Genomic DNA, 72,089 nt, shown 5'->3' with positions numbered 1-72,089 from the left:
CGCAACGTATACTACGCTAATGACAGTACACAAACGTTGTGATCTACCATTAGCCGCGCCATCGGGTGGCAATAATCTCCTCACACCAACGCAACGCGCTAGCAGAAGGCAGGCTCAGCTAAGGACTTCCCAGCTGGTTGTGAACAAATTGCTGCTTTAATATTCATTTCATATAGACGAGTGCTTATATGTGCGGCAAAGGATGATCAATATTTTGATTTGGTCGGAGTAGCTTGAAGCGCTTTGAAATTGTCTATCCATGTTCCATCAAAAGCGTTACAAATTTCGTTCCGAATTTTACTCTGATTAGGTGTATCGCCTGAGCCTGCACCTATATCTGTGCGAAAACCTCTATATATATATGAGTATATCTGTGCGTTTGGATACCTTTAGCTATGTAGATAAATTAGTAAATCTGTTTATTCAACGACGTGTATGAAACTGGATGGATTCTTTTAGTGAAATATAGGAACAAATGAACTGAAAAATTCATCCAATTTTTCCATATTCCATATTTTCTTCTATTCCAATTTCGCCCGCACAGGATCTGTAGCAAAATACGCATTGCCACAGCGGTTTCTCAGATTTATTTGAACTCGACCAACTGCCAAAGCATAAAGTATCCTATCAGAGCACATTTCAATGGTACCCGAGGTAACAGTATAATGCCAACCTGAAAAATCACATAACCAAGAGCTCTTCAACGAGGACGGTTCGTTCTCGGAAAGAGAGCTCTGAGTGCTCGTCTGTATGGCATAAAATAATACCATTTTCCATTAAACATCTGGGAGCCAATAGCCAACACGGCAGCGAAGCCAACTATCCGGAAACTGGAGACGAGAAGACAATATCCGCCAGATTGACGCACCCACACACTCTATACCTTGACGAGCGTCACAGTAGTTTTTCCCTCTGTTGACTATGCTGCTGAGTAAGCCATCCTTTCCAGTGAAGTGCTGCTGGCCGAGGTAAGCGGTTCAGTGCCGAGAAATATGATATAGTCACAAAGGTCTGATGATGGTCTTTGACTGTTACTGTTGAATCTGTTACGGGTCGTTGTAAAATTATTCCATAAACGGGGTTACTTTGTCCGAATGTTGATATCATTGAAAGGTACCCGATTGCCGTAATTGTAAAGGCTTTAATTCTACAATAAATTCATGGTACATTAACGGTCATGGTTCATCATGCCGTATCCGTATCAAAACATAATATTTTAATTGGTTTATAACCGAGACTGCTTTGTTCTATTCAATTTCGTGCTATTCGATCCTATGTGATTATTATTATCTACCCTTTTCAATTAAATACATATACAATTTTGTAACCTGTCACATACACTCATGGGAAATATAAATCATTTACTGTTTTATTGTATCAAGGGATATACACCATACTATAGTAATTTGAATTAAAGTATATTTCATTCTAATTCAACCTACGCTACTAGTCTACTTAACAATCACAAAAAAGTAAACAATATGCTCAAGACAGGGGAAAAACACAACCTCGAACTGCTTCACAAATAAAATTTCGCAGCAGAAAACGTTCCGCTGATCCTTGCAATTATAAGCGATTGTAGAAACCACAACCGCAGCTGCATGATGGCGGTCGCTGACTTCGGAAGAATGACAGATGCTGCCATTTGCCTCTGCGAATAGCTCTGATTACGTGGAAACGAGAAAACCAACCATCCGCACCCGCTGCACAATCGTTTCAGTATGACGAAAGACACGTTCTGGTTTTGATGCGACCAAAGCCCATAAGCTAGCTGTTACCCGTTGAACTAAGCGGTCGACCAATTGGGATCGGAACTGGTCGTATTAGCTTGATTGGTTAGATTTCGACGCACTTACTGCTTCCATTGAGTTGGTCAGATTGCTCCGCAAAGGTAGGTCATTAGGTATTGACAAGGAAATTTATTTATTCATTTCTTTTTTGCTTCATCTGACAACAAGGTCTACATGATAAAATAATGAAAACTACTAAGTTAGTAGTACTAACTAACAAATCAAAATGATCTACGATTACGTAAACGACACTTGAACATTGCACAACTAATATTGAAATCAAATAAGTAGAACACTGAGTTAAAAACTGTACACATAGCGGTAAAAGATTCATTTTGACCATATAATGTCCGATGAAATGGAATTCTGAGGAAGTCAGTAGAGCGAAGAACTCTCGAGGGCGCGTTCATATTTCATATTCAACAAATACAGCACGCATATCATCCCTACTCTTTTCCAATGTGTCCATGTCCAGCAGCTTACACCTGTGTTCGCATGGAGGAAGTTCGACTGGATTCGTCCAGCGCGTATCTGATAAACCTTTTTTGTACATATTCGAGCCGTGCAGTCCAAAGTCCAGTGCAAGGGCTCCAAACAACAGCTGCCGTCTCCAGTGATGAGCGTACAAGTGCATAATACAAAGCCCTCAGGCAGTATGAATCACGAAACTCTTTTGCAATTTTGATTATGAATCCCAGGTTCGGGCTAGCCTTGGAAATGATGCTACTGTAGTGGTCCTGAAATGGACGCTCGGTATCCAATAGAATACCAAGATCCATGACGACTGTTACGCGTTCAATATTCTGGCCGTTTATGGAATAACTGTACTGGCTTGGAGCTTTCTTTCGGCTCTAACTGATTATAGGCGCTGATGCTGAGCCTGTTGCATACACACCTGTCACAAAACATATCGATTAGCTTTTGTAATTCAATACAATCAGCGACTGAGCGAACTTCAAGTTAGATTTTGAGGTCATCAGCATACATGATTCTTCATCCTGGATGAAGTAGCATGCAGACATCGTTGTAATACAGCGAAAATAGCAAAGGCCTGACGTTGCTGCCCTGAGGCACACCTGCGGTACTCCGGAAGTCACAAGACTCAGTGATCCCCAGTTTCACAAAGAGAGACTGTGGTTTTTAAGGAAGGATTTCAGCTACCGGACAAAAGCAGCAGAAGCACCGAGATGTTTTATTTTGGCTAGCAGTACCCTACTAGCACAGTTGCTACAACCCAGTTGTGGCAACCGATATACGACTATTTTCAGTCATAAATAAGTCACTGCAACTAAAAATGTCATAAGTGTGCTGGTTGGATACGGTGTGCTCAACGTTATCGAACGCAGCTTTGATGTCGGTATACACCGTGTCGACTCCACCTTCCATATGTTGTAGACAAAATGAGCTGAACTCCACCAGATTTGTGCAAATCGGGCAAGCAGGAAAAAATCCACGATGATCAGTTGAGATGCATTGTGCCACCGATAAGAATCTCAAATAATTTCGAGCCAGTGCAAAGCAACGTAATCTCGCGGTAATTGGCAATATCGTTTTTGTTTCCCTTTTTGAATACAGGAAAGATATCCCAAGTAATATTCTCGTTTTAATTGGCTATAAGTCTATTGATAGTAGAACAGATTTTATAATCTTTCCAACGTTTCAACTGTGTATTTCAATCTTCTTCAGGGATTGAATGCTGTCGGCTCTTTGTCAAGTATCTTAGTATCTGAGTCTCGTAGAAATTACTTGTCGTTATAATTGTTTTTGTCGCACATCTGTTATTTTGTCTAATTAACAGGATCATTGCACCTGTTTTTCCTGTTTGTACACTGACGGTCTTACGTCCCCTAACACAGTCCCCTGAAGAAGACTGAAATACACAGTTGAAACGTTGGAAAGATTACAAAATCTGTTCTACTATCAATAGACTGACAGCCAATTAAAACGAGAATATTAAATTCTAAATTCTACAGTCGACTAAACAAATTCATATCCCAAGTAACAATTCTTAAGCCACTTGGTTTTACTTGAACTTTATAAAGGTTTTATTGCGATATTAATCATTACCTCAGGTTTTCTTGTAGTATTGCGCAATACCAAGAGGATACGAGACCAAACACACTTATAGCTAGTTAGAAAACCGTAATAAAACTGCAATAAAGAATATATTAAAGAAAATCTATTGTGGTTGCTCATATTACCACGTTAAAACTTGTTGGCTGCATCACGTCTCCTATAAATTTACCATAAGTATGGCGTAGCAATACAAAATGGCTTACCAATCAAAATTGATCTTGTCGCGGTTGCTTGTCAAACCGTAATAAATCTGTTAGTATTATAGAGCAATTAAAACGGTAACACCGCGACCAAACAGTTTTTTTGCTGCTATTATGAAGAATACTAAAGTTCAACACCAAAATCATTTTTTATGCGAAGCCATATTGCCACATTCTAGTATTTGGTTTGAGCTCGCAACCAAAAATTCATGAAGGCAAAGTAACTACATTCAAAGCTTACGACACTCACGTAAGCGTAAACAAACGGCTGCCGTTGCTGAGTGTAGGCATTCTGCTACATACATACTCACGAAAGCACAGCCTCATATCGTCATTCTGCTAAACTTACTCACGAGTCAAATAACTCCTGAGCAATCAGCTGCCAGTGAGACCTGATGGCGTACTGGGATACCTATTTGGTATTACTTTTTCTTTTCTTCTTCTTCTTCACCCTTGATTCCACTCACGGACGGGAGTGCAAACCCTCGCGAGTAATCGGTTTCAGCAGGTCGGGCTGACACTGACTAACAGTGTCAATAGGATGGTAGCACTCGTAATTGTACATATGGCTGCGAAGTCCGTCAAATAAAAGTAGAATAATAAAAAGAATAAAACGAACCTCACCTGCCATAGCTCCGATATATTTTTGGTCTATATCAAAAACAAATTCAATCAATCCAATCAAACAAACAATCAATCAATCAATCAATCAATCAATCATCAATCAATCAATCAATCAATCAATCGATCAATCGATCAATCAATCAATCAATCAATCAATCAATCAATCAATCAATAATCAATCAATCAATCAATCAATCAATCAATCAATCAATCAATCAATCAATCAATCAATCAATCAATCAATCAATCAATCAATCAATCAATCAATCAATCAATCAATCAATCAATCAATCAATCAATCAATCAATCAATCAATCAATCAATCAATCAATCAATCAATCAATCAATCAATCAATCAATCAATCAATCAATCAATCAATCAATCAATCAATCAATCAATCAATCAATCAATCAATCAATCTATTTAATCTATTTATCTATCTATCTATCTATCTATCTATCTATCTATCTATCAATCAATCAATCTATTTAATCTATTTATCTATCTATCTATCTATCTATCTATCTATCTATCTATCTATCTATCTATCTATCTATCTATCTATCTATCTATCTATCTATCTATCTATCTATCTATCTATCTATCTATCTATCTATCTATCTATCTATCTATCTATCTATCTATCTATCTATCTATCTATCTATCTATCTATCTATCTATCTATCTATCTATCTATCTATCTATCTATCTATCTATCTATCTATCTATCTATCTATCTATCTATCTATCTATCTATCTATCTATCTATCTATCTATCTATCTATCTATCTATCTATCTATCTATCTATCTATCTATCTATCTATCTATCTATCTATCTATCTATCTATCTATCTATCTATCTATCTATCTATCTATCTATCTATCTATCTATCTATCTATCTATCTATCTATCTATCTATCTATCTATCTATCTATCTATCTATCTATCTATCTATCTATCTATCTATCTATCTATCTATCTATCTATCTATCTATCTATCTATCTATCTATCTATCTATCTATCTATCTATCTATCTATCTATCTATCTATCTATCTATCTATCTATCTATCTATCTATCTATCTATCTATCTATCTATCTATCTATCTATCTATCTATCTATCTATCTATCTATCTATCTATCTATCTATCTATCTATCTATCTATCTATCTATCTATCTATCTATCTATCTATCTATCTATCTATCTATCTATCTATCTATCTATCTATCTATCTATCTATCTATCTATCTATCTATCTATCTATCTATCTATCTATCTATCTATCTATCTATCTATCTATCTATCTATCTATCTATCTATCTATCTATCTATCTATCTATCTATCTATCTATCTATCTATCTATCTATCTATCTATCTATCTATCTATCTATCTATCTATCTATCTATCTATCTATCTATCTATCTATCTATCTATCTATCTATCTATCTATCTATCTATCTATCTATCTATCTATCTATCTATCTATCTATCTATCTATCTATCTATCTATCTATCTATCTATCTATCTATCTATCTATCTATCTATCTATCTATCTATCTATCTATCTATCTATCTATCTATCTATCTATCTATCTATCTATCTATCTATCTATCTATCTATCTATCTATCTATCTATCTATCTATCTATCTATCTATCTATCTATCTATCTATCTATCTATCTATCTATCTATCTATCTATCTATCTATCTATCTATCTATCTATCTATCTATCTATCTATCTATCTATCTATCTATCTATCTATCTATCTATCTATCTATCTATCTATCTATCTATCTATCTATCTATCTATCTATCTATCTATCTATCTATCTATCTATCTATCTATCTATCTATCTATCTATCTATCTATCTATCTATCTATCTATCTATCTATCTATCTATCTATCTATCTATCTATCTATCTATCTATCTATCTATCTATCTATCTATCTATCTATCTATCTATCTATCTATCTATCTATCTATCTATCTATCTATCTATCTATCTATCTATCTATCTATCTATCTATCTATCTATCTATCTATCTATCTATCTATCTATCTATCTATCTATCTATCTATCTATCTATCTATCTATCTATCTATCTATCTATCTATCTATCTATCTATCTATCTATCTATCTATCTATCTATCTATCTATCTATCTATCTATCTATCTATCTATCTATCTATCTATCTATCTATCTATCTATCTATCTATCTATCTATCTATCTATCTATCTATCTATCTATCTATCTATCTATCTATCTATCTATCTATCTATCTATCTATCTATCTATCTATCTATCTATCTATCTATCTATCTATCTATCTATCTATCTATCTATCTATCTATCTATCTATCTATCTATCTATCTATCTATCTATCTATCTATCTATCTATCTATCTATCTATCTATCTATCTATCTATCTATCTATCTATCTATCTATCTATCTATCTATCTATCTATCTATCTATCTATCTATCTATCTATCTATCTATCTATCTATCTATCTATCTATCTATCTATCTATCTATCTATCTATCTATCTATCTATCTATCTATCTATCTATCTATCTATCTATCTATCTATCTATCTATCTATCTATCTATCTATCTATCTATCTATCTATCTATCTATCTATCTATCTATCTATCTATCTATCTATCTATCTATCTATCTAGAAAACCAGGGGCGTAAAAAAGACTTCATTTTCTATTTTCTCCGATCTCAATCTTCGCTTAAATTTGACTTGAATATCTCTTGGCAGTTGGCGTGGTTTTTTTTTCAGCTTTCAAGCTGCCTTTCATGCCTCATGGGCAATATTCTCCTCGGCCTACCTTCATGATAAAGATTCAATTATTGATTATTTATCAACGAATTACATCATTACGCAATTAGTCGCAGTCAGGAGGTTTTCCGAGTTTCCTCTTCGCAACGGTGTAGGTTATTGAATTTAGCAATTATTATGCTCCGCAGCATTACGACCTATGACCGTGATGACACACCTTGCTCAAAGCTGAAGTGAAATTAAGTTAACTAAGACCGATGCGGTATACGTATTTGAAGAACGAAACCCGAAAGAAGACTTTACTTGTTAATTCATTCGTAAATCTTGGAACAGTCTGTCCCCATTTTACGTCGATTTTGTTTTCCATTATGATTAGCAATAAAAATTTGCATTTTTATCATTAGAAATAATAAAAATTGCATGTTACATTATTTAAACATCTACGACATTTGTCTAATTTTAAGACAAATTATAATTGTAGCTGCAAATAATGTTTTACTTCAAATAATATGAGAACATTAACATTGTTTATATAAATAAAAACAAAATGCCAATGAGAACAATTTATAGAATCAAGCCTGCGCTTATACTGATGAAAATGTTGCCATTTTCGATAGTAATATTATAAAATTGTTGTCAATAGGAAGGTCACGATTCGCTAAAATATTTTGAAAAACTTTAGTAGCGAACTTGCTAATATGTTGTCACAAAGCGTATAATGCGGTAGAACAATTTTGCCGCCTGTCACAACTCCTAATCCAGTTAAGTTGCATTGAATAACAATTTTGTTGACCTGGCAAGATAACCACTACAATATTTTAAACTGGTAATAGAGTAAAGATAAAATGAAACTACAACGAAATAAAAAACAAAAACACCATTATCTCTTATAACTCTGTTGTTTCTTGCTTGTTGCGTAAATTATGTTCTAAAAAGTTGGACAAACAAACCAGGGAGAACGTGAGAAACGCAAAATAAAAGTAAAAAGTTTGCGGTTGTTTGACCCTTCTAGCGATTTTCGTATCTTTCTTTGCTACCGCCGCCACAGGTCGGTTTTTCTGAGATTCAGTATCACTATTAAATTCTCGGGCATATACAATTCTATAAGGACGACAGCTTGTTTGAATGCACGTTGAGTGGCAAAAGGATCCTGCGAAATTAATGTTGTTTCTGAGTGAGTAAATATTTATCGCTTCGGGCCCTGATGCGAATTGAAACGGGTATGACGTCAGACGGCAAGCAGTATGTATTGGAATAATGTAGTTAAGCCAATTCATTTCTGCAAAAGAGTAATTTTTCAATTGACGACGGGTTTTCTACGCTTGACTAACTTTGATTGGCACCGTATGCAAATGATTATTATAAGCAGTATAAGAGGGAAGAGCTCTGCATTTGTATATTTACCAAATAAATTTGTCCTTATAGATTACGTATTTACTTCATGCCGTAGTGAGTTCGATTCGGTTATGGTAAATAATTTTTATTACTTTGTAATACTAATATTCATAGACGGATATGCTTATGTAATATAATGTAGCAAATGTTACATCACTCCCTTAAATATTATTTTAAGAGTTTCGGGAAATCATTTAGATTTAATTTTATTCTTAATTCTTCTTAAAATATCAGCTCATTCAAGTTTTTTCCTAAAGTTTAAAATAAATTCACTGCCATCAAACGTGCATTTTTCTACGGTTGTGAACAGCAACGTTAGCACATCATTCTAGCTTTCCAGTTGAGAAATGATTTTCGATAACCCCAGCACAGCCCGAAATCGCTCAATTATCTCGCACGAGTCAATCTATCTAACCGAGCCACGTTTCGTGCATTTGGTTTCGATGAATTTGCTCGAATTCTCGTCACGATCTTGCTTGAAAACTTCTGTGCTGTACACCGCACCGGCACGGCAGGGTGAGGGTTGCTTTGCACGTGAAAAAACTTGATTCCAACTCCATTATTGCGGTTTCGGAACGGAGAAAAGCCGAACCAGGTTCGTGATTTTACATCGATGGAGGAAAGTCTATTAAAAGAACCAGGAAAATGATTGATGGCTGGCTTAAGCGGTCGCTACACCCGCCTGTGGCTTTCTTTAGCTTTGGGATATATTCCTCGTGGGGTCGTGTTCTGGACCAAATTACTGTAATTATGAGAAAGCATCTGGATGGAAATGGATTGGTGCAAAAGTTCGTTGGATATAATTATGTGGTAAAAAAATAAACGCCTTTTAGTATCTGTGAATGCTGACTGAGCGTGGTATTATGCTGCACGAAATTAGTTTTACGGTAGTTAGTGAATAAGTAACCTTAGTTACCTGTGGGTTAAACTCCCTTGATAGGTATTCCTATTTCCGGTAACTTAATTTATGTTACGTTCACCATAAACTACAAAACGCACAGTTTGCTATACGAAATACTTGGACAAATAGAAAATAAAATCAAAAATATTCAGCAGCAGCCGCGAATCAAAATCAAAATTTGGGAAAAATGACTACCCTCACGCTCGCTGCACCACATGAACAGTTTTAAACTGTTTTAGGATGCAAATAAAACGAAAGCGATGCACATGTAGTCAATGTTGCAAATCGAGCGAGAAGCAAACGATGCCCACTCGCACGCGAGCGAGTATGAGAAGAATAGCATCCAACGCTTACGCCACTGACGCAAGCGTACGACAAACATATTTTAATTTTTTCAGCCAAGTGATTAAAGTGCCGAAAGTTACAATCCTTGGTTGAAAAACGGACGAAATCAATCGTTGAGCTATTAATTGGGGGTAAAATCCAAAATAATATATTTCAATTATAATACAAATTCATGAAATTGAAAATTGCATACGTTCTATTTAAAGTATTAAATCTAAGTAAGATAATTATAGGCGCTTGGAATATTTGGAATCATTGAACTTGGATGCCATGGGCAATGATGCATTCTAACGTCGTTTGTTTATTCGAGCATCCGACCATTTATAATGAAGACGTTACGAGATGGAACAAAAATAGCACCAGGCTAGGCCAGCTAATATTAATCTTCCGTGCCCATCAGCAAACGCGAGCAAATTAGATTAACTCAGCTGAAAATCTATCGCAAATCAAGATAAATATGAAACATTCATCCGTCAATCACGATTTGAAACCAAAGCTGCCATCCAGAAGTGTGCGACTCGCGCGTGTGCGGCACGATTCTACCTGGGCCAATTAAATTATCGTTTCTTCGACACAACGATCGGCCATTACCCCTTGTCGAAAAGCGGGTCGCCAGCTGCTGGCGATGCGGGGCGACGCGACGCTAAAACCCGCTGCCGCGTAGGAGTGCACCGTAGATATGCTATTCATAAACTCGACACCACCTGTTGCTTGGTTGTGGATTCGTGGTCCGGGGCCGGGCCGGGTGCCTGTACTTCTTTTGTCTTTGTGGGTGTACATAGATGACAGATTGTGGTCGGGCCGTGATAGCCGTTTTTTGAGAATGATTAATGAATGTTAGAGCAGAATTTAATAACAGAAAGCTTTAAGATTTGTGAGTTGATAAGAGAAACTGTAATGCAGGTACTTACGTAATTTACTGCTATTTATAGCTGTTGAAGAGCTTTTTGGGGTATTTTATTTTGCAAAGGTTGCAATATGTCACTTTTAAACTTAGCACCGTATTACTTGTCACCGTTTTTCATTGTAGATGCTTTAATACAGTATTATAATAAATTATCAACATATGGCACTTAATATGTTTTGAATGAAAGCGGAATATATAAAGTTATAGAAATTTGCATAATTGTGAAGTGTAACACTGAACCATTTTTATCTTAAAGTAAAGTAAAATGTTAAACGAAGTAAAATGATTCATTGGTTGGAGAATTTGCGAAAAAATGATAGTTTGAATCGATGAACATCCCTCATGAATATACACTATTCACCTGCTTGCCTAAACTGCATCCACCGGCTATGGATTTTATCACAAACATAACCTCATTTTGAACATCGGAATTCGTTGAAATAACTTGAATATTGAACATTGAATGTGGCCGACTGAGCAGGTATAGGATGCCCTGATACGCCGAAAAGTATTTAAAATAGTATCACCATGAAAAGAGAATAGTTTAAAGTAGTGTTAGTTGCTTTAGAAGCAGCAAAAGGTGTTATTTCGCCCTTTTACTACAGACAAGGCTGGTAAACGGCTTGGTAATGCGTACCATCGGTGCCTTGTGTACTGGGCATAAAATAGATCCTAAAGTGGTTCACAGCCTCTTACCTAGCAACTCCTACCCCAACCTACTCGTGGTACCAGCCGGGATACGAGCAACCTCGGTGGAGATCGGGTAACCAACCCCGGTGGAAACCAAGGTCGTATGCTGACAGGGGAGGAGGGCTCCTTCGAGCTACGTTGGCCCTCCGGCGATACTGTGGGGTTGGTTGCGGGCTTTGCAAGCCTGAACCACTAAAAAAACCAAAGCAATGGACTCCGTAAGTAATAATAATAACTCTAATCGGAACAATCGGTAAAGACCCAGGCGACGAAAACGGACTAACGGTTGGAAATTAGGAACATGGAACATGGTCAAGAGCCGCAAGTTAGACATCGTAGCGCTGTAGAAGTTATGCTGGAAAGGAACGGTGGTACGTACGTAAAGAGATGGTCATACCATCTACCAGAGCTGCGATAATACACACGAGCTGGGCACAGCTTTTATAGTGATGGGTGAGATGCAGAAGTGGGTGATCGGGTGGTGGCCGATCAACCCCCGAATGTGCAGATTAAGAATCAAGGGCCGATTCTTTAATATTAGCATAATTAACGTGCACAGCCCTCACCTCGGAAGTACCGATGATGACAAAGACGAATTCTACGCGCAGTTGGAGCGTGAACACGACCGCTACCCAAGACATGATGTCAAAATTATCATCGGGGACTGTAATGCTCAGGTTGGTCAGGAGGAGGAATTCAAACCGGTGATTGGACGGTTCAACGCTCACCCGCAAACGAACGAAAACGGCCTAAGACTTGTCGACTTCGCCGCCTCCAAGAACATGGCCATACGTAGTACCTTCTTCCAGCATAACCTCTACCATCGGTACACCTGGAGATCACCCAACCAGACAGAATCACAAATCGACCACGTTGTGATAGATGGTCGGCACTTTTCAGACATTATTGACGTCAGAACCTGTCCGGGCGCTAACATTGATTCGGATCACTACCTAGTGATGGTAAGGATACGTCAAAAACTATCTGTTGTGAACAACATACGATACCGCCGCCCGCCACGGTATAATCTAGCGCGACTGAAGCAACCGGAGGTCGCCGAAAACTACGCGTTGTCTCTCGAAACCGCGCTGCCGGAAGAGGGTAAGCTGAATGAAGTCCCTCTTGAGGACTGTTGGAATACCGTGAAAACAGCCATTAACAGCGTAGCGGAGAACGTCCTAGGCCGTGTGGCACCGAATCGACGTAACGAATGGTTTGAAGGGGAATACCAGTAGATATTGGCTGAGAAGAACGCAGCGCGGGTACAAATGCTGCGTAGAGCCACCCGTCAGAATGTGGAGCGATACAAACAGAAGCGGAGGCAGCAAACCCGACTCTTCAAGGAAAAGAAGCGCCACCAAGAGGAGAAGGAGTGCGAAGAACTCGAACAGCTGTACCGCTTTCACGACACACGGAAGTTCTATCAGAGACTCAACGGATCTCGCAAAGGCTTCGTGCCGCGGGCCGAAATGTGCAGAGATAAAGATGGAGGTATCTTGACTGATGACCGTGCGGTGATCGAAAGGTGGAAGCAACACTACGATGAACACCTGAATGGCGTGCAGGCGGAAGACCATGATAGCGGAGGAAGTGACCACATTGGTGCAGCAAGCGACGAAGATGTGCCACCCCCATCGATAAGGGAAGTTAAAGAAGCCATCCAGCGGCTGAAGAACAACAAAGAAAGGATGGCATTGGAGCGGAACTTATTAAAATGGGCCCGAACAAGTTGGCCGGCTGTCTGCATCAATTGATTGTCAAGATTTGGGATACGGAACGACTACCGGAGGAGTGGAAAGACGGGGTTATCTGCCCTATCTACAAAAAAGGTGATAAGCTGGATTGTAAGAACTACCGAGCCATTACTATCCTGAATGCCGCCTACAAAGTGCTGTCCCAAGTCCTCTTTCATCGACTATCGCCAATAGCTAATAGATTTGTGGGAAGTTACCAGGCCGGCTTCATGGAGGGTCGGTCTACAACAGACCAAATCTTCACCCTGCGGCAGATCCTCCAGAAGTGCCGCGAATTCCGAGTCCCCACGCACCACCTGTTCATCGATTTCAAAGCTGCATATGATAGCGTAAACCGACAAGAGCTATGGAAAATTTTGGACGAAAACGGCTTTCCGGGTAAGCTTACTAGACTTATCATGGCTACGATGGATGGGATCCAGTGCTGTGTGAGAATCTCGGGTGGATAGTCGGACCCATTCGAATCTCGCAGGGGACTTCGACAAGGAGATGGTCTTTCCTGCCTGCTATTCAACATTGCGCTTGAAGGTGTTATAAGGCGAGCGGCGATCGAAATGCGGGGCACGATTTTCAATAAATCCAGTCAATTTATCTGCTTTGCTGACGACGTGGATGCTGTCGGCAGAACATTTCAGGCGGTGGAAGATCAGTACACCAGACTGAAACGCGAAGCAGAGAAGATTGGATTGCAGATAAATACGTCTAAAACTAAGTATATGCTGGCGGGCGGGACCGAGCGCGACAGGGCTCGCTTGGGCAGCACCGTGGTAATCGACGGGGATGAGTTCGAGGTAGTCGACGAGTTCGTATACCTTGGCTCGCTGGCAACAGAGGACAACAATACCAGCCGTGAGATTAAAAGACGTATTATCAGCGGAAGTCGGGCCTACTACGGACTCCACAAACACTTGCGGTCGAACAATCTGAGCCCCCGTACAAAGTGCACACTGTACAAAACGCTAATTAGACCGGTTGTCCTCTACGGGCACGAAACGTGGACATTGCTAGAAGAGGACCTACGAGCACTCGGAGTTTTCGAACGGCGGGTCCTAAGAACCATCTTTGGCGGAGTGCAAGAGAACGGTGTATGGTGGCGAAGAATGAACCACGAACTCGCGCGTCTCTACGGCGAACCAAGTATTCAGAAAGTGGTTAAAGCTGGACGGATACGTTGGGCAGGACATGTTGCTAGAATGCCGGACAACTATCCTGCAAAAATGGTTTTCGCATCAAATCCGGTAGGAACAAGACGAAGAGGGGCACAGCGAGCGAGGTGGCAAGACCAGGTGGAGCGAGATCTGGCGAGCACTGGGTGCCCGCGGAACTGGAGATCAGTTGCCATGGACCGAAACAGATGGAGAAATTATACTGCTCAGGCCGTGTCATAAGACGTTAGCCCAATTAAGTAAGTAAGTAAGTACTACAGACAAACAGACATAACACTCGTTTTCCAGTCTTCGTACCGATTAAACCGTCATTTCAAATTTGGGCTTAGTTGGGACTGTCTCCGTTTTGGACAAAGTGGCGCTTTTTGACGAAAGAAGGGGAATTTCCATGATGGTACTAGTGTTCAGGCTAAATGCGAGGTACGATAGTTTTTGTTGAGTTATGTCTGTTTGTCTGTGCTTTTACGTTGCATAGAGTCAGTACAATCCTACTGCACTAGCCCCGTAACTGTCCTGTACTCTAATAGCCGACTGTTAAGTCTGTCAATAAAGAAGGGTCAAGTCTTAGAAAGGACGTTTATGCCCTTTGCTTTGCGTTGCACACGATATTCGTATACCTATTCAGCAATATTATGAAGCGCGAATGAATGTGGTTCATTGTTTAGATATAGGCGAATTGAACCATTCGCTTCCCTATTTTCACATGATAAAATCGCTTGCCGATGCTCGGTGCGTATATGCAAATTGCGAATTCTCCAACCTTCTCTTTCTCCTTCTCCTTGTGACGTTACTCGAATACTTGCACTTTCGTCGCGCACATTAGCCATCGGCGGGGGCAATTGACCAGGTGAAGAGACCCAAGATTAACCTTTACGTCCCCGACATCAAAAATGGAGGAACTTTCAGTTACACTTTTGACTCTATCTCATCTGATTTTCAATCGATTTTTATGCAACTAGTCTTAAAAGAAACACATTAGAATGGCCTTTAATGAAAAGATATGCTGATAAATTATGGTTCCATGCTCCCGGAGATATTCCAGACCGCGGTGGTTTTTTTTAACATTATAAGTAGCAGATGAAATAAAACTAGAAATTTACTTAATTCACTGCGCAAAAGTTATCCATTTTATTTGTAGTCACTAATAATGACTTTTACGCTACCCTGTAGAGCACTAGCTTATGCATCATACTTCGGAACATCCGTTGTCGGTTCTACCGGAACTCAAAAGTGGTCATTTAGAATTCTCTGTGAAAATATGGTAAATGGGATATTAAATGACAGGTTTTTTCAACGCGAGCTCTTTAGTGGACATTTGGATGTATTTTGAGCCGATCTGGACATTCCGGAACATCCGGAATCGGTTCTACCGGAAGTTAAAAGTGGTCATTTGGAATTCTCTGCGAAAATATGGCAAATGGGGTATCAAATGACAGGATTTTTCAAGGCGAGCTCTTTAGTGGACATTTGGATGTATTTTGAGCCTAGAATGCCTAGACCAACTCCCAAGCCGAACAAGGAGAAACTGCCGCCGCCAATGGTGATATCCGTTTGTTGTACGATATTTCTCGCCGCCTTAGTAGTGCCAAGATGAATACAAAGATGCCGCTAAAGGACAAAGCTGGTCAGCTTCTGACTGACCGTACAGAATAGCTTAAGCGATAAACTGTTTTGAACAACTCTTCCGAGTTTCAAATGCCGGAGATCAACAGGCGCTATTACTGGATGAAGTTGAATTGGCAGTCAATTGGCAGGGCATATTGGTCAAAGTTCCTAAAAAAAGAAACTCATCTGTATGCGGCAACTGGTGTGGCATCACGATGCTCTGTATTACTTTCCAAGTAATCTGTAAAGATATACTTAATCGACTCCAGGAGAAGATCGACGCTACTCTCGTTCAGCAGCAAGCTGGATTCCGTGCTGGCCGATTACATGTAGTCCGTATCAATCACTCCGCATCATATAAGGAGCAGATCAATAAATTCCAGGACTCTCTTCGGCTGGTGTTCGTTGACTTCGAAAAAGCGGACTCAACCACGAAAGCATCTGCGGCGAACTTAGGCGTAGAGAAGTTCCAAATAAGCTGGTGCATGATGAAATAACTAAATTTGATCATTTTTCCCCAAATCATTCTAAATATGAGTTCTTATGAGTCTAAAGCATTTTTTTTGTAATAAATATAGTCTAGAATCAATTTAAAACTATAAATTAATGTTGGCCGAGAAACGCAATTTTCCGATTATAGTGCATTGTTACGGTACCAGTGAAGTGTTTTTCGACTGCAGTGTTTTAGCGGCAGTAATCTAAAAATGGCCAAAAGTGCATAAGGCTCTTCATGGCTTTGGTAAAGGGTGTCCCCCATCACATTGCACCACGGAAGAAATGCTGTAGAAAATTACCCATTGGGTATTTTCTCTTAAAAATTTGGGTAGAAGTGTGTATTGTTTACACTGTATTTGTATCGCTGACAGTTTTTAGAAAATTGGAAAAATTGCGTCACCCATAAAGGAACGTTGCGAATTGATTTTGCGCAAGCACTTGGAAACGAATGTGGTGACGAATGCTGAAGAAGCCTCATTGTTTCATCAGGATGATGAGACTTACGTCAACGACTTCCGGCAGCTTCCGGGGCTACTGTTCTTCACCGCCCAGCACAAGTTTGATGTACCGGAGGAAGTAAGGAAGCAGAAACTTTCAAAGTTTGCCAAGAAATACATGATTTGGCAAGCGATCTGCTCATGTGGTAAACAGAGTGCGCCGTTCGCGACTACCGAGACTGTAAACGGGTAGATCTACCTCAAGGAGTATCTACAAAAGCGTCTGCTTCCTCTGTTGAAGCAATACGAGGGCCCTAGGATCGTCTTGCCGGATCTAGCTTCGTGCCACTATTCAAAGGATGTCCGGGAGCGGTACGAAGCCAAGAGGGTTACTTTCATACCCGAGGACATGAACCCCCCCCAACGCACCGGAACTAAGGCCCGTCGAAAAATACTGGGCTATTATGAAGCAGGCACTACGGAAGCATCCCAAGAAGGTCAAATCTGAGGAAGACATAAAGAAAAAGTGAGTTTCCGTACAAAAGAAACTGCAATCAGATGTTGTACAGAACCTAATGAGTGGAGCTAAGCGTAAGGTGCGAGCAGACGGTTATGGTATTGAAGCTGAATAAAATTAATATGCCAAAAGCTTACCAATGGGTTATATTTTATTGCCTTAAAGTTTGAAAAGGATCCGTCAATTAGGTAATTTTCTACAGCGTTTCTTCCATGGTTTTTCAGGCACTCTTCTTATAAATTGTCGACAGATTTGTTACAAAAACCTAAGTGTTCTGACCGCAACTGCGGATATCTTACCAGATCAGAGATTTCCCAGGAGATTTATCAAGAACTCGAGCTGTGGTGACATAGAACTTTGGTCAGAGAATCTGTCCAAAATCCATTTTCACGTGCATTAAGTCCATAAGGAAGCATCTATAGTACTTCTTCTTTGTTGTGCAACTTCCGACTACGAACCACCAAAAGCGTTAAACAGCAGAATCCGGAGTGAATGCGTCCAAGCACGCTTTAAAAAATTTGAGGATACGTTACGAACACTCGACAGTGACCGCGATATACTTTGGAAGATTTCCAAGACTCTGAGAAAATCAATCAAATATAGCCCGCCTTTGTATCAAGGTGAATCCGTAGTTGCATCTTCTTCTGGTAAAGCGCAGCTACTAGCAACGAGTTTTGCTCAAGCCCACAACAACCAAATGGTAGATGATGCTGATACTGTTGTAGCGGTGAATGCTTCTATCAACTACATCGATCAGACCAATTCGTCCGAAAAAGAAGTATTACAAATTATCAAAAAGTTAAAATCCAAAAAGTCGCCAGGGCAGGACCAAATTCGAAACTGTGTGTTTAAAAGATTACCCCGGAAAGCCCACATAGTACTTGCCAAAATATTTTCTGCATGTATTCGGCTTGGATACTTTCCTTCACGCTGGAAGCATGCAGTTGTGATCGCCATTCCGAAGCCAAACAAGGACCCAACAAACGCTTCGAACTACAGGCCAATTAGTCTACTTCCAACTGTTAGCAAACTCCTCGAACGCATTATCCTAAGCCGTATCGAACAACATCTAGAAAATACACGAATAATTCCTGACGTACAATTTGGCTTCAAAAGAGGGCATTCGACCAATCACCAGCTGCTCAGACTTGTGAGAGATGTTCGGGCCGACTTTGTGAATAAAAAATCTTCAGGTATGGTCCTCCTGGTTGTCGAGAAAGTTCGTTCCACGTTACAGTTAACCAACAATCGTCAGATCAGAAAGCTGTCCCTTTTGGCGTTCCACAAGGAGCCGTTCTAAGCCCCACGCTGTATAATATTTTCACCGCCGACCTAGTGATGCTTGATGGTGTCCAATATTTCCTTTTCGCGGACGACACCGGTTTTATTGTTTCTGACGCAAACCCAGCGACAATTATCACCAACTTGCAAGCTGCCCAAAATGCTATGCAAGTCTACCAAAAGCGATGGAAAAACTAACGCTAGCAAATCGCAAGCAATTTTCTCCACACGGAAACGTAGTCCACGAAACCTTCCTCAAAGTCAGGTCACCGTGTGCGGGCAACCAGTTCCATGGTCGAACGATGTGAATTACCTAGGCCTAACGCTAGATCGAATGCTAAATTTTGCCATACACATCAATAACACCTTAACCAAATGCGATAAACTCACGAGAACCCTCTATCCGCTTATCAATCAGCGATCGCATCTCGACAAAAACTCGAAACTGTTATTGTACAAAACGGTGTTCAAACCATCGATGACATACGGTTTTCCTGCTTGGTACAACTGCGCTGCATCTCACAGGAAGAAAATACAGGTAAAACCAAACCGGCTACTGAAGATGATGCTAAATTTGGATCCATTTCACCCAACTGGGGACGTCCATATAATGGCAGACATGGAAGAACTTGACGATTGGTTCCAGCGAATACTTCCTAAGTTTTGGGACGGTTGTGCAACCTCAGCAAACCCATTGCTGGAGCATTTCGCTGTATAAACTGTGATATTAGAATAGTAAAAAAACCTTTCCTCTAACTATCACTTAACTGTTTTATGATTATCGAGGGTTTTTTTCAAATTTTTCCTTCAGTTGCCCAAATATTAATTAATAGATCCTCATGCACTCTTGCAATTTGAATAAAGAAGTTGTTGAAAGTTATCACATATCTCAGCTCATGTAGACTATTACCTACAATGTATTGCTAAACTAATGAAAAATAAATTGAATTGAAAAAAAGATAAGCTTTCATGCTACTGATTCGAAAGAACATTTTCTCTTAGGCGTTATTCGCAGTACAATGAAAACTTCATCTACTAGCTGTGCTTGCACAATGCAGAGTTTAATTACTACATTAAAACAGAAAAAGCATTGAAAAGATAATAATTTTCACTTGCACGTATTAATTAACACAGAATTCTTCTCGGCCGGAACAAACAAGAACCAACCATATTTATTTTAGAACGTCAAATTTCAAAACACACACATCAAATGTAGGCTTAAATTATTGTCAACCCGTCAATAACGAGTTCTCGATAAGACGACGGTGTATTTAAAGACTATAAATCAGTCAAAGCAAATATTTCTTTCAACCTGCATTCGCTTTCGAACTCTGAATTAATTGATGCTCCTACTGTTTTGAGTTAATTAATAAGCGCTTTGATAGACCCTCGTGTGACACTCAATTTCTGTGCCAAAATTATTTGTATATCTGTTGATATGTTTCAGTTATATAGCTCATAGCTCCATATTAATTAGAAACTGGACATTATGTTGAATCTACATGTTAACAACAACGTAAAAATGTTAAGCACATGTGAATAACAAATTATTATTAACACAGTAAAGCTAATAGGTGTAAGGACACAAGTTTCTCAAGAACACATGTGATAAAAATCTAAACACCTGTTCGTGCAAAGTGTCACTCAGGTCCGCAATAGCGGCGAGAGATTGTGCGCTTGTGCCTAACTCCTGTGTGCGGTCAAGGACACAATCAATGCATCGCCGCCGCTCGCAAAGTCACCATTCCATGGGACCAGCCGGGATGGGCCAGCTTCTAGCCTTCAAACAGCTGTAAAGCAAGGCCATCGTAAGCTGGTTTTACATAAAGATTTCATCGCTGGCACACAATGCCTGTGTACGGCAGTGTGAGAGTGAGAGACTGAAGGTGAATGCTGTGCTAACAATGCAACAGTTTTCAAGAATAAATACGATTCTAGACACATCTAAATTGTCTCTTAGTTTGTATGGAATAAATATTTTTAAAACTCTTTAAATATGTAGTTGATTTCCGGCTCGATATTCACCACTCTTAGTTGACACAATTGTGTGCAAAATCTCCTGAATCACGAGGCGAAATATTATAAATGTGATTTTAATTGGAATGAATACACTTCAGCCGCCTAGTCGGTATTAGACATGTTGGGTGAAGTAGTCAAATATCAATCAGCGTTACGGTGCAAAAAAATAGAATGGCGACGTTTCACGTAACGGAGGCTTGTATGCTAATTCCATTCTGTTGCGAATGGCCAAATCGATTCGACATCTTCCAACTTGACTGAAAGTTTACCTACTAATTCAAGTCATTCGAGCTTACCTATAATATTGTACGACAATTGTTTTGTTCAGAATTGTTCTGAAACCCTGTCATCAATTTCACACCAAAGTTTTGGATACTTATAATTCGTTTCGGCTACAGTTAGTACACTGGAATTCAGCAGTTCCAAAATCACAGTCTTTTCGCAAAAGTATCAGTGGTACATCAATTAACCAATCGATAGAGAACATGGCAACTTACGGCAAACGACATGTCACATGACTGCTGTATTTAGTTCGTTATGATTTATAAACATTGTTAGCGTTTTAGCAACAATGGTACAGTACTGTAAATATAAACGCTCGATATTGCAGGTTAAAAATAACCATGCGTCTCCTTTGTGAATGTGATAAATCCATCGTATTACGTAATACATATCATTCACATTCGAGTTAGGATTCATTTTTGCTGACTGGTATACAAAAATGAACTTTCACTGAATTTTTTCATATTAGACTTCGACCCTATTTAATTGTTGGTCTTCAACTTAGAGAAACTCGATCTGCATATCAATATTATTGTGGTGTTACTGGAAAAGGCTCTAACAATGTTTTTTTCAAGTTCAATAAATAAACCTGCAATAAATGTGGGGCGATCTGTATACCCTTCGAAAACAACGACGAAAATATCTATTTTTCATAATTTTTTGACCATTTCCCAAGCATTTTTGTTCTTTAAATGTTTCAACATTGTGATTTTTTTCTGATTTTTCTGTATTTGATTTGATGGTCTGTATTTTTCATGAACTCCTTACCCCCTTTTCTTAAATAAATATGGTTGCCTGCTGCTTTCACGAGGCAGCACGAATCAATTTCGTCATGATACTGCCAAATTTATCGTTTCTTGATAGTAATATATATTTCCCCCGTTTTCGTTCAACTTTGATTTTGATTTAGATACTGGGCAAGTTTTCAAACAACTGAAGTGGAAGCTTTTAAGTTCCACTTGATTTATGTAAATTACGTGGTCATTCTCTTCCTACAGGTTTCCCAGACGTTACTCTCTTTGTGCTGTGCAACGTACGTTTTCTATGGGTTACGTGTATTCACATCTGTCAAAATGGCATGTTTTCAATATATCTGGTATCTGTTTACTATAGCCGCACGGAGCGAAGAGCCCTGTTGTTCTTTTGTTACCGAGCTTGCTGGAGAATCAATTGATTCTCAAAATGCTAGAAAATGTTCAAAAGTCGCAAGTTGCCTTCGACCTGATCGAGCCATCTCGCACCCATCTTGGATCACTCTATTCCTGGTTCTGGTGGCGTTATTGAAGAAAACTGTTTTCGCCACACTGTCTTACGGTAAACTATGACGTGAACGGCTTACCGTAACCTTTAGAGTTTCGCCAGATATACGATGGGTATCTTTCCAAGCAGTTCCTGTAACTCGTGATTCATATGCCTTCGCCACGCTTCGCTTTCAGTTTGTACTCCAAATACCAACTATCGTCCGCAGTCCCTTTCGCTCGAACTCTGCAAGTGTGCTTATATCCTCCGTGAGCAGCGTACGGCGGCGTATGTTTCTCGATCGTAACGTCGTGCGAAGGGTAAAGTAGACCCGATTTCCTTCTTGAATGGGCCATACATCTTCATACTGATGCTGCTTTCCGCGGACACCAGCGACATCAAGAGAGAGAGAGAGAGAGAGAGAGTGTAGATTGCTTCCGCTGATCCAAAGTTTGTGGGACATAATATCTAATATCATAATCATTTTTTTGAAACGATGGTTCTACAATTGATGAAGGGACGGTAGGGGAAAGAAATGAAAATTTTTTTTCCCCCTCCTTCACCAAAAAAAAAATTTTCATTTCTTTCCCCTACCGTCCCTTCATCAATTGTAGAACCATTCGTTTCAAAAAAAAAATATTAATATATGTATGACCTCATTCCAAGGTCAAGACTAAAATCTTGAGATTAGTCTACTCGTAATGACAATTATGTTTCTCATTACAGAATTTGCCAGACTTCGTCTGTAGTGGTACAACCTCACATAAAATCCATGTGAAGAGAGAGTCATTCAAGCAGCACTTACTAGGTTCGCAGTTCGTCAGATTTTTCTAAGCTAAGAGATCCGTGGGCTATAATGGGAGCCAAATATATAACCGAATTCCCAGTAACCCAATAAAGCAAAGCTTTGGGTTATAAACGCCATTACGATTTGACCATTCTATATCGACAGACTTTTTGGCCTATTATTAGAGTTTTGTCATTGTATTTTCGGCAAAACCCTAACAACCTAACGGTCCCTAACCTTCGCTGTTCTAGAGTCCTCGTCAACAACGTTCATACAATGGGTACGAGGTCTGCCTCGATGTTGGCGACTTTTCTCGGGCTCTCTGCTGCATATTGTTGTCGATGGTATCTCATCCGAGACCCTTGCTACGTGGCCAGCCCGCTGTAGCCTGGCTGTCTTAGAGTACAGGACAATTACGGGGCTGGTGCAACGATCTTACTGACTCTAGCAGCATCGCCTACCCGAGATTCGAACATACGATGGCTGGCTTGTTAGAGCAGCATCGTACCAAAGCTAACTGGGTGGTACTTACTCCCACCTATGATTCGCCGACATTGCGTAACCCTTGATTCGCAAAGAATATATTGCCCCACCTATAAAAATCTACTAAGAAACATCTTTGTTTCATTACAAGACCGTTAACCTTACCGTTAAACTTATGAACAAAGATTGTTTGACCTGAACTTTAAACAGTTGCCGTATGTGACATGTCAAATGATTTCACTGCAAGGCGGAACATCATTACTTTAATCCAATTTGTGTTTGCACTCCATGTTAGACGCGGATCAGCATTTTCCCGATAGTACTCTACGGTCATGAAGTGTGGACGTTGAAGGGGACCAATCAACGGTAGTGTGCGATAGCAGTTCCCCACGGAATATCAAGTTCGTTTTTGGAGATATGAATGCCCGCGAAGCCTGGCGATCAGAAGCACCTTTATCCATGCACCTTCTTGAAGATCATCTGACCAATGCACAGTGAACAGGATCTACAATCTTCTGTAACAAGACTGCTTCTTTCTGTAGCAATATATAACATTACATAAGAATTGTAAATCTTGCTATAGATAATTAATGGTTTCATCTAGTTAATGCCGCTGCACTCCCAATTTGATAAATGTTTCTTGTAGCATTGTTTCTTAGCTTTCCTCTGACGGTCTTAAAATGAAAATCGGTTTGTGGCCTCATGGCAAAAACGGAGATTTTTTGCTAAAATCCAATATGGCGACCAAATACAAGATGACCACCAAAAATTTTTTACTCTATTCGAAAACCCAGTTCAACTTCTTTACAGAACCGTGCCATTTGTTAGTTATTTCATTGCAAATTTAGAAAATATCACATGATATAAAACTTAAAGTTTCCACATTACTCATTCATAAAAATTCCATATTTTTTAAACTGTCGGGCCCCTTGGCAATGCTAACAAGCTATGGAGAGAAAAAAGAGCTTGCAAAATTATTTACGTATTGCCACTAGGGTGAACTTAGCAAGAATTGATCATGATCCTGAATAGGAAAAAGTAATGGAATGTGAACAAAGAGATCGGGAAGAATTGGAACAACCATTTTAGTTCATGCATGTTCTACGAGAAGGTGAATCAATTCGGTTAGGACTTTACAGCGCAAGGAGGGAAACATTGTTACAAATGAGCGTAAGGTGGTCAACAGATCGAAGCAGTTCTTCGATGGCGATGTTACAGAAGGGGCGGAATCGAAGTTAATCTAAATAGAACTCTAAGAGATTGAACGTGAAATTGGGTTCTTGAAGACCAGCAATGCCGCCGGTAAGGAGCGCTACAAACGCTACAGAAAATTTTTGACAACACTGCACTGGGCATGTTCACAATTCTGGGAGAAGAAGACGGTACCGAAGGACTGGATGAAGGCAGGTCTTTGTTCAGTCTACAAAAAGGGCGATTGATTTGATTACTGATTTCGCCGCCTACAAAGTACTTTCTTCAATCATGCTAAATTTGGTTCCATTTGGTTGATTAGTACTGAAGTTATGAGGAAATTTGTATTTCAGCCCCTTTTGAAGAGGGAAGAGGTCATAATTCCCCTCCTAAAGTGGAGAGGGGTCCTAATCCACCATAGAAAAAATTCTTGCCTCCCAAACCTTCACCTGCCAAAATTGGTTTCATTTGCTTGATTAGTTCTGGAGTTATGCGGAAATTTGTATGGGAACCCCCTCCCCTCCTAAAAAGGCAAAGGGTCCTAATTCATCATGGAAAAAATTCTTGCCTCCAAAAACACCCACATGCCAAATATGGTTCCATTTGATTGATTAGTTCTCGAGTTATGCAGAAATTTCTGTTTCATTTGTATGGGAGCCCCCCTCTTAGTGGGAGAAGGGGTCTCTAACCATCATAAGAATCTTCCCTGGTCCCAGAAACTTCTACATGCAAATTTTCACGCCGATTGGTTCAGTAGTTTTCGATTCTATAAGAAACATCCCGACAGACAAACAAACAGAAAGACAGACAGACAGACAGACAGAAATCCATTTTTATAGGTATAAATATACAGTTGGTCTTGAGGTACGATACTGGTCTTATAAACCAGTCGTCACATATTCGAATCTCAACTAGCAAATGCTATAAGAGTCAATAGGATCGTAGCACTAGTCCTGCAATTGTTCTGTACTCTAACATCTGGCTGTGAAGTCTGCTGAATAAAAACAAGCAGAACGACAAGTTCCGAAAACAGAAGTGCTACCATAGACAAACAGACGAGACACTCGCGTTAATTCCATCGTTCAATCAAAAACCACTCATATTTCAAAAAAGCATGTTTCGCAACATGACCACACCGCGGCGCGCGAGTATTGCTTCGAGTTTTCAGTATAAAACCATACAAAGGTAAAAACCCTACAGTATAAAACCCTGCCAATGCAAGCTACTCCGCAACATGCATAACACAGAGTGCTAGTGTGCAAGGAAAATGCGTAAGACGATGGTTTTTAAAGGATTTTCAATTATGTGTCATGTCAGTTCGTCAGTGGTGCTTACAGAGACTATGAGTAATTCTCGCTGAAATGGGACCACTACTGACACGAGGTCTTTAAATATTGGAACTTTTGCGCTTAATTGGTTGAAAATGGTTAAAAAATAAGAATTACATTTTTAATACCTCGAAATAGTGGCCCCTCGTTTGCCAAGGGGCCTAACAGTTTCAAAAAAAGTTGAGATCTATACCATGTGTAATTTCATAAATTTGCCATGAAACAACTAACAAATGGTTCGGTTCTGTAAAGAAGAAGAACAGAGTTTTCAAATGGAGCAAACAATTTTATGGCGGCCATCTTTGATTTGGTCGCCATATTGGATTTTAATAAAAAAAATCGCCGTTTTCACTATGAGCCTCCCAACCGATTTTCATTTTAAGACCACCATTGGAAAACTGAGAAAAAATTCTACAAGAAACATTCAGAAAATTAGGTGTGCAATGGTATGAACTGAATAAAACAACCAGTTATTTGTAGCAAGGTTCACAATTTTCATATAATTATTGTGATATTTCCAAAAATTGCTTTGAAACAAACTACAAACGACACGGTTTTGTAAAGAGGAGAGATAGGCCTTATAAACGAAGTGAAAAAAAATCGGCGGCCATCTTGGATTTGGCCGCCATGTTGGATTTTATCAAAAAATCGCCGTTTTCGCCATGATGCCCCAACAGATTTTAATTTTAAGTCCACCATCCGAAAGCTGAGAAATTTAGAAATCTTATTTCGAAATAGTGCTCAAAAAACAATTAGTTGTAGTTTTCACACAGTTAATTTGATTTAAATCTTAATCATTGTTTTATTTATAGCGTGCTTTATCCAGAAATGTAATATGATTTTCAACCGAAAATATTGCTTGCCAAGTTAGTACATTTCAGTAATCTAAAAAATGCATTTCAGTTTTTCTTTGAAGTGATCTATGCCAAAAGTAGCCAATAACAGTTGAAGTTTAAACACACTACAGTCACATTTCACACGAGAGATACATGCTATGTAAAAAACTCCAGTATATTTAACTATTCTCTTCGTTTTATCCCCCGAAAGGTATTTGGAATATATTCCAATTTAAAAATCAATTCGATAAATGGCTTCAGTGGAAGCAAAGAACGACACCATCTGTTATCGTCCCAATCTCTTGATTTAGAGTCGTAATAAAATTGTAACTACGTTTGGGACTGCTGACTGCATCGAAAAAAACACTTTTTGTGAGCAGAACACTGTGAAGAACAGCAGATGAATGCGGTACTTTTGAGAGGGTCGTATAAATTCGTACAATATAAAACTCCCTAAAGGCATAGAAGAAGAAAGTATATTATTGTCTACACATTTAAATTATAATTATTTTTTATTTGATCGAAAACTGTTTTCTCACGAAAATGTTATGAAGCTACAAGTTTTATAAAAGAAATCATAATATACGACTACAGTAAGTATTTAATACTTATTGATTCTGTTGCTGTTATACGTCACAAATTTATAACTAATCTATTTCTTGATTTTGATACATATTGGAAATGATATTTGCAAATTTCATTCTATCAAATTGACTACAATTGCGGCTAAAAATGCCTACTACGCAGTCAATCGATAAAATCTTATTCCCATGCTATTTTTGGCAGCCTAATGCTCCCGAGCTTTATTTTGTCGTTAATGTAATTCGTGACGAATAAACTCCGTCGAAAACTTTTTGAAATGTGGCCTTTGTCTGTCGGGAATATTGTGCAATTATGCTAAGCGGATTTATCGATGGACCTGACCGCCAGAACAGTCTTGCTAAAACACTGAAAAGTACTAGCATTAACTTCTAATTTGTAATGAGCATCACTATCGGAGCTTTTGCATTTTATTTGGCTGAGCACACAAAACCGAATCGTTGCTTTCAACATGTAAAATAGTTCATATTGATTGACCTCCCGAAGTAGATAAGGTGGATAAGTTTTACCACTTAATTGTTCAAATGTAATTAATATTACAGAATAAATGCAGTATCATGCTAAAAAATCACCGAAAGTATAAATACATATAATTTCTAAGCCACAAATCCATCAGAAAAGATTGCTTCCCACAACGTTCAACGCATTCTATTCTCCGATTTGTTCTGCTCTCCTATTTAGCGTCGACATAGCGACATCTGAATCGATTGTATGTATGTACATATTTAAAATGCTAGCCAATCACTTCTGCAGACTGTTCCAGACTGCCAATGACAAAAGGTTGTACTGGAATAAAGAATTTTCCCTACGAGTTTCTTAGAAATGGATTTCGACAAACATCGAACCACAGCATCTCCGCTCTGTGATGAAGGTTGTTGGAGCTATTTTTACCTCCACCCTCTCTGTCCACCCAAGCCCAGGGCTGGGCTGAGCAAGGGAAAGTTGCCATTATTCCTCACTTCGTTTCATATCCTTCAAAAGGCTGCCCGTTTTGATGTACTCTCCAGGGAGCAGCCCGATTTCCAGGAGCTTTCGAGTTGGTAAGTAAAAGTTTGTTTTCCGAGAAAAATGATTGTCTACCTTGAAATGAATGTTCTACGGATGGAGTTGAACAGAAACGGTTTCCTAGCAGTCGAGATAAAATCAAAAGCAACTCACGTTTTTCCTGTGGTTTTCAAAGCCAATTGGTTTCTGATGCCGGATATCCGGGGAAGAGCTAGTGTGAGGTTGCTATGGGATAACTCTTAATTGCAATCGACAGGTGGTTTTTTGCCAAGTGCAAGCACTAACTAAATACACAACTGATAGCACCCACTAGTTGAGCAAGCTATAACTTCTCACTGCTTAAACTCGCGTTTTAGATAGAACACTTGTAACTCGTTATTGCTCCTGTGAATGCTCTTTTCCGCCATTCGAGTATCCATTAATTCCACGTACGTAGGGTAAAAACGACTGTCAGATGGGTGGTGGGTGGCGCTTCGAAGTTTCAATTAGGCGTTTCTGGATGGCTTTTCACAGTGGCAAGGATTTTCTTCTGCTTTCCGGAGCTTTTTCCTTGCCTCAAATGTTCACTAATGTGTTTTTCATTCGCCCCGTTCGTTTCCTTCAGCATCACCGCTGTACCACTCCATCCGTCCTTTTATCATCAACTGACTCTATTTATAGCATCACACACTAGAAAATATTCTCCTCTTACACCCTTTCAAGCTATGGAAGAGGGATTTACCTCATCACTCTTCGCCATTACTAAAGCGCTGGTGGAGGCTGTGAAAGCACACCACCAGAGCCAGCAAAAAACGGGTAAACCAATCAGTACAAGACACCACAGTGGTTTTCCGGACGACCAAAACTGCGTGACGAGCGCGCCAAGGCTAGCAAACGACTGAAACGGAAAATTTTCACTTTCTCTCGAGTTCGAAAATTTTCACCCTGCAAACGCCTTGTACAGGTGAACCGTCAAAAAGACTGAGAGTCCCAAACCGGGTGCGAGAATATGAGAGGCTGCGAGTGGTGCTTGACCGCATCGCAAGGTTCGGAATAAAACCGACTCGCTACCGAGTCCTGTAAACGGACCCGAGAGCGGATGGGAGATTGCTTCCCGGCCACGCGGACGATCGGGGCTTTCACAACACACATTCTGACGTGCATGCCGTGCCATGTGACTATTTGCTCACGGCAGACGCGTCTCGGGATAACTGTTGATATTACGTATGGGTACTGGATAGTACCTACGCAACAGTTATATCCTTGTCGTTTGCCGACGCTGCTCGGCTGGTGGAAACGCAACAGGATCGTGAACGATGATTGCCCTTACACGGTGGGTGGGTGGAAACGACCGGAGTACTTACGGAGGGTCATGGAAATGTGCCGTGTTTCAGAGAGTATGGTATAAGAGAAACTGCGTTTGGTAGTATTTATCATGTTTTGCACTGTTGTATAATTTCTTCCGAAGCAGGATATCTAAAATAAAGCCAGTTCTAAATACGGCAAGGTGTTGCTAGGCTGCAAATCAAATATACGATACAGAGCCATAATAAAGTGAGCAAACTTACAATATATATCTCCGGGAAGATGCTGTGCCAATGCACTAGGTACTTATTCCTTTTTCACCCAACAAGGGTTTGTATTTCCTCTTCTTAAATATACTGGTGTTTTTATTCGTAGAATCTAGACATCTGTCGAAACGTGCACTACTCAGCAATAGGGATTAATATAGCATTGTGCCTTTTAAGCCGGTAGCATATTACGTCCTCGATCAACTAATGATTATAGTTAAGAGAATATCGATTTTGTATGATAAGGGCAACGTGATGTATCAGAAATAAAAGGATATTTATAGTTCGTCCTTTCCAAAAATATCTGTTTCATTACTGGTAAAAACAAAATACCGTGCGTTCTAGCAACTTTACTTTTTAAAAAATATGCGGTTACCCACGAAAACACAAAAAAAGAATATTAAAATCAAAGGACACCTTTCATTTGCCAACTTAACTTTAATCAATGCTTTACTAGGTCCAGTGGTTCAAAAGTTATGGGTTTTAAAGTAAGGAAGGTAGATAAAAATAGTGTTTTTTTTACCAACCTTACTCAGAAAGGGTCACCCAAAGAACCAAATAAAAAATTACGGATTTAAATTTTTCCCAAAGCGAAAAAGTACAGTGAGAGTACATTATCTTTTATCGATAACGAAGAGATATTCCATAAGTATTGATGCTCAATAAAAATAGGAATGGTATCAAAGTTGGTCCCAATGCTGTTTTTTCGTATTTATAGTGGAGAGACGTCTACAGTGAAACGCTTTTTTGCAAAAATTTAAAAAAAAATTAATGATAGCTACCGACGAGCTCTTCAATCCTTTTGAAAGGTATTTCCTTCTAGTTGTCTGAAAAAAACTTTCTTTTTTCTTTTTGGTTAGAAGCTAAATTAGTTACAACCACAAATGTGAAGGTGTCTTTTTGGCTCCCTGTTCCCCAGTAGGTGGGAAGAGTGAGACAACGTCAACGTATTGCATACTGAGATACCTATTTGAAATCAATTTAAAGAATATTTTTGGGTAATAAAAAATAATTTCGAGGTCGTGCTGTTTATTGTGTCTATAAAGGATACATTATTGTTGGATATAATTGAAAATTCCTATTATTTTCAGATATACGTTTATCTATACCTATAAAAAAGGATTTCTGTCTGTCTTTCCCTATGTTCCTTTTAAAATCGAAAACTATTGAACCGATCGGCGTGAAAATTTGCATGTAGGGTAACAAGGGGTAAGAAGGCCCGGCGGGGTAAGAGGGACCACATCGATTTCGCCAAGAAATCCTTAAATTTTCTACAAATGCCCCAGTATGTTTTGTTTATTAGCCTATCTAAACACTTTCGAGACAACCTGTGGCACTCGGTCGTATCCAACGTCAAAACTAGAATCAAAACAAACTTTTCGTTCGCAGTGTCTTCATGCGATATAATTTCAGCAGCAACAAATTTAAGGTTATTCAGCAAAAAAAAGCTATGTATTTTGTCGTTTCTCTTACCACTGACTTTAATTGGGCAATTCTTGTTCTGTGTGTGGCGGAAAAGGTATATAAAATAGTACGGATTGAGAGATAAAAGCAAAATAATGTAAATTGTTAACTAGGGGTAAGACGGGCCATTTTTCATGGGGTAAAGGGGCCATACGTCATAGTGCTCATAATTGCCTAAAGTTCTTCTGTTTAGTGTCTTAATAGATTTTAAAAATTTTGAATGAAAAAACCAACTTTTTTCCTGTTGAATTTGACTAACTTTTTTATTATTCTGACAGATACGCATTTCGTTTACGACTTGCAGGCTTCATCAGTGTCTTTTTCGAAATAGAGTACACCTGTAATAAAAATTATTCCTGAATCTGAGATCATCCTGTCTAACACAGAACCTCCCACGTCAAAAGAAGCCAACAAAGGGCATTCGAATAACAAAATCAATGTAAATTTGGATCTAACGGAATCAAAATTTAATGATCTCAAGTCACTTAACGGCTCATTTAATGTGTTGCCTTCTTTGCCTTCACCTAAAGTGAAGCGTATTCAAAGAGTAAAAGTCCTGCTGACAAATCAACAAAATAACGCCAAGAAAAGAGTAAATAAAAACCAGTGGAGTAAGATAACGTCTACTCTTATTTTCAAAATTGAACTAGTAGCGAAATTCCTTCATTTAGCAGGTCTCTAAATTAAACTATACCTTCTTTTAGCATGTACCTAAAACCCCTTAAGAACTTGTTCTTACTTAGTTAATAATATTGAAATTGTGTTTACAACTCAAAGAAACCTTCAAATCTGCCACAATCTGCCTTGCTCCGCCATGGTCCGTCTTACCCCTTTGGTGGTCCTTCTTACCCCGCCTGGTTGTGAACGAGTAATTTTTAGACGTTTCGAAAATTGATGAAAAATCACGGAAAAATAGACTAATTAATTCTTTATATAATTTTTAATGGTAGATAAATGAATGCTTTTCCATGTGTGGAACAAGAAAATGTGAATTTTCGTATACATTTTATGCTAGCAATTTATTCGCTTAGGGGGGCCGTCTTACCCCGTCTTCCCCTAGAGGTTTTTGGGGCTAGGGAAGGTTCTTATGATGGTTAGAGATCCCTCCCCCCATTAAGAGGGGGGGGGCTCCCATACAAATCTATGGCTATAAGAATGGATTTCTGTCTGCTCCTTATAGAATCGAAAACTACTGAACCGATCGGCGTATCGGCATTAGGAGTTTTTGGGGCCAGGGAAGGTTCTTATGATGGTTAGAGACCCCTCCCCCCACTAACACGGGTGGCTCCCATACAAATGAAACATAAATTTCTGCATAACGCGAGAACTAATCAAGCAAATGGAACAAAATTTTACAGGTGGGTGTTTTTGGAGACAAAACTTTTTTCCATGGTGGATTAAGACCCCTCCCCACTTTAGGAGGGGGGCTCCCACACAAATGAAATACAAATTTCCTCATAACTCGAGAACTAATCAAGCAAATGAAACAAAATTTGACATGTGGGTGTTTTTGGAGACAAGAATGCTTTCTGTGGTGAATTGGAAACAAGAAATGCGAAATGGTACTTTCTACGAAAAGATTTTCCGTGAAATGGTACATCCCGCGTAAGGTTTTTCGCGAAACTCTATATTCCGCGTTATGGTCAACCGAGAATTGGTGTTCCGCAAAATGGTATTCGGCGAAATGGTTCGTAATGATGGCGAATATTTAAATGCTATCCGCTTTATTTTATCAGGCTGAGCGATGGGGGGAGTTGTTTTCTACTTTACTGTGAGGAAAATTTGTATATTAAAACACCCATGAACTCCTCAGAAACTTGCAAAATTCGAGATTGTGACAAAGGTCATCCGAGATTCACGATTTATGTACAACATAGTTTAAGGAGGGACCCTACTCTGGAAGACTGAAAAATAATAGATTTCCGTAAATTTTTTCAGATGCTAGAATTATAGCTAAGTGTTGGGGTATTTTGGTTGTTGATTAAGGTATATTTGAAGATATATTTTGTATTTTATGGATACCAGAATAGTGATTATTATGCTGGTGGCAGGTGGGCGCGTGAATGCCCTCTAGAAAATAGATCCTTACTGGCGGTACGTGCCGAGAACCAACGGAGTGTCGTAGAACGGATCTCAAGGATGATTTTGAAGCTTTAGGTCAATAACTAAATTGTTACGTAGCGGTTTTTGAAAATTCGTAAAATTACCAAAATAACAGCAATTTTTCCAAAAGAAGGTGTTTTTTCAACAAAAATCGTCAATTAAGAGCTCATAAAAAATTGAAAAATTGAGATATCAAAAAACGGCTACGTAACAATTTAGATAATTCATTTTTACACGCTGAAAAAAAGTTTCAGCCAAATCGGTCCACTACACTCTGAGATACACGTACCGCCAGCTAAAGAAATATGGTTTCGGGGAAAACGCATTCAAAGTTTTGTACAGCAATGGACTTCCCTTGAGGTGACTCCACAATATTTGCCGTAAGTTTTCAATGAGATCAGATATCAAAAAATCCTTTTGGCATGGCATTTCTGAAGTTATAAGCGTCTCGAAAATGCAAAAAAAATAAAATTCAATTTTTCCGACTTTAGTAGGATAGGGTCCCTCCTTAATTTGTGGCAATACGAAGTTTGTCGGGTCAGCTAGTATACATATAAAAATGCTAGCTGGGGAGCGTTGCGACGTACGGTAGCTCAAAGCAGATTGAATTGTCGGTGGATCGATCTCGCCATTTAGGATCTTTGCTACACATACACATGCTTGCTGAACCTTCCTACGCAGCTCGAGTGTTTGAAGACTCAGAAGACGACAACGTTCGGGATTCAGTGGCAGATTTGCTGGATCACGCCAAGCTAAGTCTTGTAGCGCAAGCCAGACAAAACGTTTTTGCACCCGTTCCATACGCAGATTCCATGCCAGCTGATAAGGACACCAAACTATGCACGCATTTTCGATCAGTGGACGTACCAGGGAACAGTATAGCGCCTTCAGACAGTGAGGATCACTGAAATCACAAGCAATCTTAGCGATGAAGCCAAGCTGTCGGGAAGCCTTCGATATTGCAGTGGTGCAATGTAAATTGAACGTCAGCTTAACATCAAGCAGTACACCGAGGTCATAAACTTGGTCGACTCTTGAAATTATCTGTTCATTTATTTGGTATTTGAAGAAGATTGGACTAGCGATGCGATGGAAAATCATTACTTGGCACTTCGGGATGCTGATGACCAGCCAGTTTTTCCTTCACCAGTCTGCGAACATATCCAAAAGCCTCTGAAGTCGCATGCAATCATCTATAGCACGAAATGGTTGATACAATTTCAAATCGACAGCGTACATTAGCTTGCATCCAACTCCAAGCAACGTAGCGATATCGTTGAAAAACAGCAAACAGTAGAGGTCCCATGTTGCTGCCTTGAGGCACACTCGACAAATTAGTAGACCGGGAGTAGACACAGGAGTTAAGCTGTACACGCATAACTCTGTCGCATAAATAGGAGCCATTCTGTGAAATTCCGAGACGCGCCAAGCCGCGAGACTTTCTACAGTAGTATTTGGTATTCAATACGAACGAACGCTGCTCAGTTTAGATTACGTCGATTTGCGCTTTTGCGCTTCGAATGCGTGTTGCGGGAAAATTGTAATATTCCCTCGCAGTTAGCTTCTACTGTCCAGCCGAATCTAGTCACAAAAGATTATTGTCCGTACGACCGAACGTGATACGCAGGAGCTATTGTTCTGAACGTGGAAGTAATCTATTTACTACAAGTGTGTGCAAAGCCTAAATGACTGCTACGAAGAATTGCCCATGTTTTGAATGTTTAGCCCTCCGAAAGCGACTGGCTGCTCGGCAGATGGTGGTGAAAACTGACAACCCCACCAACTTCATAGCAGCGGGACAACAAATTGAACAGGTGGACGCCTTTCAATACCTTGGTAGACAGATAACGCCTGATAGTGGAACCAAGACTGATAAAGCCACACAGACCAGGAGGCCTATAAAACATATGGCGCTCAAACCAGATCACTCTACATACCAAAACCCGAATTTTCAACTCTAACGTTAAATCCCTATTGCTGTACAGCTACGAAACTGTGTCTTATCCGAGACAATGCAAAAACTGCAGATGTTTATTAATTGCTGCCTGCGATATATAATTCGTGCCTGGTGACCTGACAACGGGTTTTCCAACGAGGAACTCCATCGTCGATGTCGTGCGAGATTGGTACACCTATTTTTTTTATATATATAAAAATATTGTTTATTTAGTTCAATGATTAAATAACATCTTCAAGCAAATAAAGCATCATCCTATTCTGTGTTCAAAATGAAATCTAGTTCAGTTACATCAATTCTATTGTTAACATTTGCATTGACAAAGTTGATGTATTGGATGAACATTTTTAAAACACCATTTCTTATCTCTCTTGTCATGTAATTCAACGTTGGTCGAACAAGATCATCGAAGGAGAACCTTTACCATCCGCCGACCGCCGTAGTTAGTCTATTCATAGAGCATGTGTGTATGTCATTTGCTCAAAATGGTTGTTTCGGTTCTTCACGATGTTTGTCCTCCTTCTGGCGTTTTTTGCTCCTGAGGATCGCGGTCAACTCGTCAAACCAGTGGTTTTTGACGGTCAAGTATTTCCGCATCCATTTTCTAGATTCGAAGCCCCTAGAGATAGAGAAAGGCAGAGCCTCATCAGCAATTCACTAAAGGGCCTTATGAATATCCTAGCGAAATGAGAGTGCTTCTGATTCTCAGGCCTCGAGAAGCTGCAAATTTGATGCTTCGCTAGCTGTTACCATTCGTATCGGTGTCCAGAACTTGATGTCCCGTAGCGACCTGCTGCCATACGTTGCCTTCAGCTTCCTAGAACGCTTCCTTCTCGTTGTCAAGCCACGTCACGTTCTATACCTACATCATATTTTATTCTCAGATGGCATATGTGTTACATCGTCATTTGCGTGTGACTTTAAGTTGCATGTGCTCCCTTCAAAACATCGCTTCTGAGCACTTTCTTTTCGTTTTCTAATCAGGTGTGAATTTTAAAAACGGGAGTTCTTTACAACTTTAAAAAATTTGTTGCGCTTTGTTTACAAACTCGTTTTAGGACAAAATACCACTTACCCCTATGGCTGTTATTATTTAGAAGAGGTCGAAGAGGTCTCGCTACTAAATGATTAAGGCGGAACCGAAAGTGGCTAACGTTATTGTGTTAGTGCGACAAACACTGTATTGTACATCTCATGTGTTCGTCAAAAACCTAAACGTTTATTTGAATATTGTATCAGTATTGGTAATATATGTCAAATAGCGGAGCATGCAAACATAAACAGCTGATCCGCAGCCAACCGCACTGACTACAAACATCGCGAAAAAGGGTTTGTTTTCTTTATCAAGGCATTCCGATTCAATCAAAATTAACAGCAGTAACTGAATAATGCGTAGGAACATTAGGATGTTTAATTAATCCGCTTGCATCGGATTGCGTTTTTGATTCCTGCGTTTGCGTTTTGTTTGTTTATTTCACTCTAAGCTCATCGATGCGGCGAAAGTTGAAAGCTCTTTAAAAGCTCATTGATGTGACGAAAGTTTGATACTGTGTTGCTGCTTTGCGCAACCAAATATCTATTGACTAATTCCAGATTATACGTTTTATGAACACTTAATGATCTATATGATCAATTAAATTTATTTTCCATTAGCAATTATGTTTTGCTGAGCGTTTATTGAGACATAGCAGATCGATAAATTGAATTACAAGTTTTAGGAAATTATAACAGCGCTGGAAACACTGATTACGTGGCGAAAGCGTACTCTGCCAATACAGATGCATTTTTAAGGCACAAAACTTGTGCACAATACATGCTTCGAATGGTAGCCATTTACCCAGCCATCTTTAAGCCACTTTCGGTTTCCCCTTAATCAGCAGAACATTATCCAACAAATAACCAAAAATAACCATGTTCCTCCTTTTTTCTGTTTGCAACGGAAACGCATCATCCTTTGACAAAATGGATAGCAGCACAGTGAAACGACAACGGTCCAATTTGACAAAGCTTGGTACATGACATATCTGTATCAATATATCTCGTAATTTTAATATATTATTTTTATTTTTGTTTTTGTTTTGTTAATATTGTTAATAGAAAATAAGACGAAACGTTTCAGTAAATCATAAATTAGACTTAAAATTACTACTGTGGGGGGAAATCAGCCAAGCGAAAGCTCGATAAACACAGATCCCCGAGTACTAACATTACCCTTTTCATGGTGATGGCTTGCATTGAATTTTTTTGAAAGAAGTTTTTGAAATTACTTAGAAACACATGAGCATTTGGAATGACAACGTGTCCCGCTTTTTAAATCCCACAGCAACGAATGAGAAATTTACCTTGAAATGAGCAACCGTACAATTTGGGCCCTACACAGAACACACTTGAACATGCTTGCACCAAGCTGGAAGCGGAAACTGTTCATTCCCATGTCGGCGAGCATTCAACTGAGTGAGAAAACTTTTCGCGGATAGAACAGTACTTAATATGCAAACTGTTGCTGTGCCCATTGCCAAATGGTCTGCTAGTTACGGAGCACACCATTTTATTGTCCCTGCTTTTCATAAAATACCGAAAAATAACCAAATCTCATGTTTCCATCGCTTTGGTGTTCACTGGCGTTGAAAAAAACACATCAAATATTCAACCACCGTATGGCATACCATGCGCCTCTCGCGGACGATTCTGGATAGGTATAGAACAGCAAGAAAAAAAAGTTGCTGCTCAGGACAACGCTTTCCGCTTGCTCTGGCAGATTTTATTCGTTACGCTAATGCTAAAAAGATACCGGGAGGAAAAGTTTACCGTAGCAAATCTATATTGCACGAAGCAATGACTAAAATAGAATTTCTTGTAGCTCATCGCGAATCCCGCGTGCTTTTACGGCACACGGCATGACAGAGTGAGAGCGGAGGATGGATATTTAGTCCAGAGATCAGAGAACAAATTGTCCGAGAGAGCAAAACCGGCGAGAATTTTCGAAGCCAGCAACTGGTGGAAAGCGAGGATACAGTTCTAAACGCGAAGCTGTGTAAAACTTATTCGTTTGATATGTATGAGATCTGCACATCTTCCCTTGTGTATTTACAGCGTCTTTTGCTAGAGAATCACTGATGTGTGATGTGTGACTTTCCAATTGAAGTAAATAAAAAAAATCTAGCTCGGTAATTGGACACCACGATATGACAGCATAGAATCCAATTATTTAAGTTTCTTAAAAATAACTATGAAAGTTTACGCAGACTTGAAGAAAAGAAATCAGAAAACACGAAGAAACTATTATTGTGAACGAAGGGTAACGGAGAAGTTTAAAAATATTGAGTTTTGATTTACATAGATTATAAATATTCCAAATATTGCACATAGATTGGCTGAAAAATCAATTAAACAACAATTGTTCTGTCGAGAGCTCAACTTCAAACAAGCGTAGTTACTCGTACGACAAAGGTAAGTAGTAATAATCCGATTGACGAAATAGCATGCCTGTAATACAACATCAGCCCCTCACATGTTCGAGCGAATGAGTTATCGGGACTGCAAGAGCCATAGAAATCATATGATTATTTATTTACGCTCGTTTACCTCTCTTTCGATTCGGCCGGATCGACAAACATACTTTCACGAAACATTTGTCCGCAGTAAGAGTGCCTACATCAAGAATATCGACGTAAAAATCTACAATATACCTGAATGAAAATACTCAAGAGAAGCGATTTGGGTTTTCATAGCTTGTGCAGATTTTGTTTGATAAGTTGAGAAAATTTTAAAAACATTTTTACATTTGTTACTCTTACTATCGATTACATACATTGACATTTTTCGATTTTATAAACTACTTTTGGATGGTTGAGCAGACTAATCAAAATCAACATCTGTTGTTTACCTATCGTTTATTGTTTACGGCCGTATTCTTGCCCTCAGTAAAGATTTGTGTGAATAATTCATGAAGGCAAAGCCGTAACGTACTTTTGGTCAGCCTTACCCCCGCAAAGGCGCAGCCAAAAAAAATTGCAGATTCCATCCAAGAGGCTACCGCCTCGTTAACGTAGGACCAAGCGAAGTTTATACAAAATATACGTAACTCAACAAAAAATATGACAATTTTACTCTAGAAAATAAATAAATATATTTGTATTTCATAAAGATAAATTTCAGTTCTCAATATTGAGCAACGAAAAAACTACATTGAATTAGTAATTTGTTGAATGTTAGTATTTTCACGCCTTAATTTTGATATTAAGCATCTTATTAGCATAATATTCTGAAATTAATTATGATGTAATAAGTGTAACAAATTATATAGAAGATTGTAGTTTCCACCGTATAAGTTTCCGAACGTTATTGCTTTCAGACCGGTACTGTTACCTTACAGAAATCAAAGATTGTGTATATTACTAACCCTTCCCCCACGTTGAAGACATTTCACCATTTTACTTCGATCCCTTTTTATCAGTAGCATATTCTTACCGCAACACAGTAGACTAAGGAGGGGCAAAAGTGCGATGGGGGAAAAAGTGCGATTCAATGATTTATCAATGCAGATTCCGAGTAAATTGACTACATTGGCATGGATGGGTGACTACTTTGACAGCTTGATTCTTTCGTAAACATTTGTTGTTTACGAAGCATAGTTGCTGAGTTATGGGTAAATGTTATTTTAGAACGGTTTTGATGTAATATTTCGTTATACAGAAAATACGATATCAACAGGAGAATATCACTTGTTGAAAAATTGTAGCAGCGTTTTACATCACTCAGATATCTCTCTTGAAATAGCGGTGAGAAGAATTTACAAAATATATTTCATTTTTCCGTAATTTGATCTAACATCACCAAACGCCTAGTGGGGTAAAAGTGCGATGCACGGACAGGATAAAGTGCGAATCATGGACCGAGAATCTAACTGCTTTTACTGACGGGACGACGATAATATGCAGGCTCTTGCGACTTCCAAGGTACTGAGCGTGGGCGTGACGCTGTTCGTCTGTCAACGTGTTAGCCGCGATTCTCAACGCGGGTGTTCGTGGAAAGGCTCCATTCCTATGGAATAGACGAACCGTCGGTGGTTTCTACAGTAGATGGAGGAAGAGGCAAAGTTTGTGTCTAAAAATAACTCAACCTGCCAAGTGTTGGCAGAGTTTGTAATACATCGCACGCTTAATAAGGGGATTGTGGAGTCTCTCTTTTGTCCAGCACCTCTGTGGTTCAAAGGATCAATACTACCGACGAGCCACATGTCCTGGTGGGAGGAGTGTGTTCGAATCCGGCTGTAATGCCTAGGAAACCTGAATATCTATTTACTATTTTGCAACCCCTAGGAAACTTGAGAAATTTTTCCGTGCCGCGTCACAGCACCAGAGACTACAGTTCGTCACTTTTCGTTAGAGGCATTGTCCATTGGAACTCACTACCAACTTCCATAAAATCTAGCTCAAGCACGAGAGTTTTTAAGCGTCAAGCAACTGACGGCTCAACAGCACATAGTTATTCCCTTAATGCAATGTAGAGGAAACACAGTTAGAATAAATATAAATTTAGAAATAAGTATGGTAGTCCAACTAAATTCACCAAATCTTATTGTAGCAATTCAAAAGGCTTTGCCTTACGTTACATATTTCAATAAATAAATAAATAAATAAATAATGCTCCGATTACAGTTTGGTTCGATCCATGGAATCCCAATGCTTGGATAAAATATTGCGGTACACAACTTCTTAAGCGTTGCTTTAAATGACCCTCCCTTACCGCCTTAAATTCCGCTCTTTTCCCTTCACGCCTGGTCTTAATCTGTTAGATTCTTTCGACTCTTTGTTCCATTACTTTCATCTACCGTTCCTTTCGTAAATTGTAAAATCTACCGTCTTACTTACTTAAGGTCCAAACACAATGCATACGGATTTTACTACGTTGCGGTAATTTGACAGTTTTCCAAGGGGTTTCTGTCAAATATCCACAACGTAGTAAAATCCGTATACATTGTGTCTGGGCCTTTACTTATGTGCCGATCCGACAGAACAAAGGGATGAAATCAGAGATCTCCACTGCTGACGGTTACCCGCCATGGCTTTTACCTGTCGCCAGGACAAGTTCTCGTCTACAGCCCGGATGTCGTTGGCTAAGCTCCATGAGCCTCTGGGTCTGCCTCTTCTACGCTGTCCTTGTTGATTCCAGTCGAGTGCTGCTCTGCAGATCTCTTTCGCTCCTTCCCAGTAAACCGTTTGGTTGGTATATCTCGATTGCAACTGAGATAAACGAAATCATATCTAAAGGGAAAAATTATATTTCACGCCGTATAAGAACATATATGTATGAGTTGTATAACATTTCACCGAAGACCATATCGCGGAGTACCGATTCGTGGAATACCATTTCGCGGAAAGTACCAAAACGCCGAAAACCCTTTCGCGGAAAGTATTATTCCACGTAAACCGTTTGGCGGAAAGAACCATTTCGCGGAAAACCATTTGGTGGAAAATATTTTTTCGCGGAAAACCAATTGGCGGAGAAAAATGTTCTGCATAAAGCCCTATAGAAAAATGTGCAAGATGCTGCAAACGTTTAATAGTGTTGTTACACTGTCAGATTTCAGTCACTTGATTGACCTTTTTTTAATAATAACAGCCGCCGTGGCGCTACCTGCTGCAATGGTGATAAAAATGAAAACAAATGTCAAATGCGGTATATTTCATAAAAAAAATCAGTAAATTTAATTTTTAACTAGTTTTCGATTGAAAATTTTACTAAATTTTTATCAGGTTTTGTAAGAAATTTGCTGTTTTGCAAGATATTTTAAAAATACTTTTAAAATAGTGAATTAAAAGAACATAAATTTGAAAAATACTGTAAAAGTTGGTGTGACAACTTAACCAATCGATCGCAGTAGGTATCCTAAATCGCTTTTTGCATATTACTAGAATGTTTTTGTACTTTGCAAAATCTTTATGCTTGTTTTGTAATGGTTCAAGTCAAAGTTCTAGAGATTCGAACATCTGTCAGTCCTGGCGAACCACGTTGCTCCGGCATTGCATGAAAATATGAATGTTCTCTTTGGTTATCCTGTATCTTGCTTGCAATAGCCTGGTTTATGTTAAGTTCACATAAAACAAACTTTTTACCACTTGAGCACGTGGATTTTTATAATTTACCGTGATATATAGTAGCACGAATATACAAAAATATGATTTTCTCGTATATACTGTAAACAAACCACTGACAAAGTATACACCAAAAATAAAGTACTCAATTTTCTTACATTTTGCAAAAATAATTTCGCTTGTACATTGTTTTACTACATTAAGAAAATTAAAAAACTGAACTTTTTTGCGATTCTTCAAGCAAACTGTCAACTTTCTCACCCTTCGGCTAGTTCTAAAGACCAGCACCGTCAGCGCATAAGTTTCTCTCGAACAGGTCAATTAGTTATGTGCAAAACTATAAAATATTTTGACATCCCTGGACGGTACAGTCAGTACGCAGCCATTAATTAATGTTCTGTTTTCAAACCTGCCGCATTATATTACGGCGCTGTGATCGCATAATCCTTTGCTAGCGAAAACAAAATTGCCAGATGTTAAAAATATCTAAGATTTACTGTTCATGGAATCGAAACGATCGAAACAAAAATTTCAATAGAAGAAAATATTAGCAGCAGACTTATGCAAATCTTTTTCAAGATCTCGACACTATAGCGCATTTACTAACCAATAAATTTACTAAACAACCGTTTTAACATTTCTGGCATCTCTGCCTGCTTTTGACATTAACGTTTTAGCATAAACGAAAAACATTAATCGAGCATAGATCGCTCCGCGAGAAATAAAAAGATATTGTTTACTTTCAATAGTGGTTTACACACGTTTTACGAGCAACATAATGATGAATTCAATGGGAATGCACATGCAGCAAGGAGGTGTAGTGCCTGGTGGCCCCGGCGGCTCTGTGGGTATTGCCGGTCCTGTAGGAGTTTCTTCCGTAATGATGCAGTCCCCGCAGATGCAGCAACAACAACAGCAGGTAGCTCAACAGCAACAGCAGCAACAACAACAGCACCAAGCACAGGCCCAACAGCAGCAACAACAGGCTCAGCAAACCGAGAAGGTGGACAATATTTCCAAGGTAAAAGGATTGGTTGTACCTTTACGGGATGCTTTATCAACGACCATCAAGACCGCTGCCCAGCTCCTACAGCAAAATAATCTGAACGATGTTGGAACGTAAGACCGTCTTCCGTTGCTTCGATACAAACGGTTCCTTTAAAATAGTTATATTTTAGGAAAGGTAGTGATATGAACACCAGCACGCCAAGGTTCGATAAGCATTTAGAGGAATTCTACTCCATTTGTGATCAAATTGAACTAAATCTGGTAAGTAGATGTAATAAGTAACTATTTATTGTTTTTATGCAATGACAAATCGAAATTCTGCACACCAGCAATTTTTTGTGTGTTGTCCCTTGTTGGTTCATCTTGCCAAACCAGCAATTCAAATCGTTTCTAAAGACCTGAGACATTTGTTTTAGAAAAAGACGTTTATAAACTAGTATCCCACAGTTGACCTCGAGGTACCACCTATCACTGGTCTAACAAGCTAAGCTAGTCGTTCTTTTGAATCTCGATTAGCAAACGCTATCAGACTCCATAAGATCATAGTATTAGCCCTGCAGTTATCCTATACTTAAGGCCAAGGCAGCGCTAACATCAAACGGCATTGGTGCGAACGAGAAAGATAGCATTTGGAAAATCTTGATTATTTCTTAAATAACGCTACAAAATAGTTTTTCGAATACATCATTCTGTGTAAAACCTGTATCTGATATGATATGTCACTACAGTAGAGTATTCAAAACCATTTAATAAAAGCGCACTCCCATTGAAAGTTTTGCTTCCTCTTTCTTCTCTCTCTAGTGCGCAGGCTTGGCCTTAAACAGCTGGCTACAAAGTCTGTCGAATTGAAATCAGAACGGGTTATGGAACATTGGCGACCAAGTTCGCTTTTTCACGTCTATCAACCAAATAGGGCACGGGAGGATATTTTCGGCCACTGGGGGCGATCAACGGCGAATAAACAGCCTAACTACCATAGTCCAGTAGTTATCTAAGCGAGTGCATTAAGCACAATAGCCCCTCCCTGAAGTAATACCGATAAGGTGGTGCCAGGGGGGATTGAGGTTGGAGACTCGAGTAGGGTTTTAGTGGGTCGGGATCCTTACGCCCCATTAGGGGGGTCGGGATACCTAAACCCCACTCCCTGAGTTATCTTCTCAGGTGTCTGATAGTACCGTATCTTCTAAGGCGCTTAGCAGATTTCCCAACTAGTAAAAAAGAGGGTATTTTCGGCCCGTTAAGCGATGGCCTCTATTTTTTAGGCCTATGGGCTAGTTCTAGTGACAGAACAGGTGGTTTTGACGTTCTTTGAATAAAAAATAGTAGATTACTTACAGTCTTGAGAAAATAGTTATAACATGTTAAAATTGTATGTCGGTAAAATATTTTTATTGGCGAAAGAAAAGGCAAATAGGCTGAATTTAGAAACCTGCTGAAAATACCTTCCCGTACCCTACCTAGGTTTTCTAAGCCAAAATAAGATTTGAACCATTAGTTTTCCGCCGCTGGGCCCGCCAGTATATAGGTATTAGGCAATTTGTCGGAAAATGGATGAGAAATGAAGAAAAATTCATATTTCTCCCATTATTTTTGTTTTTATCTTATCGAAAACGCCTTAGTTTACCGGTTCATTGTTATTTTAGAAAACGGCCAAGTTATGCATGCAACAGGGTGCATCATCGCAGCAATATCTTCCCATACCGGTAGCGCCAACTCAGCCGAATCCAGCGGAAACGAACGCACTGTCCTACAGCCAATACCTGGATGTAGTAAAAATTCAAATTGGCTACGCAAAAGATATACATGACACACTTATTTGTGCAGCACAAAATATTTCACCTAGCGAATGATAGAAAAAGGATAACAAGCTTTCGGATTGAATGTCAGCGAAGAATGAGGTGTGATTTATTTTTATTAAATATGGCCACTAGAACTATATACGTTTTGAATAAATTAGTGTAAGTTAATAGATTCAAGTTTCATTTTTCATTTTCACTGTAAGCAGCGTTTTCTATTCCTTGCCTTTTAGAATCAGAATTTGAGATAAACATTCCTTTTTGTGTTTTTTGTTGCCCACTGATCCGCTCAATGTGGATATCCGTCAGTTTTCTTTTATTATCAGAGAAGTATATCTCGATATCTTCCAAGGTTCTTTTCTCTGTCTCGGGTAAGAAAAAGTACACAAACAGAGCACCAATACTTCCACAAATACCGTAAAATAATATCACACCAGGCAAAGAAAATGTACTTTCTAGATTAAAGTATGTTTTAGTTGTTACGAATGTCATGACATAATTGAGAGCAGCAGTAATTCCGCAGGCTAGACTCCGATTTCTAAAAATAAACAATTATTATCTCTATGACTGCAATATGTAAAATTACTAGTTACTTGAACGGGAACACCTCGCTGAGTAGTATCCAAGGAACGGGCAGCACTCCGACGCTAGTTGCAAATGCCAACAAGAAGAACAGTAACATCGGAATATAATTCAGACCGTTGGCAGTGTTCACTTCTTTGTGCACATCGAAGGAAGTCCACCCAGCAGGGAATACATTAAAGGCATAAATAGATAACGATAAACATGAGAGAGCCGTTACAGACATTGAAAACAGCGCCAATTTGCGTTTGCCTACGAATTTGATACATATCATGCAGACGATGTTGGCCAACAGTCCCAGCAAACCAGTCGACACAGTAGCCCAATTAGCATCTAGTGGCACCCCGTATGCTTGAAAGATCTGCACTAAATATGGCCGCATACCAGTTAATCCACTCAACTGTCCAAAAGCGAACAGCAACATAACCAGCACGAAAGGCCTGAGATTCCGTTTTCGCATCAACTCTTGCAGCTTCATCCACTCGGTTGGTGGAGGATGACCACATTGCGCAGCTTGCAATTTCTGACAGGATGCGCATTTGGCTGCATTAGCACTGTACCGTTGCATCTCCTGAAATTCTTTATCCACGGCTTGCGGCGAGACCCAGCCTCGCAGCCACTGCAGAGACTTTCGAGCATCATCCGTGCGGTCCTTCGATAGTAACCACATCGGTGTTTCCGGCACGAAGCAAATGGCAATCATTGTCGCCAGTGGAATCGACACACAGATAGCGGCCGTTATGCGCCACGTGGTTATCGTTCCAAGCAGATACACAACAAAGAAGCCCAACATCACAGCTACGCCAGCGCAGGACGTGAGAATTCCGCGTATCGACGGTTGACTGAAAACGAGAAGCGAGAAAAAACAGTTTTAAATCAAATACTTCATCAGTTAATCATATCGATCGTTTCAAGAGAGCGATCTCGTGATTTTTAATGTTGTTCAATATATAATTAACTGTAAACACGTTTTCCCCATACAATAGAGGGTCATTTATGATGACTGGTACTGTATCTATTATACTGGACCATTCTACTAGTATTGAATGTCGTAAAAATACCACCCAACGTAAAAATGCAAGAGGGACGGTAATGGACAAGTCATAAGGAAATAAGTATAATCTACCTACGATAAATTACGAAGCATCTGACTGGAATCCACAGGGACAACATAGATAAGACCAATCAAGAGGTTCTACGAATGTGGCCTGAATCAGGAAAGTTACCGAGTGAATGAAATGCCGTCACGTAGGTACATTTTTCAAAACATGTAGCCCTTTAAACTGTAAATTTCAGTTGAAAAATTTGCAGCTGATGACCGAAAATATGTCTGAAAGCAGATCTTTGCAAGCCTTTAATTTTCGGAACAAAAATTTCAAAATACTATATATATAAATACTAAACTACATATTTTACCGTTACGAAAGAAGTTTTCTACACGCAGCTAAAGGCTTGGAGCTTGGAGTCTCTCCAAGTAGAGCCTGCAGCTTCTAGTTCAAACGCCTGCGCCGTTATCCGTTCGTATTCTGCCAAAATTAGTCCGCAACACCTTTCGCTTAAATACGGCAGGTAGCAGGTACACGTATGCCTTCCGAAAGCAAAGTTACATCACCAGATTTGTGCGGCGGCGTATGCTGCATGTTTGAAGCGTCTTGCGGAGAGAAGAGTAGGCCCAATTTCCAGCATGAATACGTCGTTGAATCTCCACACTCGTGTTGTCGGTGGTGACCAGAGATCCCAAATATATAAACTCATCAACTACTGGAACTGGAAGTCATGACCGTCAATTGTCACTATCCGTGGGAGGCGAATTGTTTTGTCTAGAGCCTCTTCGTACAATATATTTGGTTTTTGACGCATTGAATAATAACTTAATCCTCTATGCCTCCGTTTTCAGTCTGGCGTAGATTGTGTGTGCCGTTGCCGTCCCATGGATTCTAGTATTGATGTCGAGGCCGTCTGTGAACGCTAAAAGTTGGCTACTTTTGCTGAAAATCGTTTCTTTCGTTTCGATGCCCGCATTCCCCCCGTAGTTTCTCCTTCTCCCGAGTTCTTAAAAATGTCCAGTGGAATGTCGTTGCTAGCGGTTCGTTACCATTTTTTTTTTTTTTGAGTTTTGCTTATAGAGTATATCCTATCTGGCGGCTCTATTAGTCTTCAATTATCCAATCTCTCGCCGGATCTCTTCGAGATCGAGAACCGAAACGCCATTATCGTTTACAGGCGCTCCTAGATCAACTTGAGTTTCGCCTTCTTCTGCTATATCGCTAAGGTGCCCATCGAAGAATTGTTTCCATTTGTGAACTACATCACGCTCATTTGTGATCAGGTTTTTCTCCATGTCCATACACATATCAGGTTTCAGTGTGTATCTTTTACGATATCCCGGAATGGTTGATGGATTAATAGATTGCGGTTTTATCCCCTTTTAGTACCGCGGTTGCGACTTTATTGATAGCTCCACCCGTCTTTTAGGTACCTAACTCGACATGGAAAGGTAGGATTTTATCTAGTAGGCGCGCATAATTCTTAATAACTTAAGGATTGTCTCATTGCCGGGTCACTTTGTGGATATCTGTACAGGAAAACCGCTTCTAATCGGGCCTCGTTATGCTGCAAAATTGATGCAGCGTTGACCGTTATCGCTCGTGTTGGTGTGTAGATACACATCCTCTCATTGATCGCCTTCCAATCCTCCATTCCGCCCATTAGTACAAAACCCTTTCCCCGCTTATTAATTACTCCACCACTCTGGTGCTGCCACGGATCCTCCACGAGTGTTGCTCGTACTCGTGTGGTCTAATTTTCCGAACACGCGCGTTCAGAGGTGAACGGTTAAAATATAAAACACGACCCGTATATTAGCAAATTAAAACTTAATTTTATTAGACGCTAACGTGGTTCAAATGTGTGTCTCATTCTCTTGTAACGGAACAGGAATGTCCTGTGGTCAGCACTGGCGAGCATCAACTGATGACAACTGTCACTGTGACCAGAGAGCTTGGCCGTAACGATGTTACGAATGTCGACGTCTCCGACAGTAGCGATGTAGGGATGTCCACGTCTCCAACAATGAGCATCTCTGTCGGACTCCCTTTCTTATTTTTTCATGAATGGCCGTGAGTGTTTGCGAGTGTGTATTTAGCTATCAGCCAAAGTCGTCGCTCTCGCTCGTCAATGCGAACCCGAGCAGTTGATATCGATTGATCGCCAGGCCCGCACTCTTACCCGCGTGCGTAAGCGAGGGCATCAGATGATGAAGAAAAGAAGAAGTAAAGCACAATCTGTAGCCATACATCCAAGTGTGACGCTCGCGGGCGGTTGGCAGCTCAGAAGTTGTTGGCTGCGTGAGCAGGTTGTGCAGAAAGACGATACGAGGCTGTGCGCTCACGAGTATGTAGGTTGCAGGTCATACTCGCTCGCGTGAAAGTGGAAATTTTTTGCTACTCGTTCGATTTGTAACATTGTTCTCCACACCTTTTCGCCTTTGCGACAGATGTGCAGTGCCACGTTAACCGCTCAGTTAACTTCGAGGTGCGATTGTGAGGATCGTGCTGCTCGAGCCACAGATGCTGATAGCTTCGAGGTACGATGCCAGTCGTCGTGCGTACGAATCTAGGCTGGGCGGTGCTGCTAGAGTCCGTAGGATCGTTGCACAAGCTCCGCAATTGTTCTGTACTGCTAACCTAAAATACAACCGTTTACTTGGTTGAGGGGACATGGAAACAAGCGCTCTAGGCTAACAAGATTATTCCTCGTTACTACACTCAGCATTCGTATGAGTGCCTCCTTCCCTATCAAACCTTAGTTTCCTCCGACGTTGGGTACCCAATCTCCTCTAAGGTTGCTCGGCCTCGACTAGTAGTGTAGTAAATCAAACTAAGCAATAATTAGTACAGTGACAGATTAGAATTCAATTTAAACTGTTGATTTGCAGTTTATAATTGGCGATTGTCGAGTAAACTGTATTAGGTTAGTGAATTAAGGGCGCTCAAAACTGGTATTTTAAAAAACGATAAAAGTTTTTAGTACTTCATGCTTCAAACTTAGAAAATAACTTTCAACTTACCATATCTCACCAACATAAGTAACAATAGGGGCCTCCATAAAACCTACGCCCAAACCAAGCAGCACAGCTGCGGTATACATTTCCTCCAGCGATCCAGCAAAATGTAACATCAACCACCCGATAATGTGGGGAATGTTCACCAGAATCATTGAGCGCTTCCGTCCTAATGGTTCTAAGACAATCCCTGATAGAACACTACCAATCGGTTGACAAATATAAGCTACGCTACCTGTGTAATTGAATAAAAATAATTAGGTTTAACTTGCTTAGTGAGCTGGTTAACGAGTACTTACCAAACCAGGAAGCCTGTGCCGGTGTGAAGTAGAGAAACTCATCGGGAGCTCGATTTTTCAATCCTCGCAGGGCAGGAATCACAATGGTGGGAAACGCCACAGCCATCCCTAAATCCAACAGGAGAAAGTTTTTGGCTGTGCTAGCCAAAATCTGGGGCAAAACGGTGCGAAATTTTCCCGCTTCTGGTTTCGGGTTCTCCTCTCCACTCGGCAGGATACCATTCTTAATTTCAACAGCATTTCCATTCACACTGGGACTATCCGGGTTGATGGTGTACACCGATTTACTATAAAACAGCTTAATTATTTTTCATATAAAATTTTTCCACACCAAATCTACTAACCCCATGCCGAAGCTGACTAATCAATAGTGCACTGGCCAGATGAGCACAAGATCTTTGAATGGTAGAGAGACAGTTGCGGCTTAGACAAAACGCATCTTTGCTGTCCGATAAGGTTATCTGCGGTACGGGAGCAAGCTAAAAACAAACTATTTAGACATAAATCATACATCATTACGAGGATTATTATGAATGAACATAAATAAGACAACGAAAATAGTGATTTCCATTTTACGCTACGATGATAACCGTAGTATTTATACCAGCTGAATCTAGAATTCAATTGGCAGACAAGTTGATTTATGAGGTACATGTCATGCTCTAACCGAGTGCATCAAGCTATAACTTATTTTATTAGCACAATTAAATAATTTAAATGGTAAGAACAATCGTGCGATCCGGTAGCTAAGTTTAAAGCTGGTAATGTATTAACATCTGAAACACTACTTGGAGTAATTGGGTCCATAGTGTGCTTGCTGATAATTTACTTTTAGTAACCTTGCTTCGAAACGAGATGAAAGAAACTTCATTAAAATAGTTGTTTTGCTTTTTATAAACAGTCTGTAGACTGATAACCTATAGACTGTCTCGGTAGATCTATGGTTAGCGTTTTCGGTTGGTCAGGTCTCCCGCAGCATGTAAACTATGCCACATTTATTTGTGTCAAATTGACCGTCTTAGCCCAAAAACGGTACGAAGCCTGATAATCCTCAACGTCCTCAACCCATAACCCTAATCAAACCAATAATGACATACTTCAAAATACTACAAAATCTTAAGTTTTGATTTTCATGCTAAAAAATAGCAGGATTTTTACCTACAGTAAAATTATAAAATCGATCGTATTTTTTCTAAAAAAGTATTTGTTGAAAATTGCATTAATAAAAATTTGACAAATAATATTTCTATGCAATTTTTTCTTACTCATGAAAGAGAGATATTTTTCCATTTTATTCTATTACAATTTTCCTACTCCATTTCACTTCATTTCACAAATATACTACACTCAAAAATTTGAATTTTGAATTTCGCAACACTAAATATTTACTGTTTATGTATTTTCTTATCATTTGAAGACCAACATTTCAATAGGGCCTAAGTGCAACATGCAAGCAAACCGAGTGAGGGCCCATTTTTGTATATCGGTCCAGCAAAAACTCACTTGGTTTGTTTACATGTTGGATTTCAAGCCTATTAAATTCTGACTCTTCAATTCTTATCATCGTTAAAATTCTGTTATGTTAATGCCACAGAGTTCAAAAGTGGATCCCCGTTAGGGGGTAAATAATAAAAAAAAGTTTAGTTCGAAAATTTAATAATGCTTTCCAATAATTTGTTATGAATTCCTCAGAAGTAAGAAAAATGCCTCATAAATTCTATTATTATTAGATTTGCGCACATTAGTTTGCGATTCACAAAAGTGCGAATGAACTTTTTTGAATGTGCCACAATATGTAGTGTGAGCAGGTTTTTGTTGCTCTTTTCAGATATAAATAAAATTTATAAACAAGAGAGCAAGGAATCCCCAAATGACACAATAACAAACCGGTAAGCAGCATCGAAACTGGTTTCGACGTATTTTTTTTGCGTCACTCAAGGTAAGCTGTGCTCAACATTGCTGCCATTCAAGCGTCGTCATTAAGAATCACCCACCGTAACAGTTTCAAATCGCTTTTTTATGTACCCCTATAATGAGGCAGCACTTTGCATTATTGTTTACACCAAATGCACGAGACCAAGTAAATTATGTACTTTTGGAGAGGTCAATTGTGGTTGAGAATTATCTACCAAATCGAGCTCGTTGAAAAAGCTTAGGAGGAAAGACTATACAATAGAGTGTCCCAAAATAGCACTATGTCAGAAAACCCGGGGGCTCACCCCTCAAATGATAGCTTAGGGTGTCACAACAAAACTTTTATATGACGTCAACATTGGTTGCCGCGATTTAGGGGTCGCACATTTGAGTTTTATGAAAAAATGGCATTTTTCAGGAGTTAATTCAGAAAAATATTTTTAGAAACGTTAAAGTAGGTTGAAAAAGGTACTTAACTATTTTTTTCACAATCATTGGGATCTGATACATTCATAAAAAAGTTATGGTGGCATGTCTGCAGTCATATTTGGTTACAAAAATTGATTGAATTTGGCAAAAATTATAAATTTTCGAAATTTCATTTAAATAAACGTCAAAACAGGGTATCGAACAGTATCTCAGAGTAACGTACGTATACTGTATAGATGGGAAATTTTATGACGAACAACTTTGCCGAAGAAAGTATGGACGTATCTTCAAATCTCGCTGAGGTATTCACGTTTTTCTGAAAGCGGGACCAAACATATTTTCGCAATTTTCAAATTTTAGTAGTTCCACGTGAAAAAGGTAAATGATAAAACTTGAAGTATGTCTTCTAAACGTTACCTACGTGTTGGATAGGAAGAAATATTATTATTATTCCACAGATTTTGGCACCATTTAGGCTCAAGAATCACTTTAACAAAGGGCGTATTTATTTTAATAGGTACTATGTTTGAAAAATCGTATCTCCCGAAACTAGGGTTGCTCCAAAATGATGCCTAAGCGTGAGTTGTAGAAAATTGATTTTTCAACCTGAAAAAATAAACACTGAAATTTTTTTTGACCCTTTTTGTACTATCAGTAGATGGTAGAATCAGCAAGGTGTATTCAGACAAATATTAATTCTAGTAATATTTATTCTAGTTGCTAACATGGTAATATAACGCGGATAACATATGAAAACGGCACGTTTATAATAAAAATATAAACTATATTAAACTTTTTTTTAATATCTTAAATACGGTTGCATTTAGAAGCTAATTTTTATTTTGAACACGTGTTGTCAAGCACATATGAAATTGATTTTCAAATTCAAATTACATATATGTATAACGAGAAATATAAGAATAATAATAAGAAATATAATAATAATCTTAGGTTACAAAATATTCATAAAAGTCGTTGTTCTACAAAATCCTTTGATAAATGTTGCACCATTTCAGAAAAAGTCTCAAAATGTATCCAATCACCACTATTTTTCCAAAAAAAATCGAGGTTACCATTTCCTGTATATTGTAATTTTACAGTTTTTCCTGACTTTGGAGCATAGTGAATTTTTTTTCAGTATTTATTTTTTCATGTTTAAAACTCAATTTTCAAAAACTCACGCTTAGGCTTCATTATGGAGCAAACCTAGTTTCAGGAGATACAATTTCTCAAACATAGTACCTATTGAAATAAATACGCCCTTTTTTGAAGTGATTCTTGAGCCTAAATGGTGCCAAATTTTTGGGAAGGTGCATGTTTCCTCTTATCAAAAAACGTAAGTGACGCTTAGAGTAAACAGTTCAAGTTTTTTCATTTACCTCTTTCACCTGAAACTGCTAAAATTAGAAAATGACAGAAGTGTGTTTTGTTCCGCCTTCAGAAAACGGTGAATATCTCAGCGAGATTTAAAGATACATCTTTACTTTCTTCGGCAAAGTTGTTCGTCATAAAATTTCCCATCTATACAGTATAGCTACGTGGCTCTAAGACACTGTTCGATACCCTGTTTTGACGTTTATTTAAATGAAAATTCGAAAATTTTAAATTTTTCCCAAATTCAATAAATTTTTGTAACCAAATATGACTCCAGACATGCCACCATAACTTTTTTATGAATGTATGAGATCCCAATGATTGTGAAAAAAATAGTTAGGTACCTTGTTTCATCTATTATAACATTTCTAAAAATATTTTTTTGAATTTACTCCTGAAAAATGCCATTTTTTCATAAAACTCAGATGTGCGACCCCTAAATCGCGGCAACCAATGTTGACGTCATATAAAAGTTTTGTTGTGACACCCTAAGCTATCATTTGAGGGGTGAGCCCCCAGGTTTTCTGACATAGTGCTATTTTGGGACACTCTACTATACAATCTAGACAAACTCAAGTGTTTATTCTATAATTTTTTTTATCAAATTTTCAAATTCTCAGTTAGTTTAAAAAATACTATTTGTTTTTATGTTATTTTCGGAACAGAAGTTTTCTTATGCCAACACAAATATTGGCGATTATGAGTCATTGAAAATTTCTTTATGAACCGAAACGTTATTCGAGTTCTTGTAGAACTAGGAATTAAAGAACTCCGCAGCCGCAACCTTACAGAGTCTACAGAGTGATAAGCGAATAATCATAGGTCCGAATCTTAGTAAAATCACGGCCATTCAATGTTAAATCACTTAAGCATGGGTTCAACCCCCTTATTGCCTTATTGTCTTTGTTCTGAGTTCTTATACGTTAGCCCGATGACGCTTCTTATTAAGTGTAGTGGTCACAAGAGGACCTGTTAAGCATTTACCTCAGAAATACTGGAGTAGTACCTACAAATGATCTGTCTGATCCTCAGTTTCGCATGTATGAAGACATTAGATTAATTTAGATACTTTCAATATGCGGTTGGTTCGTCTCTTATAAAGCCATCAAAAAATGGCTCGATTCGCAGGCAGCCTAAAAATTAAAGACTTTTACCGAAACAGTAATTAAGGCCTATATAGATGGGGAGAGGTGTAGCTAGCCAGACATTCATACCTGCTCGGCTGCTGTAGAGCTCTTGCATCTTCGGAACCTATCTATTAACTCTAAACTCGAATATGAAAACTCAATCCGAGGAAGCTCATTACTTTCATTAATCATGTAGTACCGAATTGGGGCAAACTCTTCAAAGTAATACAAGAACTCTTTTTCCTATCTCCACGAGGCGGGGTACTAACCGAGACGCAACGGGACCAAGGGTCGACCATCTTTGGGCCTCCGGTTATGTGCAAAAATGCCAGAATGCACTGGAAATGCAGGATAAGTTTAAACAATCTTAGGTAAGCAAGAGTGACCTCTTCCCGAAACGGTGAGTAGACTAATGGTACGGCTGCTTTCCGTCCTAGTAAAACCATGACTGGTCTCTAAGTACGTTCTAAACTCATTACCCACGTCAAAAGTGCCGATCAGGCTCTACACCCTATCTTCATGAAGCATAGTGATGCAACACATGGCCTCACTGCTTGCATAGATAACCATGTGATCATAAAGGCAACAACATATTATCAGTCGAGATAGCTGCTTAGAGTTGGAACCTAAAAATATGGACAAGTTCATCAAAGAAAATATCGCGGATTCAAAATCAAGTAAGGAAGCAAACGTTGGCAAAAAGTAGCAAAATATCGTGTTCGCCTCCAGGGCCACAGGCATTCCGAAATCGGGAGCGCAGTGCAAGAAGATGGCTCCGACGAAATCTGACACTTCCATTACTGGGGAATTCGCCTAAAAGGCGGGCGACAGCGGCAGTAGGGAGCGACAGATGTTGCTTTCGATTGCGGGTGTGGAAGTTGCGCCATCGAACTGAAACGACTTGAAGCGGAAACGGTACCCTGGCCATCTAATAACAGGCTGGAAGAGGCAAAATGGTTGATGAACGAGTACTCGTTCATCAGCTCGAGGGTCAATGTGCATTTGGACATCAAAAATCTATCGGTGGGCATCGGCTCTACCATAATAGCTACAGAGTACGATCCTGCACTGAACGAATTACGGTCCTCACTATCGGTCTTGGGCTGCCGTTCTCCAATCCCCTCGAACACCAACGGAATTTGTATCTTCCTCGACAACGCACAATTGTCGGGTACAGTGTCTGCCCCGAGATTTACGACATCTTCCTGGTTCTCCGCTGAAAATCGTTTTGGCCGCTCTTTCGTCGGGCGTTCTAGCCACGTGCCCAGCCCACCGCAGCCACCCACATATCAACACGTTAGTATACTAGAGTCTGCGCCACACTCCAAGTTCTATTTTACCACCACTCCATTTTACCAAGCACTCATCAAACAGCTTCCGTTAGCGTCCATAAATCAGAGAGCGTAAGATTTTGCGAGAGTGGACAAGTGTTCTGAGGAGCACCTGTAACCGTTGTTACAAATTGTCTTTAGTTTTTTTTAAATTGTGCTTTTCTTTAATAACTATTGTGTTTCTATGTTAGTTTCATGTTAGTAGGATTAGTTAATGTAAATAAAAATAAATGTTACTTAAGTTAGTAGGTTACACAAAAACATAAATTGTTAGCGAGTAAGGCAAGAATGGGGACATGAACCGTAACTGCACGAAAATCAGCCCTGAATTTGGGTGGGCATAGTTGAAGATAGCAGAAGGAGAAGAAAATGGTGGGTGGCAAAGAAAAGGGAATAAGGATAGAAAAACCGCCAAACGATCAGAAGTACCGCGGCGTTCGTGTGAGAAAGAAGTGAGTGGAGATAGAAGAAGTCGAAGTAAGACAAAGGAGTGTGAAACTGAAAGAGTTATTCAGGTAACTAAATCTAGTGCCCGTGCCAAAAGTGGCTTATTAATTTCAAAATGTCCTATTAGGACTTTTTTGGTGTTCTTATTGGATTTGTTAATCCGTCGTCGATCCCTCACTTCACACGAGTCGGCCTAGGCGGTGAATTCCGCCTACGCCTAACCGTAAAAGAGACCGGGTACCGACGACCCCGTTAAACCCTTGGGCCGCAGGCCCTAAGCACTAAGGAGGGACCCTTCTCGGTGAAGCCAATACAGTCTCGTCCGTGGCCCACCGATCTCGCCAAGGAAGGAAGACGCCGAATCCGTTTCCCGCCAAGCCACCCACTCCGCTCCGCCATTGCGTTTTGCTGGGACGCCAGCAAACTGCAGCAGCAGCAGTTAACAAGCTGCAAAAGCAGCATCACACCGTTTCAACGACGAAATCCATCAGCAGCGAACCCCCCGAAGATCCAGTTTAGTGTCCGGTACGTACCGCAAGTGAAAACCCTCCCCAGTTGCCAAATATGCACTACACACCCACATATACCCGATTTTTCAATAAAACCAACGCCGAACAACCTAAAAATACAATAGTGGTTGCACATTTTGTCCGCGTAGCCCCTCCGATTACCCAGTGAAAGCCGACCCGGTGATCTAAGATCCACGGTCTCTTGCTCTGTGAGCTTTCTCGGGAGTCTGTCGACCGAATAGTAATACACCAGTATTGTACGCATTTGCAAACTACGGGACTTCAACTGGTTACATAATAGGTAGAAAATCTGATTCGCGGTTACAATTAGTCGTTGTTGAACGTATAAAGAAATACCTATGAATTTCTCCACTATCTCATATCGCTCCCCATCCAGCTCCGCCTTGACACAAACAAAATTGGGCTTCCACGTTCCCTCCCAAGTAACAATTCTAAAGCCACTTGGTTTTACTTAAATTTTATAAAGGTTTTATTACGGTATTAATTATTGCCTTTGGGTTTATTGTGGTATTGCGCAATACCAAGAGGATACGAGTCCAAACACACTTATAGCTAGCTAGAAAACCATAATTAAACTGCTGATAAAGCAGCTTATATTACCCCGTTAAAACTACCTCTCTTATAAACTTACCATAAGTATCGCGTGGCAATACAAAATGGCGCACCAATCAAAATTGATCTTATCGCGGTTACTTGTCAAACCGCAATGAATCTGTTAGTTTTATAGAGCTGTTGAAACGGTAACACCCTAACCAAACAGTTTTTTTGCTGCTATTATGAAGAATACCAAAGTTCAACACCAAAATCATTTTTTTATGCGAAGTCATATTGCCATATGACCCCGTATGGCCCGTATGGTACGGGAGGGTATTCCCATCACGCTACTAATTTCGGCATACATTACCTTTTTTGGCTACACTTTCCCAAATAAGAACTTTGCCGCTATATAACAATACTGAAACGAATGTAGCACTCATAAGCTTTAATGTGTTATAACTATTTTCATAAAAATGTAAGTAATTTGCTAAATTTTATTCAATAAACATCAAAACCACTGTTTTTCCACTGGCACGTAACAAGGCTGACAAAAACCAGCAGCAGTCGCTTACGTGTATCCGCTCTTCGATGATCGCCGTCATCTGAAAAACCAAGGAGTGTGTGGAATCTCGTGACGATGGTCCCGTTTGTTCCACATTTGCTCGTTAATCGTTTCTTTGTTCTTTGCCGTGTCCTATACCAATTGATCCGTTTCATATCTCCATTTTCATTGTTGGTGGTAAAAGAAAGTTTTGGTATACTACCTTACTGGGGTCGCGATACTTACAACCCGCTGATGGGTCTGCCATCTTAGGTATAACTTGCGGGATACAGCATTTCAAACTCAGCCGCTAGCTCGAAGACAGACGCTGTATGAGTCGCCCTTCACCCGAGGAACAAGCGCTCAAGTTCGCACCTTTTAATTAGCTGCTCCAGTATGTACATGGAGTATTTCGAGGTTATGGCCATCGATCGTCATCGTTTAACTTAGATTATCGAAGATGCGCTAGGCAGTGGTTTGAGTAACTCTCAACTCTCCCCATTTTGAGTTTGAGTAAAACAGGTAACTCTCCCCATTTGATAACCCAAACGACAAATATCTACCAAAATTATATAATTGTTCGATATCTGAGACAGAAATAATCAAAAGTTCAAGTTAACCTATAATGGATCTCGGGTACAGTTACGGCGTTTATTAGCTTGTGCTTCTTATTTTCGAGGATATATGACATGAAACAGAAAGTACTAAACATACCACACAATTCAGCTTATAAAATTTCAGCTGAATTTAATGATTAATGCCTTAAAATCGACATTTTCAACAAGCTAGCGTCCATTTCATGGTTAACAATGTGAAATGTCGCCATAAGTGGACCCTCTGCATGCTGCATGGACTAGAATTCCTTCAATGGACCCGGTCGCTATCATATTGTAAACCACAAGGTCCATAAAAGAAAAACATTTTTATAAACAGAACCCAGCTTTTGGGCCCAAAAACTGCTTTCGAAATTGGGCTTTTCGACGAAAAGTTAATGACTGCTAGTTTCCCGTTAAAAAATGTGTAAAACATTTGGCTTCGAACAAAGTATCAGCGTAGCTTAAGCGTTTGAAGCAAGTTTGAAAAAGAACGGTATTAAAATCTCGATCAACTAGTTGTCGTATTTAGTAGAAAAAATGTCGATATTATTTGATAGTACTTTTCACATGTTTTGTGCCAATTCGAAAGCTACTTATTACCAAGGCGTGGAGCTTGATGTAAATAAGCCCTCATACACGAATCAGCATGATGATGATCTCCAACTTGATCGACATGCTCGCTTGTGTGTGAACCTATAGTTTGCAGAGAAAGATGTTTGGCTCGGTACTTGGCTTAGTGGAACCGGTAATCATTCTGGGCCAAGCATGTTAGTATGGGTATGACGGTCTTCAGTGTTATTTTAGCAAAGTATTCTGTAGATGTCGTCACCACCTGGAGTTATTGGGAGTGCCGGTGGACCTCAAATAGTACTGCTTTGACGTGCTGATGAAGTTATTCTATTTGGCTTTGCTAAATAACAATACTTGGAAAATAGAAGGAAAATCAACCTCAAAAATAAATCAAAATCGTTCAAAATTCGTACTTTATACATCGTTATACACGCGGATTTTAACAACAAATTATAAATTATTGTACCAGCAGTAAGTGTCCTCTAAATATTTTACATTTAGTTCCCCAGTGTTATTTGTTCGACTATAAATATAACAATGCATACATAATAATTAATACGATTTTGCTTCATAAACAAGCGTCTCTAAAGTAAGAAATGGATAGTGAATGCAGTTCATCTTTATAGCTTACTTAGCATTTTAGATGTGACCTCTTCACTAATCGCCTGGACACCGATTACGAACGACATGGAATGAATGCAATTTCCGCATGGTTATTCAGATGCAGCAATCATAATTGAAAAATAGCCGGCAGCATTCTATTTTTGTTCGTGCGGGGGTAAATTATATCTTGAATACTGAATTACCATTCACTTTCAATGCTAGGAGATTAACTAACAACCATAAATCGGAAATTGTACATAAAATTGTCTTGAAATAAATGGCAAACATTTTTAGAGCAGGACAAATAATGTTAATCCGGAGCATATGGATCACTCAGCTCAATATATCATGTTGTAAGTTCCGTTAATTGCATGGCATATGCGATTAAATTCATGATCTTTCTATCTAGTCGTATTAATTAGACCTTACTCCTCAGGTTGGTCTCAAGGTATGTTTGCCGTACGTTCAAAACCCTATGTATGCTCATATGCCATACGTTCAAAACCCTTTCAAAATAATTGTTTTGACAGTAAGAACTGCTGATTTTGTAATTAAATTGATTATTCTATATTCCTTTGATAATTGATTAAAGTCTGTTGTTTTAATAACTTTAGGGCATAACATTCAAAGAAATATACACCAAATCGACATTTGAATTCCAAACAACTCAATAAAAATTTAAGCCTTGATACTGGCATACCGATGATGTTCCTATATTAAAATGTTACTGATTTTTTTTACCTATTGAGCAAATTGCAAAGGAGAATATGAGACTCTATTAATTTATATCGGCTGCTTAGCCGGAAAAGAAACATTGCCCTAGAATTTCTGCGTTTCGTCTCCTGCCGCAGAACCGGTTCCACAACGGTTCGCTGATTTAATCAACAACAGTCTCGGGCTGTACATCAACAACTGCAGTAACTACCAGCTGTGTTTAAACGACTTTCTTGTTCCCGATCATTTGCATATCACATATTTATGCCGGCCGGCTAGAAAATGCCAGCAGAGAGAGCATGATCCGTTTTAAAGTGAACACGCATAATACAAATTGCAAAAATGCCGGCAAACAGCTGTATTTTTCTAACATATATTCTTGATCAGTTGATACTATACACTGAATTTTTGTCATTTTTTATATTACTTTCTAAAAACTACAAAATTTGTGCAAAAATACGTAAATAATCTACATTTTCATGAACGGAATATTGTGTCATGCGCTGTTTAAACATTTCTTAAGCGTTGGAACATTTGTTTAGACAGCAGAATTCTTCCAGAAGAACCTGCACAAGACGTGCATCCGTACACAAATTCATATTATAAAACACAAGAAATCTATTGATGACACCTGCTCGGAAGTTATCTGTGCCTCATGAATAAATACCGGTTTTTGCAAACGAGCTCTGCAACTCGAAACGCTTATACTTATGCGCATGCCATAAAGCCAATTTCCCAGGCATCAATAAATGGTTCTAATAGAGAACTTGAAAAATAAAGGTAACAAATGGTTGTGACTCGGCGTTTTCGCACATTATTGTTTCGTCGTGTCGTTTCCAATCAAGTCATGTTGAACGGGTTGAACGATGACGAAAACTGACGTACGACTGCCGCTACTTGCATTGAAACAGTAAACTAGAAACTGCTGTTGACCTCCAGCATCGCGGTGCACACTTATCTCGCGGCGCTACCTACTTCGAGAATAATTGATGCAGCACCTGCTTAAATATGTGAAGAGTCCTCCTCTCTCCCCAGCATGCAGTAGAACAGCCGTAGGCTCTATGATAGCGTATAGAATTGTTTCGATTAAGTCGCTTCTCACACTGCAGTGCCACCGCGGTTCGGAATGTCCGGATATGTAACTAATCAAATGATTGATCATAAGTGCCTCGACGGCTGTCATACACACATTATACAACTAATTGTATATAAATAGTAGTAGAACAACCAGTTGCAAATCGCATTAACTTGATAACAAAATGTTAACAGTTCTTTAAAGTCATCATTCATTCTGACTTCAATTGTTTTTACTTATGTGTGCTAAAATTCTGAGCAAAGTACACGAATTCCATTATTAATACGATAGTGTGAATATTGTTATTGTTACGTATGACATGTTGTTATGCCCGCCCAGTTAGCTCCGGGGTGAGATGCTGGCCTAACAAGTCAGACATTGTATGTTCGAGTCTCGACTGGGCGGTGCTGCTTGTAGAGTCAATAGAATCTTTGCACTAGCCCCGCAATTTTCCTGTACTCTAATAAACGGCTGCGAAGTCTGTCGATAAAGAAGAGTCAAGTTCTTAAGGACGTCTATGCCCATGCCCCCGTCTATGGCTTGGCTTTTTTATTGTTATTGTTAGCTCAAAACTTGCATGATGACAATCCCTGTTGAGATTTCTGATTGTTTAGTAATCGACAAAAATAACAATAGTTGCTAATCATGTAATGCAGTAGTTCCCAACTTTTTTTGGTTCGCGAACCCCTTGGCGGAATTCCGTATATTATTTAGCTGCAAGCTAAATTTTCGGTGAACCCCTGCGGGGTTTGCGAACCTCTATTTGAGAAACGCTGTGATTTAACTAACGATAAATAATTTTGCTACGCTCTTTGACCGTTGGTTATACGCTCCGTGAAGTTTATCGCATGGTAGAGACAGATGGTGTATGTACAACCTTATTTTAGATAAATGAAGTTGTGTTTATACACATTCAATTAGTTCCGGATGGGAGAAGACTAAAGAACAGTGTTGTATCTTGTATCCAATATGCATATTTACATGAAACATGCAAATGATATCGTAAACTTCTTTAATTTATTTGCCACTTTTAAATGAATGCGAAAATTTACGTTTCTAACTTAGTATTGAAGTAAAATGATTTATTTACACACGTAGTGATTTTTTATGATAAACGACTGAGGCAATAATGATTTCGCTAAGTGTTGGTATAAGGAATAACCTAGCAAACCGTGCGTTTCCAAGTCAGGGGTGGCTTATGATGATGATCACACTACAAGGTTTCCTCATTAGGTGCGTGGTTGTACCTCAGGTTAGGGATGGCGTACAATAATGACTGACCCGGAGCGGATGACTGATTTATGAAACGTTGTGTCTCGTCCTAGTAAGATGGCATGCTTAAAAACTTAGGTAGGTAATTTAGGAAATAATTCACAACAGAATGATTGGAAATAGCCCAGACAAACAAAAAGAACAACGACCTGTCGTTTCGGTCCTGTGTATGGGAACGGTGACGAGGTTTTCCACCCTGCTCCATCGGGCAAGTGCATTTAGGCAAAGCCTAAGTGGTACATTCCGTTATCGAAACATGACCTTCTGTTTTTTATACGACAAACTTTGCAGCCAGCTGTTAGAGTGCAGGACAATTGCAGGGCCAGTTGTTACTATCCTATTGGTTTTAACAGTCTCTCCCAGTCGAGATTGGAACATACGACGACTGGCTTATTAGGCCAGCGTCATACCTTGGAGCCAACTGGTAGGCAGGCATTTATCAATGCGAATTTTCGATACCTGATGCCGCTTTACATTCTAGCACTTCGGCTCCTTCGTCCGATACGCACAATGCTAATAGTAGCCCAGCGCAGAGCGCGGATATACTAGCAGGACGACTGTGGCAGCCGCATGTCTCATCGCACATCGACCAGCCCGCTGCAGTCGTGCTATTCCAACCAACGACTAGAAGCCGTCCCGGTCCTGCCTGCGGTTTCCAAAATCACCTGTTAGTAAGTTTGAAATCACTGATCCCAGCCCCATTGTTGATCCGTTCTTCGCTTCTCGCTTATAAGCTATATTACCAGAACGTTGGTGGGATGAACGCAAATGTTTCTGACTATGTACCTGCTTGCATGCGCCAACAGTCCGTGCGAGATAATTGTGTTGACTAAAACCTGGCTTGACAACCGAGCATAGATGCCATTTTCACAGATTTTTTCAGACGCATAAATATGGGACGGCTGGCAAAGGGTGAACATGTGCATTCCATAACTTCTGTTCATTAACTTCTATTCCTACTTCCACGAGGTGCCGGCTGGGGTACGCTACTTCGGTTGTCGTATGCTAACAGGAAAGGGGGCACATTGGCTCCTGCCCACTTTAAGATGGCAGCCCCATCAGCGGGATAAGGACCTTAGGTTAACAGCCTACTGTACCGGAACACAAAAAAGTTACCGAAAATGAAAGAAAAAATCTCTCTGGATTATTGGCAACGACCTTTAGCATGAAAACACGGACACGAATCGGAACATGGAATATACTGACCCTTGCCCAGCAGTGCAAGCTGGCTCAACTTGCAAGGGAAGCTAGCCGCCTGAAGCTTGAAATCCTGGGGATGAGCGAGGTCCGCTGGTCGGGTACTGGCGAACTCAGGACATCATCCGGGCAAGTCTTGCTCTACTCTGGCATACGAGGTGAAAATGCTACTCGAGAAAGAGGAGTGGGATTCCTACTGAGCCCAGGAGTACATGCGGCCCTGATGAAATGGGAACCGATAAATGAGCGAATAATCGTTGCCAGATTCAGAACACGGGTTAGGAGCCTTACAGCAATCCAGTGCTATGCGCCAACAGATGCTGCCGACCTGCAGGTGAAAGAGAGTTTTTACAGCCAGCTGAACAACGTGGTTAAGAAAATCCCGAAGGGGGACATCCAAATCCATATGGGCGACGTCAACGCGAAGATTGGCTCAAACAACGCGGACCATGGCGTCATGGGACGCCATGACCTAAGAGAGATGAGCGAAAACGGGGAGCACAGAATTCTGTGGTAATAACAGCATGGTCATTGGTGGATCACTTTTCCCCCATAGACCAGTACATAAAATCACGTGGGTCTCCCGCGACGGCCGAACAGTAAACCAAATCGACCTCATCTGCATCAGCCGGAAATGGCGAAGGAGCCTTCTTGATGTACGCAACAAACGCAGCGCTGATATTGCATCCGACCATCATCTTGTTTTCGCTGAGATACGTCTCCGCGTCGCACGTGTCCAACGACGGGTGGAGAAAGTTGGATGCCGCTACGACGTCCGCCGATTGGGGAATCCTGAGGTGAAAAGGGCCTTTGTCGAACAACTTGAATCTCGAGCCTCGGAGCTGCCACCTGGTGGAACCGTCGAAGAGCAATGCACCGGCATCAAGAACGCCTTCATCACGACCAGTGATGAAACCCTCGGCAAAGCGCGCAGCGGACGGAGGGAGTGGATCTCGAATGAAACTTGGAGGAAGATCGACGAGCGGAGAGAGGCGAAACTGGCATTAAGCTAGCGCGGACCAGATCGGCTAAGACAGCTGCCCGTCAACGATTCGCCGAACTGGAGAGGGCTGTTAAACGTGCTTGTTGGCGGGACAAGAGAGCCTGGACTATCTCCCTAGCCGAACAAGGAGAAACCGCCGCCGTCAATGGTGATATCCGTTTGTTGTACGATATTTCTCGCCGCCTTAGTGGTGCCAGGATGCATACAAAGATGCCGCTAAAGGACAGAGCTGGTCAGCTACTGACTGACCGTACAGAACAGCTTAAGCGATGGACTGAACATTTTGAATAACTCTTCCGAGTTTTAAATGCCAGAGACCAACAAAACCAGCAGCGTATGACGCCTACAGTTCGTCGAATCGCGTCAACTCGGAGGCGCCATCGCTGAATGAAATTGTAGCAGCCATCAAGAGTATGAAATCCAATAGAGCGCCAGGGATAGACTGTATTTCAGGTGAAATGCTCAAAGCTGGCCCATCTTTGTCAGCCCAGATGATGCATCAGCTTTTCAGCAATATATGGGAAACCGCAACTTTTCCGGTGGACTGGATGCAGGGCATATTGGTCAAAGTCCCTAAAAAAGGAGACCTAACTGAATGCGGTAACTGGCGTGGCATCGCGTTGCTCTGTATTACTCTCAAAGTACTCTGTAAGGTAATCCTCAACCGGATCCAGGAGAAGATCGACGCTACTCTCCGGCGGCAGCAAGCTGGATTTCGTGCTGGCCGATCATGTGTAGACCATATCACAACGCTCCGCATCATGTTGGAGCAGATCAACGAATTCCAGGACTCTCTTCTGCTGGTGTTCGTTGACTTCGAAAAGGCGTTCGACGGACTCCACCACGAAAACATCTGGGGCGCACTTAGGCGTAGAAGAGTTCCAGATAAGCTAGTCCATCTCAGTACGAGGCGTTCTCGTGCAAGGTTTTGCACGACGGCGTCTTGTCCGATCCCATTAGGGTTCAGTACTTGTGGCATGAGCAGCACGTTCTCCTCAGTGAAAGGGAGCTTTGTGCCTTGGAATCGTCTAACGATGGAGCAGCTAAATGACCTCGACCTAGCCGACGACATTGTCTTGCTCGCATAACGCCAAAACGATATGCAGAGCAAGTTAGATTACCTCTCCGAGAGCCACACGGGTCAGGAAGGCCAGGGGTGCTTTTGAAGGTCTACGAAACATTTGGCGCTCAAACCAGAGTACTCTACGTACTCAAACCCGAATCTTTAATTCAAACGTTAAATCCGTACTGCTGTATGCCTGCGAAACGTGGTGCGTCTCAGCGAAGACAACGCAAAAACTGCAGCTATTCATTAGCCGGTGCCTGCGATACATCATTATTGCCTTGTGGCCTGATAACTGGATATCCAATGAGGAACTCCATCGTCGGTGTCATCAACGGCCGATAGCCACAGAAATTCGTGAACGTAGGTGGAAGTGGATCGGACACACCTTGAGGAAAGGAGCAAACGAGGTTTGCAGAGAAGCACTCGACTGAAATCCACAAGAACAGCGTAGAAGAGGCAGACTCAGAGGCTCATGGCGACGCAGCTTAGTCAACGTCACCCGGGCTGTAGACGAGAACCTGTCCTGGTGGGTAACCGTAGGCAGTGGGGATCTGTGATTTCATCCCTTTGTTCTGCCGGATCGGCGGACATGGACCCTTAAGTGAGTAAGTAGGTAAAGCAAGTATGATGGCCGAAAACGGCAGAATACAAATTCCGGGTAATCCTATTGCGAGCAAGACGTGCAAGTATCACATCTACAATAAAGTACAGCATGGCGTCGGTTTCGTATTACAATAAAAACAAATAAACCGTGTTGTTAGATAGAGCCTGATCAATGACCGTCTATGCGTGTTGAGGATTAAGGGTAAATTCTTCAACTAGCCTGATCAATTTATAAGCGCCAACAAACGACAAACCCAATGACGTGAAGAAGGAGTTCTAGAAGCTCTTAGAAAATACATATGGAGAATACCCAAGCGATGACATAAGGGTTGTCATCGGAGATACGAATTAGAGATGGTCGGGTAGCGAAAAATTTTCTCGAAACCCGAACCCGTAACCGTACCCACCAGGACCGTACAAATACACATGTCAAATGCCCTCATGCCCTGTTACTGACAGAGAAAGGCTCTGCTCTATCACAAACGACGGCCGGTGGTTAATCAACTTCGACGCATTCAGAAGAATGTTTATCTGTAGTTCCTATTTTGCATGACGAAACATACCTGGCAACAATGGAGAACCATACGAAAGCATACTTAGAAACACTGGTTGATGGTCAACACTTTTTGGATGTCGAAGACGTGCGGTCGTTCCGGACGCAGTAAGCAAGATTCGCACCCAGCTGTCTAACGTAAGCAAATCGAAACCAATGGGGAAGATACGACTGAACATTCGACCGTAATCAGCAAAAAGATTTGCTGCAGAGTATGCACGGAAAGCTGATGAGCAGATTGGTGAACGAATCGGAGAAAACCTGAACGAGTAGCGGAACCACATCCTCAATTCAATCAAAACTGCAGTGCGAGAAGTATCGAGAACTACCACCGCAGCCATTTTCAGTGAGTGGTTTGACGCCAACGAGTGTCAGTGAGTAACTGACAAGAAGAATCGAGCCAGAGCTTACATATTAGTTGTAACTGTGACACACCAGAGCACAGAGAAATACCCGGATGCAAAAGTTGATCCATTTTCAAGAAGCTTGTTTAAAACGGTTAACGGAATCAGCAACCAGATCGTGCCAACTGACTCTGACGAGGTGGGGAACCTGATTACCGAAAGATCGTAGGTGACCAACAGCATTTTAATGGCATGTTGAACGGTAACGGGTAAACAAGATGACACTGTCAACAGAAACAGGGTAATGGTTGCGGAAGATAGAGTAGCTGAGGATCCACCATTTTGGACGATGTGAAAAAACAGTTAGTGAGCTGCAGAACGGCAAAACAGTCGGAAAGGACGGCATCCCATCTGAACTTTTGAAAGTCGCGAGCCAGTGGCTGTATTATGGTTATACTGAAGGTATGGACTCAGGAAGAACTACCTACGAACCTGATTGTCTCATGTCCCCTATTTGCACAAAGGGTTATCAAGGGTAGGCTCTACCGCATCCTGTTTCATAGACTAAGGTCGTTGCAGGAAACCTTTGTTGGCATATACCAGTGCGGTTTTCGAAAAGGACGAGGGGGCTAAATTCTTTTTACGGGGAGGTTTTGTTCCCTTTGCCCCCCCCCCTTGTTCCACCAACACACAAAAAGCTAAAGCTTTAGGATTAAACGTCTCTCTAAGATTTGTCCTTTCCTTATCGATAGACTGCACATCCGGTTGTTAGAGTACACGACAATTATGTAGCTAGTGCAATGATCATATTGACTATCATGCAAGCACCGCCTAGCGGAGATTCGAACATACGATAACTGACTTGTAAGACCCGCATTGTACCACCATAACCCAAACAATGCAATTCCTATAGTGTAACGAACAGTATATACGGAACTGCCCTTCGGGGAGTGTAATCCTGCGAAGACAGGAAAGGCGTTACAAAAACCTCGAGGCGTACACCGCAATCACCTATCAATAGCGGCCATCCTTAGAGGGGCAATACGGCATTAAGTATAACTCGGATTTCTTTTGCCTACAGATAGAGAATGCTAGACCAATAATTGGTTTGCATCTCCAGCCGACTCTGTAGTCACTGCGTTCAAATGGATGTTTAGTGTAACGGGTTACTATAAACCTTGAATTTATCGTCACATTTATTTGCTCACTCATCTATAAAATGACATTCAACAGCCAATATATCAGCTGGTTTTAAACAATATAAATAGCATTCCTTTACCAGCCATGATCCATGATACCTGTACGTTGAGGTGCTCGTAAACAAGAATTGCTCCAGGGAGTTGTTTTTGTTACTTAGAAAAGCAAACCTTTATCGATCTAATTAATAAAACTGTTTTATGTTTCAATCTCACCTTTTTTTTGCCCTTCCGGTCTTTTGAGACCACCGCGAAAAGATTAAATTAATAAATCGGGTACGAGTTCGTCATTTTTCACGCTTCGAAATCACTCATTCATGACTGAAAATGCGTGGCTATTTGTCAAATGACAAAATACAGACGCATTTCCTAGATCAACGCGATATGCGTCTAATCGAATGAAATTGTCTGGACATATGGATTCATACCGTGACTTGCATAGTCAATTTTAAGTGTAACTTACTGCAAATTATACAAATAGTAATTTTTTCTCATGAATGAGTTACATCAAGCTATATTTTTACTGCACATTAACAAAACGAAAAGTACCGGCAATTACTACGATGGCACTTTCACTCCACAGTAGAATTTACATACTAAAAATAAATACTTATAGATCAGTGTTATCAACCTGTACAGATTAATAAAAATTAAACATACAAATCTGTTAATTTTGCAAAAACGTTTTCAGCATTTTTTCAAATCTTCCGAACTTCCGAGTAAGTTATATACTTATATAGATCATTCTTTATTTAACAAAATATAGATACTGCGAAATATTTGCTCTGTTATTACATAAAATCACTAATATTTTTATCACTAAACTGCTTCGTAAAAACTATAGCTCAAGCGAAAGCAAGGTAGAATTGAAATTAAACTTTTCAACCTGCCATTTCCATACAAGTGCTAATTAATTTAATCTAACGCAATGATAGAAACAATCAAACTCGCTTAGTGACATTTCAAAGCTTCTTCGTTTTCATATTGAATACAAATTAGAAATGTGTTTTCAAGCTAATCGGAAGTGCAATACAGCGTTTAACGATACAGGTATCTAGCAGATGACATTCATTTGGCAATAACGCAAATAACTCAGCTGCACAACACATCACGCTTGCCGGGCCATTTGGAAAAAAATGAAACTCGTCTAACCTGTTATGATATTTGCGATTTGTAAGCTAGAGCGTAGACAAATTTTCAAGCTGTTTATTGTAGTAATTGAAAATGCGTAAACCGCAAACTCACCCAAGCACCTTTTTAGTCACTATTCAACCTCTAAAAAACAGCGTCCTTTATAACAACTGCCAGCACATTACACACAGTAAACTTTCAGCAACGTTCATGTGATATAATCTAATATCAATGGTTCACCTCACTGTGCACTCTTATGCGTATAATTTGCCATTTATCGTGACAATCCGCACTACCCCCGTGCTGCTCGAGCTTTCACCGAAAACGATAATTCGCATCAACAACTAAAACATATAACGCCACCCGCGCCGCTTTCCATAGATACTATGTCTCGTACTTTCGTCGCAACAAACTTGCTTCTCAGCTGCCGGCCAGACTCGTACTGTCTCGCAATACTAGCGCTGACGGCGGTTTTAACAATGGTCCTCCAATTTAGTTTATTCGCGCATAAGCACTGCCATTCAAAGATTAATGTATTTACGCGATCGAGTTCGTGCTCCAACTGACGACAGACGACACTATCCGCCAGCCTAAGCACCGTGAAGAGTTCTCGCAGGCTTAAACCTGCTGCAAGCTCCGTTGCAGCCCCATCCTAGTGAAGCTTTCTTTCAATGTATTGCTTCGCGAAGCTTTTATATTATAAGCATAACTATACGGGTATTTGCGAAACGGTTCAACGCTAAATTCAACGTCGATAGTGGGAACAATGAGCGGACTTGATAATTGACGTAGAACTATGATGGGAAAATATAAATAAAAATGAAAATCTAAAAATGCGTTCGTCGTGTAAAGTGGCTTGAAAAAGGTTTTGAACGTCAATAACTTATTTTCTCAACTCTCAACACATTCGAAAGATACATGCATCAGTCGAACAGATATTTTCGATTTGGATAATATAACAAAAATAAAGTACTTTTGCTAATTTACTATTGAAAACATTTAAATAAACGATAAACTCGCTAGAAATGGCTCTCAATTGCGCAGTGACCTGGCACCCATAATAGTAAAACACATCAACATCACACGCAACAGACGTCCTGGATTATGCGCGACAACAGACCTTATGACCCAAATGATAGACTTAACGTAAAAGTTACGTGCTAGGGTTAAAAGCGTTTTTTGGCACTTTTTGGCTGACGTCAAAGTCGAAACTGAAACGAAAGCGGTTAAAACGACGTTTTAGACCGGTAATCGT

General features: G+C 39.9%; 2 protein-coding genes across 3 annotated transcripts; one reads left to right on the top strand and one right to left on the bottom strand.

The window, feature by feature from the left end:
• The first annotated feature begins 43,635 nt into the window (after window positions 1–43,635).
• LOC128741792 (mediator of RNA polymerase II transcription subunit 29) lies at window positions 43,636–45,876 on the top strand. The gene is made up of 3 exons (XM_053837837.1): window positions 43,636–44,052; window positions 44,112–44,202; window positions 45,585–45,876. Exons 1-3 carry the CDS (start codon window positions 43,712–43,714, stop codon window positions 45,789–45,791), a joined length of 639 nt encoding a protein of 212 aa, XP_053693812.1. The 5' UTR covers window positions 43,636–43,711; the 3' UTR covers window positions 45,792–45,876.
• LOC128741791 (facilitated trehalose transporter Tret1-like) lies at window positions 45,833–71,396 on the bottom strand. 2 transcript variants are annotated; one of them, XM_053837834.1, is made up of 6 exons: window positions 70,949–71,396; window positions 51,026–51,171; window positions 50,682–50,968; window positions 50,389–50,617; window positions 46,331–47,161; window positions 45,833–46,275 (listed from the first exon to the last, which is right to left on the bottom strand). In XM_053837834.1, exons 2-6 carry the CDS (start codon window positions 51,028–51,030, stop codon window positions 45,921–45,923), a joined length of 1,707 nt encoding a protein of 568 aa, XP_053693809.1. In that variant the 5' UTR covers window positions 51,031–51,171; window positions 70,949–71,396; the 3' UTR covers window positions 45,833–45,920. The 2 variants fall into 2 exon arrangements, with proteins under 2 accessions (XP_053693809.1, XP_053693810.1); XM_053837835.1 differs by having other exon boundaries at window positions 51,026–51,160.
• Window positions 71,397–72,089: the final 693 nt, after the last annotated feature.

This window comes from Sabethes cyaneus, chromosome 3, assembly GCF_943734655.1.
Source record: "Sabethes cyaneus chromosome 3, idSabCyanKW18_F2, whole genome shotgun sequence".
NCBI lineage: Eukaryota > Metazoa > Arthropoda > Insecta > Diptera > Culicidae > Sabethes > Sabethes cyaneus.
The sequence above is the reverse complement of the archived record's forward strand: the minus strand, read 5'-3'. Positions and strand labels throughout refer to the sequence as shown.

Bases quoted from the DNA above. Each gene is read 5' to 3' on its own strand.
- LOC128741792 (XM_053837837.1), top strand. From the start codon at position 43,712: ATGATGAATTCAATGGGAATGCACATGCAGCAAGGAGGTGTAGTGCCT. The intron at 44,053-44,111 runs GTAAGACCGTCT...GTTATATTTTAG, and splicing joins AATCTGAACGATGTTGGAAC to GAAAGGTAGTGATATGAACA. The intron at 44,203-45,584 runs GTAAGTAGATGT...TTGTTATTTTAG, and splicing joins ATCAAATTGAACTAAATCTG to AAAACGGCCAAGTTATGCAT.
- LOC128741791 (XM_053837834.1), bottom strand. The intron at 50,618-50,681 runs GTAAGTACTCGT...TCAATTACACAG, and splicing joins GGCACAGGCTTCCTGGTTTG to GTAGCGTAGCTTATATTTGT. The intron at 47,162-50,388 runs GTAAGTTGAAAG...TCTCGTTTTCAG, and splicing joins ACTTATGTTGGTGAGATATG to TCAACCGTCGATACGCGGAA.